Raw genomic sequence first — 72,089 nt, forward strand, 5'->3', positions numbered from 1 at the left:
ACTCCAATGTTTTATGCACTCCATTTTGCAACCACTTCCAGTGCTTGATGTTTAACACTGGGACTCATTTATGGGTATCTAGATGTGTATTTCTTTAGCAATACCTGAAGCAGCTTTTAATTTGATTTTATAAAGCAAAAAAACAAAACAAAACACTGAAATTCTTAAATTCATGTACTTTAGAATAAGTTATACATAAATAATGTTTATTTTCCCCTATCAATGTCTTAAGGTCATCAATATCTGTAACTTTCCTCAAAATAAAACAGGTACCTTAGCTTGCTTTCCTTCCCATTAGTTTCTGCTTTTCTCTCCCACCTCCCTTCCATTTTGGTATACACTATAGTTTTCGTTATGTACTTTTATGGGTATATTACTTATTCTTTATTTGTCCACTGATCTGTACATTTTTTTGCACTTGATCTTGACCAAAAGGACAAGAAGTGATTGCAAACTTTTTTAATCATGTGCCCATATTAGTTAAAAGAAAAACAAACTGTGACCATACACATGTACATCTACTTAATTTTAAATTATGTTACACTATATTAGTAGATTGTGCATATTATAAAATTTTCATAAGGTGGAATTTTTTAGGAAGGATATAAAAAAAATAAATGTAAGTAAATCTTTTAATAACTTCTTATAGCTTGTCACCTGTATTAGTCAAGGTATTGTCTCACACAGTTGTGGAGATTGGCTAGTCCAAAATCTGCAAGGAGGCTGACAGGCTAAAGACTCAGGGAAGAATTGATGTTGTAGTTCAAGTCCAGAGGCAGTCTCCTGGCAGAATTTCTTTTTCCTCAAGGATGTCAGTCTTTCTTAGAGCCTTCAACTGATTGAATGATGTCCACCCACAGTATGGCAGGTAATCTGCTTTACTTGATATCTACTGATATAAATGTTAATCTCATCTAAAAAATACCTTCAAAGCAACATCCAGACATGCTTGACTAAAAATCTGCATGCTGAGGCCTAACCAGGCTGACACATAAAATTAACCATCACACCACCATAACCTCTTGTGCTGATCTGGCTTTCATTTGTCACACTTTGAGTCTCACTGTTTGACAAACAGTAATGTTTACTTATTGATGCTATTTCTTTCAATCTCTGAATTTATCTTCTCATTAGATTGCTTCCCCTGAGTGTACTTTCAAAGTGGTTCATGTGATACACTTCTTGATTATGCTTGAGAGTATCTTTATTTATTATGCCCTAACATTCAAACAGGACTTTAGCTGGATATAGAATTGGAGCTTCAGTAAATGTTGTTTTACATCAAAACTTTGAAAACATTACTCCATTATTTTCTTGTATTTAGTGTTGTTGTTTTTGAGAAGTCTGATATCAATCTGATTCTTGTTTGTATGCATGTGGTTTGCTTTTCTCACTAGCAGGCCTTTAGAATGTTCTCTTTGTCTTTGATGTTCTCAAATTTCACCATAATGAATTTAGTTGTAAGCATTTTTCTGGTGTTTTCTTGAGTTCTTTAAATTTGGGGCCTTACATTTTACTTTCATTCTCGGTCATTATTTCTTCCAATAGTTCCTGCCCTGCCCTCCTACTCCAATCTACTTTTATCTCCTTCTAGTACTTCTATTATATAGATCTTGACATTTTTACCACTTTCCTCCATATCTTTTAAACTTTTTTTTATACTTTCTCTCTTTAGTCCTTTATGATGTTTTTCAACCTGGTGTTTCAACTTACCAGTTTGTTCTTTGGCTCTATTTATTCTGCCACTCAATTTATTGTTTGAGTTGTTTTTTATATCCAGTGTCTCCAAATGGTTTTCCTTCAAATTGCTTTTCCTGCTTCATGTTTTGAATGCCCTCCCTTTCTAATGTTCTCTCTCCTCTCTGAGGATTTTTATTTTACATATTTTAAATTCTTGTTCTATCTGGTCAATCAGTTCTGTTTTCTCTTATGTAAGTTGTTTAATTTGTCATTTTTCTTTTACACGACTTATGTTCCTCAGGTGTCTTCTTTAATCCTCCTGGAGTTCATGTTCTCTGTGGTCTACCAGGTACCTTGGCTGGTGCTGTGTATGTGGGGACAGACAGGCAGAAAGCACAGGGATTAGCTTGTATCCACAAAAATGCATGGGGGAAGAGCATGAATTAGGATGTAGAAGCACTGGTATTGTAATCATTCTCTTATTTTCCTCTAAATTGTGCACCCTGTGTGCACGCACATGCATGCGTGCACACACACACCCACACACACACACGCACACGCACACAGGCATCTTTTCCCTCAGGGAACCTCCCAGTAAAATCCTGCTACTGCTCTTTCCCCAAGGCTACCTCCCCATATTGTAATTGTCTGACCGATAGTACGGGGGGAGAGAAGACACATAGGGACCAGCTAGCCCACCTGTACCTGTTGTTATCCACCCCTCATCCCAACCAGGATCTACTACTGCCCTGATCATACTCCATCCCCTGGCTGGAGTTGGGCTGATGTTGCCATTTGCAGCTCCCACAGGGGCCATAGGACAGTCCTAGAAGAATGCAGACCATACCAAAAAAGCACAAATAGAAAATGTTACTTCCAAACTATCCCCATCCCTGCTATCTGGCTCTCCTTTGTGCTGGGCTGTCATTTCCTCTCCAAACTGGGATTCAACTATATCTGTCTTCCAAAAGATTTCTCACTGTCTTAGGATCCACTAACCAGTCTCTTGTTTTGTGGACTATTCAGAGTTGGAGATTAGAGGAGGGAGTCAATACTCTTTTGCTTCACTGGTGCCGATCATAAATAATCTACATTTAAAAGCATGGTGTAGGCCAGAAATACTACAAGTGTGTTGGTGTTGTTGCTGCCCAGATCCTCTTCCTTCTGTATTGCACTGGCTCTGCCTCATTTTATTCCTCCTCTGTTGTACTGGCTCTGTCTCATTCTGGGACTTGTTCAGCTTTCCATGCTTGTCTACACGAGGCTGATCACCTTTTTTCTTAGGAGCTCTATCAATCGCTATAGCCAGTGTCGCTCAAAATCCAGTCCTTAACTGAGAGCATTCAATTGTATTCACATTTGTCTGGTTCAAGGGGTTTTGTCCTGACCTCTGGATAGGCTGTGAATATTTCAAAGTTATATGTAAAATTTGTGACTATGTGGAGGGGATTTGTAGCTTTGATCATATATTGAAAGGAATTTGCATACTTTGAAAAGATAAGCATTAATAACCCAATTATTTCCACTTCTATTTACTATTTCACAAATTTATTAGCTAGAACTCCTGGGGGTGTGGCTCTTCTCTACAAAATGTGGGGACAGATTACCTATAGGAGGAAGAGGAGAGGAACGCAGTGAACATAGGCAGGTAGTCTAGTGGTGAAAAGCATGGACTTGAGGACTAGATTCCCTGGATTTTGAATCCTACCTTGGCCATTTACTAATTGTGTAACCATTGAAGAATTACTTAACCTCAGTTTTTGTAAAATGGGCATGAAAAATGGTGATGTTTCTTTTTTTAATTTTTGAATTTTATATATTTTTTAATATAGCAGGTTCTTATTAGTCATCAATTTTATACACGTCAGTGTATACATGTCAATACCAATCGCCCAATTCATCACACCACCATCCCCACACCCCCGTGGCTTTAAACCCTTGGTGTCCAGACGTTTGTTCTCTACATCTGTGTCTCAACTTCTGCCTGCAAACAGGTTCATCTGTACCATTTTTCTAGGTTCCACATACATGCATTAATATACGATATTTGTTTTTCTCTTTCTGACTTACTTCACTCTGTATGACAGTCTCTAGATTCATTCACATCTCAACAAATGACTCAATTTCGTTCCCTTTTATAGCTGAGTAATAATCCATTGTATATATGTACCACAACTTCTTTATCCATTCGTCTGTCAATGGGCATTTAGGTTGCTTCCATGACCTGGCTATTGTAAATAGTGCTGCAATGAACACTGGGGTGCATGTGTCTTTTTGAATTATGGTTTTCTCTGAGTACATGCCCAGGAGTGGGATTGCTAGATCATATGGTAATTCTATTTTTAGATTTTTAAGGAACCTCCATACTGTTCTCCATAGTGGCTGTATCAATTTACATTCCCACCAACAGTGCAAGAGGGTTCCCTTTTCTCCACACCCTCTCCAGCATTTGTTGTTTGTAGATTTTTTTTTTTTTTTTTGCGGTACGCGGGCCTCTCACTGCTGTGGCCTCTCCCGTTGCAGAGCACAGGCTCCGGACGCGCAGGCCCAGCGGCCATGGCTCAGGGGTCCAGCCGCTCCGCGGCATGTGGGATCCTCCCGGACCGGGGCACGAACCCGCGTCCCCTGCATCGGCAGGCGGACTCTCAACCACTGCGCCACCAGGGAAGCCCTGTTTGTAGATTTTATGGTGATGCCCATTCTAACGGGTGTGAGGTGATACCTCATTGTAGTTTTGATTTGCATTTCTCTAATAATTAGTGATGTTGAGCAGCTTTTCATGTGCTTCTTGGCCATCTGTATGTCTTCTTTGGAGAAATGTCTATTTAGGTCTTCTGCCTATTTATGGATTGGGTTGTTTGTTTCTTTAATATTCAGCTGCATGAGCTGTTTATATATTTTGGAGATTAATCCTTTGTCCATTGAATCATTTGTAAATATTTTCTGACATTCTGAGGGTTGTCTCTTCGTCTTGTTTATAGTTTCCTTTGTTTTGCAAAAGCTTTTAAGTTTCATTAGGTCCCATTGTTTATTTTTGTTTATATTTCCATTACTCTAGGAGGTGGATCAAAAAAGATCTTGCTGTGATTTATGTCAACTAGTGTTCTTCCTATGTTTTCCTCTAAGAGTTTTATAGTGTCCAGTCTTACATTTAGGTCTCTAATCCATTTTGAGTTTATTTTTGTGTATGGTGTTAGGGAATGTTCTAATTTCATTCTTATACATGTAGCTGTCCAGTTTACCCAGCAACACTTATTGAAGAGACTGTCTTTACTCCATTGTATATCTTTGCCTCCTTTGTCATAGATTAGTTGACCATACGTGTGTGGGCTTATCTCTGGACTTTCTATCTTGTTCCATTGATCTATGTTTCTGTTTTTGTGCCACCATATTATCTTGATTACTGTAGCTTTGTAGTATAGTCTGAAGTCAGGGAGTCTGATTCCTCCAGCTCCATTTTTTTCCCTCAAGACTCCTTTGGCTATTTGGGGTCTTTTGTGTCTGCATACAAATTTTAAGATTTTTTGTTCTAGTTTCGTAAAATATGCCATTGGTAATTTGATAGGCATTGAATTGAATCTGCAGATGGCTTTGGGCAGTATACTCATTTTCACAATACTGATTCTTCCCATCCAAGAACATGGTATATCTCTCCATCTGTTGGTGTCATCTTTAATTTCGTTCATCAGTGTTTTATAGTCTTCTGCATACAGGTCTTTTGTCTCCCTAGGTAGGTTTATTCTTAGGTATTTTATTTTTTTTGTTGCCATGGTAAATGGGAGTGTTTCCTTAATTTCTCTTTCTGATTTTTCATCATTAGTGTATAGGAAGGCAAGATATTTCTGTGCATTAATTTTGTATCCTGCAACTTTACCAAATTCATTGATTAGCTCTAGTAGTTTGAGGGTGACATTTTTAGGACTCTCTATGTATAATACCATGTCATCAGCAAACAGTGACAGTTTTACTTCTTCTTTTTCAATTTGTTTTCCTTTTATTTCTTTTTCTTCTCTGATTGCTGTGGCTAGCACTTCCAAAACTATGTTGAATAATAGTGGCGAGAGTGGACATCCTTCCCTTTTTCCTGATCTTAGAGGAAATGCTTTCACTATTTCACCATTGAGAATGATGTTTACTGTGGATTAGTCATATGTGGCCTTATTATGTTGAGGCAGGTTCTCTCTATGCTCACTTTCTGAAGAGTTTTATCATAAATGGATGTTGAATTTTGTCAAAAGCTTTTTCTGCATCTATTGAGATGATCATATGGTTTTTCTTCTTCAATTTGTTAATATGGTGTATCACATTGATTGATTTGCGTATACTGAAGAATCCTTGCATCCCTGGGATAAATTCCACTTGATCATGACGTATGGTCCTTTTCATGTGTTGTTGGATTCTGTTTGCTAGTATTTTGTTGAGGATTTTTGCATCTATATAATCAGTGATATTGGTCTGTAATTTTCTTTTTTTGTGACATCTTTGTGTGGTTTTGGTATGAGGGTGATGGTGGCCACGTAGAATGAGTTGGGAAGTGTTCCTTCCTCTACAATTTTTTGGAAGAGTTTGAGAAGGATGGGTGTTAGCTCTTCTCTAAATGTTTGATAGAATTCACCTGAAAATCCTTCTGGTCCTGGACTTTTGTTTGTTGGAAGATTTTTACTCACAGTTTCAGTTTCATTACTTGTGATTGGTCTGTTCATATTTTCTATTTCTTCCTGGTTCAGTCTTGGAAGGTTATACCTTTCTAAGAATTTGTCCTTTTCTTCCAGGTTGTCCATTTTATTTGCATAGAGTTGCTTGTAGTAGTCTCTTAGGATATTTTGTATTTCTGTAGTTTCTGTTGTGACTTCTCCTTTTTCATTTCTAATTTTATGGATTTGAGTCCTCTCCCTCTTTTTCTTGATGAGTCTGGCTAATGGTTTATCAATTGTTTTTTATCTTCTCAAAGAACCAGCTTTTAGTTTTATTGATCTTTGCCATTGTTTTCTTTGTTTCTATTTCATTTTTTTCTGATCTGATCTTCATAATTTCTTTCCTTCTGCTAACTTTGGGTTTTGTTTGTTCTTCTTTCTCTAGTTCCTTTAGGTGTAAGGTTGGATTGTGTATTTGAGATTTTTCTTGTTTCTTGAGGTAGGCTTGTATAGCTATAAACTTCCCTCTTAAAACTGCTTTTGCTGCATCCATAGGTTTTGGATTGTCGTGTTTTCATTGTCACTTGTCTCTAGGTATTTTTTTATTTCCTCTTTAATTTCTTCAGTGATCTCTTGGTTATTTAGTAACGTATTGTTTAGCCTCTATGTGTTAGTGTTTTTACGTTTTTTTCCCTGAAATTCATTTCTAGTCTCATAGCGTTGTGGTCAGAAAAGATGCTTGATATGATTTCAATTTTCTTAAATTTACTGAGGCTTGATTTGTGACCCAAGATGTGATCTATCCTGGAGAATGTTCTGTGTGCACTTGAGAAGAAAGTGTAATTTGCTGTTTTTGGGTGGAATGTCCTATAAATATCAATTAAATCTATCTTGTCTATTGTGTCATTTAAAGCTTCTGTTTCCTTATTTATTTTCATTTTGGATGATCTGTCCATTGGTGTAGGTGAGGTGTTAAAGTCCCCCACTATGATTGTGTTACTGTTAATTTCCTCTTTTAGAGCTGTTAGCAGTTGCCTTATGTATTGAGGTGTTCCTATGTTGGTTGCATATATATTTATAATTGTTATATCTTCTTCTTGGATTGATCCCTTGATTATTATGTAGTGTCCTTCCTTGTCTCTTATAACATTATTTATTTTAAAGTCTATTTTATCTGATATGAGCATTGCTACTCCAGATTTCTTTTGATTTCCATTGCATGGAATATCTTTTTCCATCCCCTCACTTTCAGTCTGTATGTGTCCCTAGGTCTGAAGTGGGTCTCTTGTAGACAGCATATATATAGGTCTTGTCTTTGTATCCATTCAGCAAGCCTGTGTCTTTTGGTTGGAGCCTTTAATCCATTCATGTTTAAGGTAATTATCGATATGTATGTTCCTATGACCATTTTCTTAATTGTTTTGGGTTTGTTTTTGTAGGTCCTTTCCTACTCTTGTGTTTCCCACTTAGAGAAGTTCCTTTAGCATTTGTTGTAGAGCTGATTTGGTGGTGCTGAATTCTCTTAGCCTTTGCTTGTCTGTAAAGCTTTTGAGTTCTCCACCGAATCTGAATGAGATCCTTGCTGGGTAGAGTAATATTGGTTGTAGGTTCTTCCCTTTCATCACTTTAAGTATGTCATGCCACTCCCTTCTGGCTTGTAGAGTTTCTGCTGAGCCATCAGCTGTTAACCTTATGGGAGTTCCCTTGTATATTATTTGTCATTTTTCTCTTGCTGCTTTCAATAATTTTTCTTTGTCTTTAACTTTTGCCAATTTGATTACTATGTGTCTCAGTGTGTTTCTCCTTGGGTTTATCCTGTATGGGACTCACTGTGCTTCCTGGACTTGGGTGGCTATTTTCTTTCCCATGTTAGGGAAATTTTAGACTATAATTTCTTCAAATATTTTCCTTGGTCTTTTCTCTCTCTCTTCTCCTTCTGAGACCCCTATAATGTGAATGTTGTTGCATTTAATGTTGTCCCAGAGGTCTCTTAGCTGTCTTCATTTCTTTTCATTCTTTTTTCTTTATTGTGTTCCACAGCAGTGAATTCCACCATTCTATCTTCCAGGTCACTTATCCGTTCTTCTGCCTCAGTTACTCTGCTATTGATTCCTTCTAGTGTAGTTTTCATTTCAGTTATTTTATTGTCCATCTCTGTTTGTTTGTTCTTTAATTTTCCTAGGTCTTTGTTAATTATTTCTTGCATCTTCTCAATCTTTGCCTCCATTCTTTTTCCGAGGTCCGGGATCATCTTCACTATCATTATTCTGAATTCGTTTTCTGGAAGGTTGCCTATCTCCACTTTATTTAGTTGTTTTTCTGGGGTTTTATCTTGTTCCTTCATCTGATACATAACCGTCTGCCTTTTCATCTTGTCTGTCTTTCTGTGAATGTGATATTTTCGAAAAATGATGGTCTTTTATACGTCATAGGGTTGTCTTGAAAGGAAATTAAAAAATAAAAAACACATAGCATGCTGCCTGGCATCAAGCATGTAATTATTTTTATACTACTAAACCTCCAAAGTTTCTAATTTATGGCATGAGAGGATAATGGTGCCATGAATATTCATCTTTGTCTCTTATATCGACCTACTCCAGTGCCTTCCACATCAGAGGAATTCCTGAAAGGTTTGTTGAGTGGGACACAATTGAATCTCTGTGTTGAATTCTGAAAGTCTATTCCAGCCTCTGATTCAATTGGCAAATCTTTTTCAAGCTCACTCTCTCTACTTTAGGACACTCCATTGGATCTCTAAGAATCCAGAAAATGTGGGGACTAAGCTGGTGCATTCTAGGAGAGGAAGAGAAATACTAGGGAGGTACATGTTTATGCATTAGCCAAACTGCTCCTTAAGAACACCTATGGGGTAAGAGGGGAGTGGTAGTACCTCTCAGCCAAAGGTGAATCATAAAAGTTTTAAGTAGTCTAAGAGAAAATGTATTTATTTTTAATATTTACTAAATGTAAGTCTATAAACAAGCATTTTGGGTACTTATTGTATTCAGAGATTGCTGTGGGAAAAAAAGCGTTAAAACAGAGAATACCAAGAAATTGAGAACTTGGTTTCTGTCTGTATGAATCAAGATGTGTTGATGAGAAACGGAATCAGTAGGATGTGTGTATATTTGAAAAGAGATTTATTTTAAGGAATTTGCTCACGTGATTATGGAGGCTGGCAAGTCCAAAATCTGCAGAGTGAGCTGGCAGGCTGGAGGCCCAGAGAAGGGCTAATTCTTTGGCTCAAGTCCAAAGGGCATCAGACTGAAGACCCAGGAAAGAGGCAGTGTTCAAGGTCAATTCCCTCTTCCTCAGAACAGTCGGTCCTTTGTTCTTTTCAGGCCTTTAACTGATTGGTTGAGACCCACCCACACTCTGGAGGACAATCTGCTTCACTCAAAGTCCACTGATTTAAATGTTAATCTCATATAAAACCCCTCAATATCAAGAATAATGTTGGGCCACATATCTGGGCACTGTGGCCCAGCCAATTTACACATAAAATTAACCATTACACTGTCTTAAAATAGATGAGGAGAAAAGCTTGGGGTCACACATAGAGCAATAAAGAAGAGTGAATAAGGGCAGATTTTATTTTATTTTTTTTTATTATTTTTTTTTTTGCAGTACACGGGCCTCTCACTGTTGTGGCCTCTCCCATTGCGGAGCACAGGTTCCGGATGCGCAGGCTCAGCAGCCATGGCTCACGGGCCCAGCTGCTCCACGGCACATGGGATCTTCCCAGACTGGGTCATGAACCCACATCCCCTGCATCAGCAGGCAGACTCTCAAAAGGGCAGGTTTTAGATTCTAAAGACTTGAGTTCAAATCCTGCTTCCACACTTTGGTAATTGCGTGAGGACCTTGGGAAAATATGACAGATGCTCAAATCAGGCAAACTTGAAATTAAGGTGAATTTTCAGTTTTCCAGTGAAAGGGCCTCAAAAATACATTTTTAGTCAACTTAAATATACAAACATGAGAAAAAAGATCAATTGGGAGATATAACTTAAAATATTTACATATTTAGTTACATGTATATATTTAAATTCTATTACATATGAAATAAGGTTAATTTAGAAGCATTGTTGTTTTTTAGTCTCATACTTCGTGAAATACTTTGATTCAAATTCTTCCCAAGCATCTTTCTCATTCCTTTGGCCACTTTCTGAGCTGCTGCACACAATCTTCCCATCAATCCAAGTTGTGCAAGAATCCAAGCTTTTTGAATGTAGTTGATGCTGTCAACTACAAAATTTATCCCAGTCTGTAAGCATAAAGTTGCATAACATTAGGAGTGTGGATTTTTAAATTCATCAGTGAACAATCATTATGTTTACAAAATAACCTCTTAGAGTGATTAAAAAGACTTGAGTCATGAGTTTTATTAGCGGTCCCAAAGGAGTAATTAATAAATCTTGGTTAAACACCTTTACCTCTTTTTTTAAAAAAAAACAATTCTATTAGATTACTTTCACAAGCATCTAAAACTAGAACAAGTTATGATCATTTCAGATAAATATGTCTTTCTCATACTATTCTGATGTTCAAAATTTAGTAACTAAAATAGTGTCCCATAATAAGGGAGAACTTTCCATAGAATTGAAATGAAGGGACTTTTTTGATGGATAATTTTGGGAAAATATATTATTTGACATATATAGTATTTATTTTTCTTTTATGGAAATAATGGCAATAATTACCTCATTACCTTCATTGTAATGAAGATAAAATTAAACAATTTAAGTAAATTCATGGTATAATGCCCAGTACATTGTAAGGGCTCTGAAAGGTAAATTATTATTATTATAATTAATAATAAGCAATGTGACAGTATATTAGAGATGTTCCCTTCTTGTTCCATAATGAGTGAGAAACAAGATAAAATGGGCTTGGAAATCTTTTCTCCTTTCTCCAGTGTAGATTAGTTTCCAGACTTGGTTTGACTCTGCAGCCTTCCTCAAAGCTGTCAGATTTCACCAGGGTCCATAATGCATCATGGATGTGACCATCAGTTTCATCCTCCTGCTTGTATCTCATTAGGAAACTATAAGAACTGGTTATGGAGGAGCTTCAAGATGGCGGAAGAGTAAGACATGGAGATCACTTTCCTCCCCACAAATACATAAGAAATACATCTACATGTGGAACAACTCCTACAGAACACCTACTGAACACTGTCAGAAGAACTCAGACCTCCCAAAAGGCAGGAAACTCCCCACATACCTGGGTAGGGCAAAAAAAAAAAAAAAGAATAAACAGAGACAAAAGGATAGGGACGGGACCTGCACCAGTGGGAGGGGCTGTGAAGGAGGAAAGGTTTCCACACACTAGGAAGCCCATTCGTGGGTGGAAACTGCAGGTGGTGGAGGGGGTAAGCTTCGGGGCCATGGAGGAGAGCACAGCAACAGGGGTGCAGAGGGCAAAGTGGAGAGATTCCCACACAGAGGATTGGTGCTGACCAGCTCTCACCAGCCCCAGAGGCTTGTCTGCTTACCCACCAGGGCGGGCGGGGGCTGGGAGCTGAGGCTCCGACTTCAGAGGTCAGACCCCAGGGAGAGGACTGGTGGCATGAACACAGCCTGAAGGGGCTAGTGCGCCACAGCCAGCCGGGAGGGAGTCTGGGGAAAAGTCTGGACCTGCCGAAGAAGCAAGAGACTTTTTCTTCCCTCTTTGTTTCCTGGTGCATGAGGAGAGGGGATTAAGAGCACTGCTTAAAGAAGCTCCAGAGACGGGCGCGAGTTGCGGCTAACAGCGCAGACCCCAGAGACGGGCATGAGACGCTAAGGCTGCTGCCGCTGCCACCAAGAAGCCTGTGAGCAGGCACAGGTCACTCTCCACACCTCGCTGACGGGAGCCTGTGCAGCCCGCCACTGCCAGTGTCCCGTGATCCAGGGACAACTTCCCCGGCAGAACTCACAATGTGCCTCAGGCTGTTGCAACGTCCCACCAGCCTCTTGCGCTGCAGGCTCGCACCGCATCCATACCCCTCCCTCCCACTGGACTGAGCGAGCCAGAGCCCCCAGATCAGCTGCCGCGTTAACCCCATCCTGTCTGAGCAAATAACAGACGCCCTCAGGAGACCTACACGCAGAGGTGGGGCCAAATAGAAAGCTGAACCCCGGGAGCTGTATGAACAAAGAAGAGAAAGGGAAATTTCTCCCAGCAGCCTCAGGAGCAGCAGATTAAATCTCCACAATCAACTTGATGTACCCTGCATCTGTGGACAACCTGAATAGACAACGAATCATATCAAAATGAGGAGGTGGACATTGGGAGCAATGAGATATATATATATTATTTTCCCTTTTTCTCTTCTTGTTAGTGTGTATGTGTATTCTTCTATGTGTGATTGTGTCTGAATAATTTTGCTTTTACCACTTTTGCTAGGGTTCTGTCTGTCCTTTTTTTTGATTTTATTACTTAAAAAAATTTCTTTAATAATTGTTTTTTATTATAATAAATGTATTTTATTTTATCTTCTTCTTCCTTTCTTTCTTTCTTTTCTTCCTTCCTTTTATTCTGAGCTGTGTGGAGGACAGGCTCTTGGTGCTCCAGTCAAGCATCAGTGCTGTGACACTGAGGTGGAGAGCCAACTTCAGGTCACTGGTCCACAAGAGACCTCCCAACTCCTCGTAACATCAAACAGTGAAATACTCCCAGAGATCTCCATCTTAACTCCAAGACCCAGCTCCACTCAACGACCAGCAAGCTACAGTGCAGGACACCCTATGCGAAACAACTAGCAAGGCAGGAACACAACCCCATCCATTAGCACGGAGGCTGCCTAAAATTCTAATAAGGCCACAGACACCCCAAAACACACCACCAGACATGGACCTACCCACCACAAAGACAAGATCCAGCCTCATCCACCAGAACACAGGCACTAGTCCCCTCCACCAGGAAGCCTACACAACCCACTGAACCAACCTTAGCCACTGGGGACAGACACCAAAAACAATGGGAACTACAAACCTGCAGCCTGCAAAAAGGGGACCTCAAACAGAGTAAGTTAAGCAAAATGAGAAGACAGAGAAACACACAGCAGATGAAGAAGCAAGGCAAAAACCCACCAGACCTAACAAATGAAAAGGAAATAGACAGTCTACCCAAAAAAGAATTCAGAATAATGATAGTAAAGATGATCCAAAATCTTGGAAATAGAATGGAGAAAATACAAGAAACGTTTAACAAGGACCGAGTAGAACTAAAGAGCAAAGAAAACAGTGATGAACAACACAATAAATGAAATTTAAAATTCTCTGGAAAGAATCAATAGCAGAATAACTGAGGAAGAAAAACGGATAAGTGACCTGGAAGATAAAATAGTGGAAATAACTACTGCAGAGCAGAATAAAGAAAAAAGAATTAATAGAATTGAGGACTGTCTCAGAGACCCATGGAACAACATTAAACACACCAACATTCGAATTATAGGGGTCCCAGAAGAAGAAGAGAAAATGAAATGGACTGAGAAAATATTTGAAGAGATTATAGTTGAAAACTTCCCTAATGTGGGAAAAGAAATAGTTAATCAAGTCCAGGAAGCACAGAGAGTCCCATATAGGACAACTCCAAGGAGAAACATGCCAAGACACATATTAATCAAGCTATCAAAAATTAAATACAAAGAACAAATATTAAAAGCAGCAAGGGAAAAAAAACAAATAACACATAAGGGAATCCCCATAAGGTTAACAGCTGATCTTTCAGGAGAAACTCTGCAAGCCACAAGGGAGTGGCAGGATATATTTAAAGTGATGAAGGAGAAAAACCTACAACCAAGATTACTCTACCCAGCAAGGATCTCATTCAGATTCGACATAGAAATTAAAACCTTTAAAGATGAGCAAAAGCTAAGAGAATTGAGCACAACCAAACCAGCTTTAAAACAAATGCTAAAGGAACTTCTCTAGGCAGGAAACACAGGAGAAGGAAAAGACCTATAATAAAAACCCAAAACAATTAAGAAAATGGTAATAGGAACATACATATCGATAATTACCTTAAATGTAAATGGATTAAATGCTACAACCAAATGACATAGACTGGCTGAATGGATACAAAAACAAGACCCGTATATAGGCTGTCTACAGGAGACCCACTTCAAATCTAGGGACACATACAGACTGAAAGTGAGGGGATGGAAAAAGATATTCCATGCAAATGGAAGTCAAAAGAAAGCTGCAGTAGCCATTCTCATATCAGACAAAATAGACTTTAAAACAAAGACTATTACAAGAGACAAAGAAGGACATTACATAATGATCAAGGGATCCATCCAAGAAGAAGATATAACAATTGTAAATATTTATGCATCCAACATAGGAGCACCTCAACAGATACGGCAAATACTAACAGCTATAAAAGGGGAAATCGACAGTAACACAATCATAGTAGGGGACTTTAACACCCCATTTTCATCAATGGACAGATCATCCAAAATGAAGAAAAATAAGGAAACACAAGCTTTAAATGATACATTAAATAAGATGCACTTAATTGATATTTATAGGACATTCCATCCAAAAACAACAGACTACACATTCTTCTGAAATGCTCATGGAACATTCTCCAAGATAGATCATATCTTGGGTCACAAATAAAGCCTTGGTAAATTTAAGGAAATTGAAATCTTATCAAGTATCTTTTCCGACCACAACGCCATGAGACTAGATATCAATTACAGGAAAAAATCTGTAAGAAATACAAACACATGGAGGCTAAGCAAGACACTACTTAATAACCAAGAGATCACTGAAGAAATCAAAGAGGAAATCAAACAATACCTAGAAACAAATAACAATGAAAACACAATGACCCAAAACCTATGGGATGCAGCAAAAGTAGTTCTAGAGGGAAGTTGATAGCAATATACTCCAACCTTAAGAAACAATAAACATCTCAAATAAACATCCTAACCTTGCACCTAAAGCAATTAGAGAAAGAAGAACAAAAAACCTCAACGTTAGCAGAAGGAAAAAATCATAAAGATCGGATCAGAAATAAATGAGAAAGAAATGAAGGAACCAATAGCAAAGATCAATAAAACTAAATGCTGGTTCTTTGAGAACATAAACAAAATTGATAAACCATTAGCCAGACTCATCAAGAAAAATGGGAGAAGACTCAATTCAAAAGAATTAGAAATGAAAAAGGAGAAGTAACAGCTGACACTGCAGAAATACAAATGATCATGAGAGAATACTGCAGGCAACTCTATGCCAATAAAAGGGACAACCTGGAGGAAATGGACAAATTCTTAGAAATGCACAACATGCCGAGACAGAACCAGGAAGAAGTAGAAAATATGAGCAGACCAATCACAAGCACTGAAATTGAAACTGTGATTTAAAATCTTCCAGCAAACAAAAGCTCAGGACCAGATGGCTTCACAGGCAAATTCTATCAAATATTTATAGAAGAGCTAACACCTACCCTTCTCAACCTCTTCAAAAATATAGCAGAGGGAGGAACACTCCCAAACTCATTCAACGAGGCCACCATCACTCTGATACCAAAACCAGAAAAAGATGTCACAAAGAAAGGAAACGACAGGCCAATATCACTGATGAACATAGATGCAAAAATCCTCAACAAAATACTAGCAAACAGAATCTAACAGCACATTAAAAGGATCATACAGTATGATCAAGTGGGGTTTATCCCAGAAATGCAAGGATTCTTCAATATATGCAAACCAATCAATGTGATACACCATATTAACAAATTGAAGGAGAAAAACCATATGGTCATCTCAACAGATGCAGAGAAAGCTTTCGACAAAATTCAACACCAATTTATGATAAAAATCTTCCAGAAAGTAGACATAGAAGGAACTTTCTTCAACATAATAAAGGCCACATATGACAAACCCACAGCTAACATTGTATGCGATGGTGAAAAACTGAAACCATTTCCACTAAGATCAAGAATCAGACAAGGTTGCCCACTCTCACCATTATTATTCAACGTAGTTTTGGAAGTTTTAGCCACAGGAATCAGAGAAGAAAAAGAAATAAAAGGAATCCAAATTGGAAAAGAAGAAGTTTAGCTGTCACTGTTTGCAGATGACATGATACTATACATAGAGAATCCTAAACATGCTACCAGAATACTACTAGAGCTAATCAATGAATTTGGTAAAGTAGCAGAATACAAAATTAATGCACAGAAATCTCTTTCATTGCTACACACTAATGATGAAAAACCTGAAAGTGAAATTAAGAAAACACTCCCATTGACCATTGCAACAAAAAGAATGAAATACCTAGGAACAAACCTACCTAAGGAGACAAAAGACCTGTATGCTTACAATTATAAGACACTGATGAAAGAAATTAAAGATGATACAAATGGATGGAGAGATATACCATGTTCTTGGATTGGAAGAATCAACATTGTGAAAATGACTCTACTGCCCAAAGCAATGTACAGATTCAATGCAATCCCTATCAAACTACCATTGGCATTTTTCACAGAACTAGAACAAAAAAATTCACAATTTGTATGGAAACATAAAAGACCCCGAGTAGCCAAAGCAATCTTGAGAGCGAAAGATGGAGCTGGAGGAATCTGGCTCGCTGACATCAAGCTATACTACAAAGCTACAGTAATCAAGACAGTATGGTACTGGCACAAAAACAGAAATATAGATCAATGGAACAGGATAGAAAGCCCAGAGATAAACCGACGCCCATATGGTTACCTCATCTTTGATAAAGGAGGCAAGAATATACAATGGAGAAGACAGCCTCTTCAATAAGTGGTGTTGGGAAAACTGGACACGTACATGTAAAAGAATGAAAGTAGAACACTCCTTAACACCATATACAATAGTAAACTCAAAATGGATTAAAGACCTAAATGTAAGGCCAGACACCATCAAACTCTTAGAGGAAAATTTAGGCAGAACACACTGTGACATAAATCACAGCAAGATCCTTTTTCACCCACCTCCTAGAGAAATGGAAATAAAAACAAAAATAAACAAATGGGACCTATTGAAACTTAAAGGCTTTTGCACAGCAAAGGAAAACATAAATAAGATGAAAAGACAACCCTCAGAATGGGAGAAAATATTTGCAAATGAAGCAACTGACAAAGGATTAATCTCCAAAACATATAAGCAACTCATGCAGCTCAATATTAAAAAAACAAACAACCCAATCCAAAAATGGGCAGAAGACCTAAATAGACATTTCTCCAAAGAAGATATACAGATTGCCAACAAACACATGAAAGGATGCTCAACATCACTAATCATTAGAGAATTGCAAATCAAAACTACAATGAGTTATCACCTCACACCGGTCAGAATGGCCATCATCAAAATATCTACAAACAATAAATGCTGGAGAGTGTGTGGAGAAAAGGGAACACTCTTGCACTGTTGGTGGGAATGTAATTTGATACAGCCGCTATGGAGAACAGTATGGAGGTTCCTTAAAAAATTACAAATAGAACTACCATACAACCCAGCAATCCCACTACTGGGCATATACTCTGTGAAAACCATAATTCAAAAAGAGTCATGTACCAAAATGTTCATTGCAGCTCTATTTACAATAGCCAAGACATGGAAGCAACCAAAGTGTACATCAACAGATGAATGGATAAAGAAGATGTGGCACATATATGCAATGGATTATTACTCAGCCATAAAAAGGAACGAAACTGAGTTATTTGCAGTGAGGTGGATGGACCTAGAGACTGTCATACAGAGTGAAGTAAGTCAGAAAGAGAAAAACAAATACCGTATGCTAACACATATATATGGAATCTAAAAAAAAAGAAAAAAATGGTCAGAAGAACCTAGGGGCAAGACAGGAATAAAGATGCAGTACTACTAGAGAATGGACTTGAGGATATGGGGAGGGGGAAGGGTAAGCTGGGACAAAGTGAGAGAGTGCCGTGGACATGTATACACTACCAAAATAAAGTAGATAGCTAGTGGGAAGCATCCGCATAGCACAGGGAGATCAGCTCGTTGCTTTGTGACCACCTAGAGGAGTGGGATAGGGAGGGTGGGATGGAGAGAGATGCAAGAGGGAAGAGATATTGGGACATATGTACATGTATAACTGATTTACTTTGTTATAAAACAGAGACTAACACACCATTGTAAATCAATTATACTCCAATAAGGATGTTAAAAAAATTTAAAAAGAGCTGGTTATGTCCTTACTTATCTTGCCATATTCGGACAGTTATATTTCCTAAGTAACAGCTGGTGCTTGTAGGCAATTTAGACTTCTTACACAATCCAAGATCAGAATCCTGGGAGTATGATTAGTTACCATGAAATAGACTTGTCTTCCCTGAAGGAGCATAGACTTCTTTTTTTTCCTCAGCTCCACAGTCAAAATTGAGCTAGATAACAAAAACTTCAGAAATCTTTTTGTTAGAACTTCTCAAAATACAGAAAAAGAGAGAAGACAACCCTCAAACCTCCTTGGTAAAAGTAATAGTGGCAAAGTCATTATTTTAGCACCTTTGTCTTTCCAGTTTCGAAGGAGAGAGGGAAATATCTCATGTCACCCTGTTGGTCTCTCTACTTTTATCCTGAAACCATGAAAAGACCCACCAATTACAAGAATGACAGCCAACTTGGAAATTTTCCTGTAACTGTTATCTTCTTCATCCCATAAATTTAAAGATCAATCTGAGAACAACTTGTGTTGCAGTGTGATCCAAGTAAGTGCAATTATTAGGGTGAATCAGGAGAACCCGACAGTGTGATTTCTTGTCACATTAAAGGAAGTACTATCCTTATGGTTCATAGAATGAAGGGCACTTTCGGGCAATTTGGCTCAGGTCCGGAGAATATTTCACTATGAGAATGCATTTTAGTTTAACATGGACAGTAGGCAGACAGATGTGTATCAAATAGCATCTATAAGAGCATGTGAAAATTAATTTTTCACAGCCGGTAAGATATAAATATAGTAATGTTTCTCATTTTAAACTGTCATTTCCATCAAGCAGAAGTGTGATATATTAGGGAAAAATTCAGAGCCTATAAATAGTATTGTCTTGGAGTCCTCATCTTTGGGTAAATGGACAAGGGTGGTGGGGATTCCTTTCCCTGAATATAAGCTTAAGTTGAACTTTCCCTGAAACATTTACATTTGGTTGTCTTGAAAGCACATTTTTTAATTGAAGTATAGTTGATTTACAGTGTGGTGTTAATTTCTGTTGTACAGCAAAGTGACTCAGTTATACACAATATATACATTCTTTTTTATATTCTTTTCCATTACGGTTTATCACAGGATATTGAATATAGTTCCCTATGCTATAGAGTAGGACCTTGTTTTTTGTCCATTCTAAATGTAATAGTTTGCATCTACTAACCCCAACTCCCAGTCCTTCCCACCCCCACTCCCCTTCCCCTTGGCAACCACAAGTCTGTTCTCTATGTCTATGAGTCTGTTTCTGTTTTGTAGATAGGTTCATTTGTGTCATATTTTAGATTCCACATATAAGTGATAACATATGGTATTTATCATTCTCTTTCTGACTTACTTCACTTAGTATGATAATCTCTAGTTACATCCATGTTGCTGCAAATGGCATTATTTAGTTCTTTTTTATGGCTGAGTAGTATTCCATTGTATATACCACATCTTCTTTATCCATTCACCTGTTGATGGACGTTTAGGTTGTTTCCATGTTTTGGCTATTGTGAATAGTGCTGCTATGAACATAGGGGTGCATGTATCTTTTTGAATTACAGTGTTGTCTGGATATATGCCCAGGAGTGGGATTGCTGGATCATATGGTAATCCTATTTTTAGTTTTTTGAGGAACCTCCATACTGTTTTCCACAGTGGCTGCATTAACTTACATTCCCACTAACAGCATAGGAGGGTTCCCTTTTCTCCACAGCCTCACCAGCATTTGTTATTTATAGACTTTTTAATGATGGCCATTCTGACTGGTGTGGGGTGGTACCTCACTGTAGTTTTGATTTGCATTTCTGTAATAATTAGTGAAGCTGAGCATCTTTTCATGTGTTTTTTGGCCATCTGTATATCTTATTTTGAGAAATGTCTATTTAGGTCTTCTAAATAGTGCCCATTTTGAAAGCACATTTTACTCATCATCCTCTCTCCCAAACTTGGTCCTTTTCCTGCATTTCCTCTTTTGTACATGGCACCTTCATCTGTTTAATTGAACATAACATAAACCCAGAAATCATCTTAGATACCTCCCTCTTCCTCACCCCCTTATCCAATCCATCTTAACTTTTCTGTAACCGTCCACTTTTCTTCCTCTCCACTGTGATCATCTTAGTTCAAGCCTCCATCAGAAGTCACTTGTCTTGGACTTCCCTTGTGGTGCAGTGGTTAAAAATCTGCCTGCCAATGAGTTTGAGCCCTGGTCCGGGAAGATCCCACATGCCGGGGAGCAACTAAGCCCGTGCACCACAGCTACTGAGCCTGCACTCTAGAGCCCACGAGCCACAACTACTGAGCCCACATGCCACAACTGAAGCCCGCAAACCTAGAGCCCATGCTCCACAACCAGAGAAGCCACCGCAATGAGAAGCCCACACACTGCAACAAAGAGTAAGCCCTGCTCACCACAACTAGAGAAAACCCACGCGCAGCAATGAAAACTCAGTGCAGCCAAAAAAATAAAAGAATAATAGGAGAATATATTTTTTTAAAAAAAGAAGTCACTTGTCTTAGTGCCCTGGCATTGTGTTTTAAAATGTACCCAGGATTTGTTTTAATCAGGTATGGTAAGACCTACAGACACAGAGATGACTGACATGAAGGAAAAGTCACAGATCTCTAGAAACAGGAAGCATGGCACACCACTCAGTGGGCCCACATGGGGAAGCACCAGGACTGGTCAAGAGGCAGAGGGAGTGAGGGGAAATTGTGGACAAGAGCTTTTATTATGGTTTCCATAGGAAGAAATGGGTGAGGCAGGGTAAACAGGCATAGGATGTGCTACTTTGAATAATTCCAGTGGGTTCTGGGGCACAGGAGCTGTCCCTGGTTGTCTGTTACCTGTCCCTGGGTGATTAGGGCAGGAGGATAATTGCCAGGAGTATAAGAGCTAGTAAAGGTGGTTGGAGGGTTGGGCTTTGGATTGGTTGGTTTGCATATAAAAGGAGTACTTGCAGGGGAGTTCTTTACTATTAGCCCTGGGAGTAGCAGTCTCTTCAGGGTCAGCAAAGTCCAAATATCAAAACCTCAGAAACACCTGTTTAATACACCTTGTAACTAGTCTACTTATATCTCCTCTCCCCCACCAGAGTGAGAGATCCTTTAAAAATACATATATGAAAACATTTGCTCCTTAGTCCCAAATCCATCAGTAGCTCCCCATTGCTCTTCCTAGGAGTCGTGAATGATATGGTCCCTACTTACCTATCAGGCTTCATTTTGCACCTTCTTCCCTTTATGAACCACAGCCATGCTAGCTTGCTTTCAGCTCTTTAAATGTGCCTTATTCCCTCCCTGGACTGTGACATGTACAGTCCTTTCTGAGTGGAACGTTCTAACTTACTTCCTCTTCCCTATGTTGCTACCTAAGCACTCTGGAGCTATCAGTTTGAGCATCGCTTCCTTAGTGAAGACTTCCCCTCCATCCCCAGACCAGGTCATGACACATTCCCTGTTTTAGACTCTCATTGCATTTCATAATCCTCCTTCAGCATACTTGTACTTATCAAAGCTTGTGATTACACGCTGATTTGTTTGATTAATTTCTGATCCCTTGGATCCATGAAGGCAGAACTGTGTCCATTTGATTCGCATTATGTTCCTGATTCCTAGCAGAGTGCCTCCATAAATATAGAAGCCTTCAATAAATATGTGTTGAATGACTGAATAAACGCCAGTTTTGGTTTAGGATATAGATAATATATTCAACTTAAAGACTGAGTTGGAAAAACAGAAATGGTCTTCCTGAGACTGCTTTTTAAAAAGCACTTGAAGCTGATGCATAATTGCTCTGAGTGATGTGTTATTGAAGTGATGGGAACCATACCGACTGTCTCTACTGGGCATTGTGTGTCATGGCAATAAGATGTCTGACATGATTTGGAACATGAAGAAAATAGATTGTGAAAAGTCATAAATATATGGAAGGTTTTTCCCTTCTCATGAGGATCACCTGAAAATTGCTCTTAGTAGCCAGTGGCATGTTTTATGGCTGACTCTTAAGGGAAGATAAGAAAAGGTGGTCTGTGGGAAGATCTTTTTAGACCGTATATAGAAAGGGAAACTTCGACTTGCTTTTCTTTTACTCATGCTTTATAAAAATTTATAAAAACACTGCATAACTTTAACCACTTCCCAGATGTTTATTATGAGGAAAGAATCCTAAAAAAACAAGCATCTATACACTGGATTAGTTAAGATTAGACTTGAGCTCTGGGTACTCTGAAAAGAGTGATAGAATTTCAAATTTTAAAAAAGATAGAGGTTGTCAAACATGTAAGCTAGAATAACTAAAGTGCCACAGAACAGAGCAGACAATTCCCTGTCACGGTGGCTCTACTGTCCTAACGGGAGATGTCAAAGCTCTTTCTTTTATATCATTTCAGAAGGCACGATGGAGTTTTAAAATCTTTTTTTTATATAGTACTACTCTCCAGTTCCCCACTTATCCACTTCTTCTTCTCCAGGGCTTATCTTCTCTTTGCATAGAGGAAGTAATATAAAAATTTGATCAGATGAAGCAGAGAATTGATGTAATATACCAGATTGGATGTTGCAACTGGATGGTTATGGTGGCTGTGGTGTATATTTGATCTGCATAATACTTTGGTGTGTCCTGCAAAGGGTGTGAAGTTTTGTGAATATTTTTCAACACTTGAAATTAAGAGACTACACGTTAACATTCATACTTTAACTGAAAAAATGGGACACCCTGGGAGTCCTGAGCCTACGTTTCTGCACAACCCTGTTGCCCTTGCTGAGTGGAGTCCTTAACCAGGGCACATGCTCGCCAGTGTGCCAGTATCCCTACATGGCCCATGTCACATTTTTGTATTAACTGTCTGGCCCCTGCAGGCATTTGACTTTGTGATTCTTAAAATATACGATACAAGCAATTACATCATTTCTCCATTTGCTTTGACTGCAGAGAGGGTCTTTTCACAGACGAATTCATGTAAAGAGCTCCTTTCTGAAATCCAGAATATGCACAAATTGCAGTGAGCAGAGTGCAGTGACTTAGCTTGTGGATCACTTCTCTGTGAAACTTTAAATACGTAATTCCCTTAGATCTTACTGTCGTAAAGATTTTAAAAACTTACTTCTTACAAAACTGTCAGATGTTTCTCTTCATACTTATGGCAAAAGAAGAAAAATTACTGGGCTATTTAATTCCTAAGATCTAAAAGATGGCATGCAATGGCTATTTATAATGTTAGTGGATCATTACCTTATTTTTTGAATACCCTAAGCAGCTTAGCTTGTTAATACCCTAAGACTCTTACAAGAAAAATCGCAAATGGGCAAGACACTTACCTAGAAGCTAGTTTGTGACTATTTGCTTTACTTTTCAATATTTGCTTTACTTTGCAAATAAGTGGCTTAAAATTAGATTAATTAGGCAACGTAGAACAACAGGGAAGTAGAGCCAAAATATGGATCAGGAGAAAATATATATAAATAAATCAAGAAACACACCATCTTTGCGGCTTGTATTCCATGGGATGAAACCTTTCTAATGTTAGTGTGTCCCTACTCTTCTTACTTATTTACATAGTGATGAGAAGTTGAATTCATGAAATTGGAAATTAGATTATTTTCCATTGTATCTTTAGCACAGACAAACTAGCACATAATAAGCATTCAGTACAAACATATACACATGCAAGTGAGTTATAATCATTTTTGTGAAGGACAGCTCAAGATTATTGAAGTAAGCTTAGAGGTACTTAGAGGTAAACTTAGAGGTAGCTTAGAATACTTTAAAACTTTGAATTTAATAATGGGATAAATTGGCGTAGTTTGTGTCCCAAAACTCTTAGGATCCCAGAATATACATCTACCTACCCTCATCCATGGACCCATGGTTCTGTGGAAAAGCAACTCTTCTTGTGCCATTCTTTACTTTCAACCTTAGAACATTACTCTGCATTCAATAGTATCTTTTATCTCAATATTTGTTTACTGGCAAACTATTCTCAGCCTACTCCAATAATAATGTCAACAAAAAACTCATGTGCAGGGCTGCTAATTTGGTTGGGTGGGTCTTGCACAACAAGACTGTGGCCAAGAGAGCTTGAAATCTAGTGTCTGGGTGGTTGCAGGGAACCTCACCATCTGATCCATCCTTCTCATTGATCACCTTCCTCTACTCCTATTGACCAGCACTTTGCTCAGGTGTCTACCACAGACTTGAACTTTCTTGTGAGTTTCTTTGTTCAAAAACATAACAAAGACTTCTAGTTTTGAATTCCACATGTAAGGAGATTGGAAATCACTGCTTCATTCTAACAACAAGTGAAAAGCTTAACAGATTGCAAAATCAACAACTCTTCTAGGATCATTAAGAAAAGAGAGGACATAGGGTAAACTGCTGCCTCCAAATTTAGAAAGACAGACAGGCAAATATAGGGAGACATGGCTTAGTGGAGCAGAGACTCACAAGCAGAAACTGACACAGGAACCAGTGCTGGAGTAAGAAAACCTAAACTGTAATTGGTAGCTATTAAGCAAACTATATTAATAATCACTTTGAACAGCAATGTTCTAAATGCATCAATTAAAAGGCAGTGATTGTCAGAGTGTATCAAAAAAATAACATCTAGCTATATGTTGTCCACAAGAAACTACCTTTAAATATAAAGACTCATATAGATTAAAAGTAAATGGATGGAGAAAAATATGCCATGCTAACACTAATCAAAAGGAAGCAAGCATAGCCATATTAATTTCAAACAAAGCAGACTTCAAAGCAAGAAAAGTTATCAGAGATAAAGGGGCTAATGCCCTAACAATTCTTAACATGTATGCACATAAAACAGAGTGTCAAACTATGTGAGGAAAAAACTGATAGAACTGCAAGAAGAAATAGATGAATCCACTATCATAGTTGAAGACTTCACTACTTCTCTATCAGAAATGGATGAATACAGCAGGCAGAAAATCAGTAAGGACATAGCTGAACTCAACAGTACCATTAATCAATACAATAAAATTGACAACTATAGACTACTTCTTCCAACAACAGCAGAATACACATTATTCTCAAGCTTACATGAAATATCACCAATATAGACCATATTCTGGGAGATAAAATACACCTTAATAAGTTTAAAAGAATAAAAATTATATAACATCTGCTCTCAGATCACAATGGAATAAACCCAGAAATCAATAATAGAAAGATAACTGGAAAATCCCCAAATAAGTAGAGATTAAACATGATACTTTTAAGTAACAAAGGAGTCATCTAAGAAATTCCAAGAGAAATTTTGAAATATATTGGTAAATGAAAATGAAAACACAACTTATCAAAATTTGTAGAATGCAACAAAAGCAGTGGTTAGAGGGAACTTAATAGCAGTGAATGTATATATTAGAAAAGAAGAAAGACCTAAAATCAGTCATCTAAGCTTCCATTTTAGGACAGTAAAAAAAAAAAAAAGCAAATTAAATCCAAAGTAAGCAGAAGAAAGTGAATAATAAGAATCATAGGAGAACACAATAAAATTGAAAACAGGGAATCACTAGAGAAAATCAATTAAAGCAAAAGCTGGTTCTTAAAAAGATCAGTAAAACTGATAAGCCTCTAGCCAGGATAGCTAAAGAGAGGGAGAGAGAAGATATAAATTACTAATATCAGAAATGAAAGAGGGGCCATCACTGCAGATCCCATGGACATTAAAAGAATAATAAAAAATAATAATATGAACTATGCCCACAAATAAGATAATCTAGATGAAATGGGCCAATTTTTAAAGGACAATCTGCTAAAACTTACAGAAGAAGAAATAGACATTTGAATAGGCCTATGTCTATTAAAGAAACTTAATGAACAAACAGAAAGCACAAAGCCCAGATATGTTCAGTTGTGAATTCTAACAAATATGTAAGGAAGAAATTATACCAATTTGGGGCTTATATCTACTAAAGAAATTTAATTAACAAACAGAAATCACCAAGCTCAGATGTGTTCAGTGGTGAATTCTACCAAATATGTAAGGAAGAAATTATATTGGTTCTCTAAAATCTCTCTCAGAGGTTACAAACAGAGGGGATATTTCCTGACTCATCCTATGAGGCCAGCATTACACTAATACCATAAGGAAAGACATTAAAAGAAAAGAAAACTATAGACCAATATCTCTCATGAATAGAGATGCAAAATCCTCAACAAAATATTAGCAAATTGAATACAAAATGTATAAAAGGAAGTATACACTATGATCTGTGGGTCTACCCCATGTATGCCACGCTGATTCAACATTTGAAAATCAATAAATATAATCCATCACATTAACAGGATAAAAAGAAAAAAACACATGATCGTATCAGTAGATGCAGAAAAAGTATTTGACAAAATGCAACCCCCATCCATGATAAAAATTTTCAGTAATGTAAGAATAGAGGGGGACTTCCTCAAGTTGATAAAGACTATCTACAGAAAACCTAGAGCTAACATTATACAATGGTGAAAACTGCAAAGCTCTCCCACTCAGATCAGCTACAAGGCAAGGATGTCCACTCCTTTTCAACATCATACTGGAAGTCCTTGCTTATGCCATAAGACAAAAAAAATAAAAGGTGATACAGATTGGGAAGGAGGAAATAAAACTGTCTTTGTTCACAGATGACATAATCATTTTATAGAAAATCCATAAGAATCAACAATATCCACAGAATGCACAACACTGTGAGTGAACTATAGACTTCAGATGATTATGATATGTCAATCTATAGACTTCAGATGATTATGAAGTAAACTATAGACTTCAGATGATTATGATATGTCAATGTAGGTTCATCAGTTGTAACAAATATATCACTCTGGTGGGGCACATTGAAAATGGAGGAGGCTATGCATGTCTGAGGACAGGGGATACATTGAAAATCTCTGTACCTTCCTCTCAGTTTCGCTGTGAACATAAAACTGTTCTTAAAAAATCTTTTAAAATGACAACAACAAAACAGAATGAAGGGATCTAATTGGCTCAGATTTCTTTGTGGATATCTCGTTTTGGGGGTTAGATATTCACTTCTTACCCAATCAACTGTAACGGGAAGATTTATGGAGCCCACTATCTAGCAGGAGTTATGGATAAAGCAGGATATAATAGTGTCATAGTCTGTCTGGGCTACTACAGCAAACTACCAGAGACTAGGTAACTTCTAAATAATATAAATTTAATTCTCACAGTTCTGGAGGCTGGAGGTCAGAGATCAGGGTGTCAGCACAGTTGGATGAGGGCAATCTTCTGGGTTGCAAACTTCTCATTATATCCTTAAATGGCAGAAGGGGGTAGGGAACTCTGTGGTGTCTCTTTAAGAGCATTAATCTCATTCAAGAAGTCTCTGCCTCATGACCTAATTACCCCCAAAGGACCCACCTCCTGACGCCATCACTTTGGGAGTTAGGTTTCAACTTATGAATTTTGGGGAGACAGTAATATTCAGAACATAGCAAACTGTATAGGTGAAAGTTTGAGCAAGGGGACTACTCTGAATCTAGCTGTAGCTAAAGGACATAAGCCCCTCCAAGAATATAACTGATGGAGAACACCACTCATCTAGCCTGTATGGGGCTTGAGGAGCAATGCAATTCAAGAACACAACAATCTAAGTTTGGACAAAGCCTCCATTCACTAGTGGCAGACAGAGCTATAATCAAATTGAGGTGATGAATGATGGCAGCATCATGGCAAGTCAGACCATTAGCACCCAGAAGAAGTGAGAATCACTGGATGGAGGAAAGTCTCCTTTGCTGTAGCAAAATCAATAGTGACTGATGGGATGGAAATTTGAAACTGGGCAATTCAGATGCTCTTAATGTGACTTAAAGCAGTGCTACTCAAGTGTGATTTGTGAGCTGGATGGAAATGCACATTCTCAGTCATAAAGCTCAACCTAATGAATCAAAATCTCTGGTGGTGAGAGACTGATTCTCTAGGTGATTTGGGTGTGCACTCAAGTTTGAGAAGTGCTGGCTTAGAGGATAGAGTCTTCCCTACCTGATGGAAGACTTCATAAAAGATGGGGGAGAAAATAGCCTGGGAGGGATGTGAGTGCATTAGTTCTGGGGCTTGGAGAGACAGAGATCTTTGGAGCAAATAACAATTTAAAAGTGGCATCCAGGATTTGTAAAGAGAAGCTTAGTTACTCTTAGGGAGACGTTAGTATAAATAAGGAGCAGAGCTTCTGGAAAAAGAGAAGCTTCTGGAAAAACACCTCTTTCTTTCTACCCCAGGAAAATCTGAACTGACTCACAAGGTCAGAGATAAAGATGTCCTCCAGTCACGTCCACCTGTGTAGGATCAAGGACATGGCTCAGGGGTTCATAGACCTATAGACACAGATCTCATGGATACTGCACATACCAGATAATATTCTCTGGGGGCCCCCAGCAGGGTTTGCCAACTGTAGCAAATGCTCAAGAGTTTCTTCCCCAACACGAATTCTTATGAAAGGTGTAGAAAGTAAGGCTACATTTCTTTTTATAGTGGATGATTATTATAAAGATCTTTCTGATTTTCCCTGAGGGCCTTGGAATATGTAGATTAAATAATTTTTTCATGCCCAGGGTAGATATTTTTTTATCTGCACGAGTTTATTAAGTAGAATGTGATAACATCTATGAACCAGGCTGGGCACTCTCCTTTGAAGCCAGGCTACTTGACAGAATTTTTTAAAAGCTCTGGGTCACTGCTGTTCTCTACCTGTATTTCCTGATCTACCTTATTCCCAAAACAAATACAAAGGACACCGGATAATGTCCAGTCACCCTTAATGCCATGGAAATAAACAAGATGACCCAAAGACTTCCTACTTTGTATGATTCCATGAAGATCAAAGTGAATCAGAGCTTTGCCATTTCTACCAGTTACAATTATTATAAACATCTTCATCAGTTCTTCAATAACATTCTATCCTGGCTTGGCTAATAAAATTGATGGACTTTGACATGTAATATGCACAGATGCTAATAAAACTGTTATGATAGGTATGGTCATGATAAGTTATTTTTGAAGATGCATATTTGGAGGGATGTTCTATTGTTAAATACTGTACTCTTTAAGTCCAGGTCTAGATCTAACTGCAGCTCAGCCTCAGAAAATATTGATTTTAAATTAAGTTTGACATTTAATCTTTCTATCAAATCAGAAGACTGTATGAAGACAAAAAGGGAGATAGAGGTTGGACTTTAGAAAACAAACGAAAAAATGTGATAGTAGCTCTTAGGTAAAACTGGGTGGTATTTAAAAAGTAATCCATTCAACAAATAGTGAATTTAGATGCCGTATCTTTTAGAAAATTAGCTTATAAATCTAACTTTAAATTTTTGTGAACAATTTTAGTTGATGAGACAGGTTATGGAGAAAATCAAGTTGCATTTATAATTTATCATATGAGTTTCATTATCTTTAGACAATGCTGTGTATGAGAGGACAAAGAATTCCACTATTTTCTCTCCAACATGAAACTGATAGGATCTCAGGGTAGCCACAGACATGGCTGATGGATAGATCCAGTAGGTCAGTTATCTCCCCAAATCTACCTGATAGAAACCTGAAGTAATAAGTTATTTTACATAAATAAAACCTTTAAGAACGATATGAAAATTTTTACTCTTTCAGTCAGACCCACCCAAAAACTTGCCTTTGGACATAATGACTACCCTTTGAAGCTCTAATGCTGGAGTATGAGTGAGCCTCATTAATAATCTGATAGTGTAATGAAGTTACCTCCCACATATTTGAGGTTGCAAGACCCTGATGTGTCATGTTTTAGGCCAGAATACTTTGTGTCAGACTGAGGACAGCTGCAGCTGGCCATTTTCTCTTCCTGATAAAGGACATCTGAATATAAGTCGGGGAACCATGGTACCAATCTCTAATGATCAGTCCATGAGTACTTGCCAAACAAATCTACCTGGTTTATGACCATGTTTGTTGTACTTACTTAATTAAATTTGACAAAAAAATGTATGGAGTCTATACTAAGTGCAAGGTGCTGTGGAAGAATCAAATATAATAAAATATATAATAGTGTTTGATATAATCATGACAAGTTGCTGTTAGGTCTTCATTGTTTCCAAAGTGCTGGCACATTCATTATCCCATTTGACCTTCTCAACAACTCTTACCCCTCAGAGTTGAGGAGACTGAAGTTTGCACACTTTCTCACTGTCACACTTATCTCTGCCCAACTTGCATCACAGCAATTGATTTGTTGCCATCCACTCTTTATTGATGAACACCATGTGGTGGAAAACATCACTGACACAGGATATCCTGGTGGCTGAGCCACTCTTCACCCTGGACGTGAAAGATGCTGCCTGCCAAGTGGAACTGACCCGGAAGGTGAGAGGTTTGCAGCATTAACAGGTGCTTTTCACGTCGTCATCAATTACGGTCATGGCACCGCTCTGGTTCTTTTAACCTTCATCTGAAGCGTGATGCCTCTGTTAAGACTTGATTTTGGATGGAAGAAAAAGAATCTCTCTCCTGGAGACCAAGCTCACTTTATCAAATGCATTTTAGGACAGGACAAAACCTACTCCTCTCTTTACTTTGTGTGAAATCCTCTCCCTAGAGCAGACTGGAGAGTCTTAACCAAGTACATCAAATGTCAACATATTTTTTCCAACGAAAGGTTTCACATATTTATTACTAAGCCCCAAAGCACTAGTGCAGAAACACTGACAACAAAAGAACCAACCATTCCATTTCTCCCATAAAACACATGTGGCTTTTCAGACAGTAGTGATGTTCCCACTACTGTGATATGGTAAGATGCAAGTGACCTTGACACAACATAAATGTGTGCCACTTCATATTTGAGCCTCCTTATAGACCCAGCTTCGTTCTTGTCCAATGTCTTCTCTTGGAGTTGTATCTGATTTTATTACCAGTTTTCATTCAAATACATTGGGGAATGGGATGATTCAGCATTTGTTTCTTGGCCAGGAATTGCTTGATCCTGAAAGTCTTGTGAGGAGACCTGGCAAGGAGCAAATTCAACCGCACATAGGATGGCAGAGAAGAAAAGAGAGCAAATGTCAACATCTGGCTTCTTATTAACATTTAGCTCCAAACCTAGAAGAACTCTATCATACTCTCCCTTTATTTTGTTTTCTGTTTGTTTGTTTTGTTTTTACTACCTGATCTAATCCATCAGTAAGTCCTCATGGCTTTTTCTCCAAAATCTATCCCTTCTGTCCAACCTTGTCCCCTCCTCTCCCTTGCAACCCCTTGAATTCAAGCTACCAAGGCCTCAGGCTGCCCTTCTCTGGCAGGCGCCATGGCTCTAATGATTCCTTCTCCTTTCACCCTTGGCCCTTTTAATGTCCAGCCTCCACAGAGGGACCAGATAAATGCTTTTAAAAATGTAAATCTTGTCACTCCCTGTCTCCTGTTTAAAATCTTTCACTGGCTGCCCATTGACATTGAACTAGAACCTGAATCCCTTACCTTGACTGCCAGGCCCTGCCTACGCGTCAGCCCCCACGGCCCCCACACCTCTCTCTGTGCTGCCTCCACACGCTGTTAGAATGTGCTGAGCTCCTCCCATCTGTGGTAGGCTGAAAAATGCTCCCCCAGAAAATGTATCCATGTCCTAATCCGTGAAATCTGTGAGTGTGACCTTACATGGAAAAAAGGGGATGTAATTTTTTTTGAAGTTGTGATTAAATTCGGTGTCTTGAGCTGGAGATACTGATTATTCTGAATTACCTGGTGGGTCCTAAATGCCATCATGATGTCCTTATAAGAGGGAGATTAGTCAGACACACACAGAGGAGAAAGTTTGAAGATGCTGGCCTCGAAGATTAGAGTCATTCGGACACAAGCCAAGAAATGCTGGTAGCCACCAGAAGCTGGGAAAGGCAAGGAATAGATCCTCCCCAGCACCTCCAGAGAAAGCATGGCCCTGCAAACACCTTGCTTTCAGACTTCTGGCCTCTAGAACTGTGAGAGAATAAATTTCTGTTGTTTCAAACCACCAAGTTTGTGTTAGGTTTTTACAACAGCTGTAGAAACTAACACACCATCTTAGGGCTTTTACGGTTCCTTCTGCCTGCAACTTATCCTATGAAACCTTCTGCCTCTCTCTTGCTCCTGAGGACGCAGTTGAAATACCAACTCTTCAGGGAGGACTTACCTGACCGAGCTAAGGTAGCCCGCCCCACTGAGACATTCTTTATCACATCACCTGTTTTATTTTCTTCATCATTGTTTATAAATTATTTATATTTATTTTTTCTTTGACTGGCTTATTATCTCATTCCAGTACATAAAACAGTATCTGGCATGTAATACCTGCTTATTAAATATTTGTTAAAGGAAGGAAGAAAAGAGGAAAGAACATTACTAATTGCTTGGTGATAAAGAAAATGTTATATAATAAACATCTGGGCTTTCAAAAAATTTTTTGGCTACTATGGTGAATGTCTTCTACTAGATAGGGTTGCCTATATACAATCCTATAAATAAAATACAGGGCACTCAGTTAAGTAGGAATTTCAGATAAACATAAATAATTTCAGTATAAGTATGTCCTACCTGATACTGCATGGGACATACTTGTGCTAAAAATTATACAAATTCAAATTTAGCTGGGCATCTTATTTTGTTTGTCTTATTTTTACTACCCCTGGCAAACCTAGCTGTAAACCACTATAGTCTGTCATAGACAGAGACTGTCAGAAGATGAAGGGATTAAAAAAACAACAACAAACAAAAAAACCCTTCCCTTGAAAATCTTGTCTCATGCAATTATTCATCAAAATCTTGGAACTACACACATATCAATAAGTTTATCCTTTTCTCTTTGAAGGAAAACTAAAGAAGTTGTGCTTGTTTACTCACAGCACTCAGGGAAAGGAAGGCACCCACTCTGCTAGAGGAAAGCCCTGATGGTTTCACATGTGAATCTGCATGGGTAGCTCCAGAACTGGGTATAGACTGATTCTACAGAGTAGATCTTGACACCAAAAGCATGATGCTTACTAGACTTCATCAAAATGAAAAAATTTTGCTATGTGAAAGAGCCTGTTAAGAGGATAAAAAGACAAGCTAGAGTATGGGAGAAAATATTTGCAAACCATACATCTGACAAAGGACTCATGTCTTAAGATATAAAGAACACTCAAAACTCCACAGTAAAACAAAGAAACAAACAAAAAGACAATTCAATTTGAAAATGGTCAAAAGACATTGAGACATTTCACCAAGGATATATGAATGGAAAATATGCACATGAAAAGATATTTGATATTACTTGTCATTGATGGAGGAAGTGAGCCTTAAGCCTGCAATCCATATTCTGTCTATCAGCCAGGATCCTGGGGAATAAAGTTACGGTTGATGGCAAGTAAAAGGATGCATGCACCCACTCAGTCCAGGATGAGAGGGAGAGTGGAGACCTGGCATCCTTGGCAGGGGCAGGCCCTGCTGGCTGTACTGACCCAGAGAGACCAGAGGAACAACCCTGTGCCATGAGAGCAGAGAACAGCCATCATGAGTGCAGTGGCTCTTAACATGCCAGGTCCACTCAATAGAGAGTGTGGCCTGATAACCATCAGGTCTGATAAGCCAACCTCTTCCCATGGGGGAGGGGGGAGTCAGGAGTAAGATGGGGGTGGACACTCCCTCTCTAACACCTCTTTGTCACAGAGAAAGTATATGTGGACACTCCCTTCCCTTTGGGTCAAGGCAGGCATATGAAAAGAGGAACATAAATATTTCTCCCTAAAATGCTGCCTTAAGGGAAGAAGGTATTTACAAGACCAGGTTGTCAGTAATACTGATGGATGCGACCAGTCTTTAAGCCTGCTAAAATAAGAGGCTCACTGAGAACCAAATGGTTTCCACTGGGCAACAGAAAGGTCAGAACGTCTCCCAAAGCATACTCCAATATTTGTGTTTACCTTGAAGTCCCTTGGAAATCTAAAAATAGAAAGTTCTGTGTTGAAAAGCTACCCAACAGTAAGGAAACGGAAGTGCCAGCCATCCAAATGCAGAGCTCCAAGCTGCATGCCTCACTACCTACTGTCATACAGCGTGGGGCTCAGTTCTGCTCCGCTCTTATCAATGAGTTCACTCACCACAATATAGGAAAACATTCTAGAAGAAGACATTCTAATAATGATTAAAAATATAAATCCATCACTAGGGGCAATGTTGTTTTCTTTTTAATTCATGAACAACATTCTTCTCAATCATCTCAGGAGGAAGGGAAATAAAAGAAGCATCTTAGTGAGGACCCACCCCCATCTTTCACAAATTTCCCTGGACTTTTGTTTTAAAGAAGACCAGAGACTACCACAGATACAGTTTTTCTCCTCAGCACCAACTTACAAAAAGTTTTGTGATCTTTTTGTTTTCTAAAATGCATTAATTTCACATTTTAAAGAAGACACTGAGCCCTAGTGGTTACGAATAGAATTAGGTGTATTTTCAAAGACTCAAACTTCAAGAACTGAGGCCGAGGTAAATTCATTCTTCCAGACCATTGTTTAATCTTTCTGATAGGTAATTCGCCCAATTCTATTCTTGTGCCTTAAAGAAATAAATGTAAACCTAATGGATGAGCCAGTGTAATTGGATCATTTTATTTGCTTTAAAAAAACCATAATATCTGGATCAAGTTGTGGACAAGAAGTTCTTCAAGTTTGGCTTCACAATACATTTTATATTCTTTTTCTTCTGTAAGTTTCTAGCAATATTTGAGACTCCTTAAAGTTTTATACATTTGAAAACTTTCTAGAATGTATAATCAACTAATTAAAAGGATTAATTATAAAAAGCAATCTTATAAATTTCAATTTTTCATTGTTTCTAATTAAAAAATAATATGTATGTTCATTGTAAAATCTCAATGCTTATAAAGTAAAAAATAGAAATTTCCCTTCCTTCTACTCCAATTCTACACTCCAGACATATCCATGGTTAATAGTTTGGCATGTATCTTTTCAGATTTTGTTTTTCTATTCACATAGAAACATATACGTAAATACATTTTAATTGTCTTTAATTTTTATTATGAAAAATTTCAAAGTTGAAGAAATTAGAATATTATAATGAGCCAATATATACCTATCACCCAACTTCAACTGTTTTCAATTTTCTGTCAATCTTGCTTTATCCATTTCCCACATACTTTCGTCCATCTCTCACTGGGTTATCTGTAAGCAAATCTAAGTCCTAATATTTTATTAGTAAATACTAAGGACTTTTAAAAATAATTACCACACTTAAAATTTTCTAAATGAATAACTCTTAAATAATATGAAATGGTGTTCAAATATTCCTAAATATTTGAAAATATATATAACTATATATATGTACATAAATATGTAACAGAACTATTACTAGACATAGTGCTATGTTTCTGCAGAAAAAATTTAAACTTTAAAAGTAAATTATAGATGAAAGAACGTTGTTGGGATCCATTGGGACTTTTCAGCTTATGTTTTACACCCCTTCTATTAATTTATAAAGTTCTACTATCTGAAGTCAGGCTTAAGGCTCACTTCCTCCATAAATGACAAGTAATATCTTTTCATGTGTATATTTTCCATTCATATGTCCTTAGTGAAATGTCTCAATGTCTTTTGCCCATTTTCAAATTGAATTGTCTTTTTGTTTGTTTTACTGTGGAGTTTTGAGTGTTCTTTATATCTTAAGATATGAGTCCTTTGTAAGATGTATGGTTTGCAAATATTTTCTCCCATCCTCTAGCTTGTCTTTTTATCCTCTTAACAGGCTCTTTCACATAGCAAAAGTTTTTCATTTTGATGAAGTCTAATATGCATCATGCTTTTGGTGTCAAGTCTAAGAAGTCATCACTAAGCCTTAGGTTGCCAGGATTTCTCCTATGTTATCATCTAAAAGTTCTATAGTTTTATGTTTTGCATTAAGGTCTATGACTCTTTTTGAGTTAATTTTTGCATAAGGTATGAGACTTAATTCAAAGTTCACTTTTTCTATGCATATTCAATTGCCCCAGTACCATTGGTTGAAAAGACTAACTTTTCAGAAATTGCTTTTTGTATCTTTGTCAAAAATCAGTTGGCTGTTCTTGTGTGGGGTTACTTCTGGCTTTTCTGTTTTGTTCCATTGATCTATGCGTCAATTGATTAATATAAATTTTATGTAATGTTTCTAAATATTTCCTACTATACACCCTAGGCACCTGCCCACTACAGTTCATTGCTGCTCTCAATCAGGGACTCTTAATTTTGTTCCTGGAATAAGTTTTTTGGTCTGTGGAGAAGATACAGAGAATCTTGAATATTATTCTGTTCTAATGGTACTGTGTGAATTTCCTTGTGAAAACATCTAATCTCTTTATTAAAAAATTTTTTTAATTATCAAGAACAGGAAAATTTCGAGTCTATCTTCATGTCATTTCTTATTTGATGTTTATGTAATACAAATGGCCCACATTTCATTTCTCTTTAATGCCCAACTTTCAACAACATGAATCCCCTTTCCATTTGCCTGTAGAAATTCGATTCTTTCTCTCAGGTCTCTGAGAATACTCTCTCATGCTTACATGTCTCACCAGTGTATCCCAGATGGCTGTCACTTTAGCTGGCCATCTGGTCTTGACCTCTGCTTAGCTTTTCTGGAGGCCCCTCTCGCTGCCTTGAGATGGGTCTTCTGCCAGATGCTGCTGTATTTCTCTCTATACTGCTTTGCTTCAGATATGGACACAGATGTCCAGGCCAGTCCCTAAATTTCCCAACATAATAGCTGGGACCAGGCTGCCTATTTAACAACACTTTACTAAAAACTTGAGTGTAATGCAGAGGATTGTGGCATAAACAATTTGAAACACACATAAAAATGATTTCAGGGTCAGGCTCGAGGCCCTCCACAGGTCCCCTACCAGACGCTCTCTCACCAGTCCCTGGCCTGCCCTGAAGTTGTGAAGGCTCGCTGCTCTTACCCCAAGAGGGGTGCCCTTGGGCATCTCCCCTTCTATATCTCAAGCTGCCAAACTCCTTGAGGCTCCAGAAAAGAAACTCTTTATTGTATAGCACAGTTTAAGGCCCACCTCCAAGAATTCCTTTTTACTGGACCAGGTTAACATCTTGAAACAACCTTTTTTTTTTTTTTTAAGATTTAATTTTATTTATTTTTGGCTGCGTTGGGTCTTCGTTGCTGTGTGCGCGCTTTCTCTAGTTGTGGTGAGCAGGGCTACTCTTCATTGCGGTGTGCAGGCTTCTCCTTGCGGTGGCTTCTCTTGTTGTGGAGCACGGGCTCTAGGCACGTGGGCTCAGTAGTTGTGGCACATGGCATCCAGAGCGCAGGCTCAGCAGCTGTGGCACACAGGCTTAGTTGCCCCACAGCATGTGGAATCTTCCCGGACCAGGGATTGAACCTGTGTCCCCTGCATTGGCAGGCGGACTCCTATCCACTGCATCGCCAGGGAAGTCCAAAACAACTTATTTTTATAAGGAGAACTTACTTCTTATTCAAAGGAGTTGGCCCTAGAGGTCCCACAAGATCTATAGTTTAGCATGTATAATAAGGAGTCTGACTCCACTGGTTAATGTTTGGCTGTATGTCCCCTTTAGCCTCATTCTTCCCTCTTCTTCTCATGTTCCACATCTGGGAAAATGATGGAGCAAGTCCAGATGCTCCCTCCTTCAGGATGGTAGGTGGTTCAAGCCATGCAAGCCTTTGCCTGTGCAGGGAAAGCCTCACTCCCGGCTCCATCCCCTAACCACAGCAAATACTCAAAGCCAGTCTCATTTCTTGCTCTCTTGAGCCATTTTGGGCCTGCTTGGGAGGCCTGCCCTTCTCGCCTCAGAAAGCCTCCATTATGTAATAATAAATCTCTTCATACCCTCTTGGTATTCATGTGACACCATCAATCTTGACACTCAAACCAAATTTTGGATGCGGGTCCATCCTGCTGAGACTGATTTGGATATCGTGATAACATCAGAATATGTCTCAAAAACATATTAGAGAATAGCTTGAGTTAAGTTTTGGCACTTCTTGCTCTTTTGGCAGTCCAGCGCTCTTTAGGGTTCCTTCATAAACAAGAGGTAAAGATGAGACTTCATGTCTTGTTTTGTTTATGCAAGACACACAAACATTCCCAAGAAAACTTCAGAGCTCACAGTCTAAATTTGTATTTAGAAGGCACCAATCTTCCTAAAGGAAACGGCTGATGGGAATCAACTCTACCCACAAAGAAAATTTTTAATTTTTATATGGATCAGAAACCCTTTCTACTCTGGAATATCAACTTTACCTTTTTATAATCAAAAGTCCTATTAAAAGGTCCCTCCCCTCTCCAAAAAAAAAGAAAAGAAGTACAAAGTTAAATCAAATCTTGGCCAGCAAGGAAACAGAAAAATACCTTGAAGCTTTAAAACAGCAGGTCTTACTATGCCTCTGGATCTCCTCACCATCAGAGTAACATGTGGGAAAAAAACCACCTCCACCAAAACCTAACCCAAACACCTTCATCCCTCGACCTTTCATGAGTAGCTACAGAACTACCAAATTTAACCAAAAATGTTATTCTCTTCCATGAATTCACTCCTAATTTCCCACCCTGTGAGTTTCCTTAAAGGATTAATCCAGGCTTATTTAAAAAATAAATCTAGTTAAGATTGAATTTTTTCAAAGGTAATAGACATATAATTTAGGTATTCATTATATACAAGAATACAGAAATTCCAGAAACATAAATACTCTCCAACAAAGTTGTCCCGTATTAGGTACTGTACCTTGAGGTCTGTCTGCAGAACTTTACTTATTTAAGCTATTGCAGTGTCATTTCACTAGGAAAATTAATGCCCAAACTACTTAAGACATGAGGACATGGAGTTTGAGAGCTTTGCCCATGTTTGCCATTACCGAGATGCAGTAAATAGAAGTAGTAGTCACAGAGAAGAGAGAAGGGAGTCTCAACCACAAAGATGAACACTCAACTAAGAATCATTAACCATGTAAGGAAAGCAGCACCATGAAAGATATACAGCAAATAAACTTAAAAGTCAATACCTGAGCAAACAGACTTAATAGGATACATAAATATATTTTAAAATGTCATGATCATGATTAATATCTTCAGAGGGGTAAGAGAAGATATTATATCCGCAAAATGAGAAGGCCCTACTATTAAAAAGAACCAATTGGGGATTCTATAAATAAAAATACAAAAATTAAGTCACCAAGATAAATAAGTAAATAATGTATAAATTGTCAGTAGAAGATTGAGATGACGAAAGAACCAATTAGAAAGTGGGACTATTGAACATTATTAAGGGATTCTCCCAGATTATAAAACAAAAGAGTAAAGATTAAACATGAGAGAAAAATAGAGACATGGAAAATAGCTCCAGAAACTCCAATATCAACATGGTACATGTTGTAGAATAGCAGGTGTTACAGAAGAGGAGAACACAAAGAATCAAGGAGAGGAATTAATCAAAAGAATTATAGCAGAAAATTCTCCACCAAGACAGAAATCTTCAGATTGATAGTGTTCACCAGAGGCTGGGCAAATGACATATCATAGTAAAATTTTACGTATCAAAGATAAAGAGAAAATCGTAAAAGTTTTCAATGAATAGTGAAAACAAAACCAAATGAACAAAATATCGGGTTATCCATAAAGGAATGAGAATCAGGATGTTATGCCAAAGAAAACTATACCTCTTCCAGAGAACTAATTTTTTCCCCTTCAGTAAAAGAGTTATGAAATCTATCATATTATTTGCCTTTTTGCCCTGGATGACAGAAAACTGTAATGATTACGCACTGGAGCCATGTTGCCCTAATATGCTAGAATATTTTAACTTTCTCTTTTATTTGTTTCTGGTTGTCAATTACTTTGTCTATTTTACTAAGCTTTTTTTATGTCTTAAAATTGTTTTTAATTGTGAAATACATAAAATTTACCATCTTAGCACTTTAAGTGTACAGTTCAGTTGTGTTAAGTACATTCACATTGCTGTGCAACCAATCTAAAGAATTCATTTCATCTTAAGAAACTGAAACTGTGTACCCATAAAAAACGAACTCCCTCCATTCCCTCTCCCCTCAGTCTCTAGTAACCACTGTTCTACTTTCTGTCCCTATGATTTTGACTACTCTAGGTACCTGACATACATAAATTCACACAGTATTTGTACTTTCCATGACTGACTTATTTTGCTTATCATAATGTCTTCAAGGTTCATGCATATTTTACTGTGTCAGAATTTCCTTGCTTTTTAAGGTTGAATAATATTCTATTATATGCATATACCACATTTTGTTTAACCATTCATCTTTCAAAAACTTTCATTGCTCCAACATTTTGGCTACTGTGAATAACTCTGCTATGAACCTGACTATACAATTCTCTCTCCAAGACCTTGCTTTCAGTTCTTTGGGGTATACACCCAGAATTTGGATGGCTGGATCATATGGAAATTCTGTTTAAAATTTTTGAGGAACTCTTATACTGTTTCCCATAGTGCTAAGCCATTTTAGATTCCTACCAACAGTGTACAATAGTTTCAATTTCACCACATCCTCACCAAAATTTTATATTTCTTTGCTAGTAACCACCCGATTGGTTATGAGATTGTATCTCTTTGTGGTTTTGAGTTATATTTCTAACAATTAGGGATGTTGAACATGTTTTCAGGTTCTTCTTGGCCATTTATATGTCTTCTTTGGAGAAATGTTAAATTGAATCTTGTGCCATTCTTTTATTTTTAACATCTTTATTGGAGTATAATTGCTTTACAATGTGTGTGTTAGTTTCTGCTTTATAACAAAGTGAATCAGTTATACATATACACATGTTCCCATATCTCTTCTCAACTGCGTCTCCCTTCCTCCCACATTCCCTATCCCACCCCTCCAGGTGGTCAAAAACCACCTAGCTGATCTCCCTGTGCTACGCGGCTGCTTCCCACAAGCTATCCACTTTATGATTGGTAGTGTATATATGTCCATGCCACTCTCTCACCTCGTCACAACCTACCCCTTTCCCTCCCGATATGCTCAAGTCCATGCTCTAGGAGGTCTGTGTCTTTATTCCCGTCTTACCCCTAGGTTCTTCATGACTTTTTTTTTTCTTAGATTCCATATATATGTGTTAGCATACGGTATTTGTTTTTCTCTTTCTGACTTACTTCGCTCTGTATGACAGACTCTGGTTCCATCCACCTCACCACAAATAACTCAATTTCGTTTCTTTTCATGGCTGAGTAATATTCCATTGTATATATGTGCCACATCTTCTTTATCCAATCATCTGTTGATGGACATTTAGGTTCCTTCCATGTCATGGCTATTGAAATAGAGCTGCAGTGAACATTTTGGTGCATGACTCTTTTTGAATTATGGTTTTCTCAGGGAATATGCCCAATAATGGGATTGCTGGGTCATATGGTAGTTCTATTTGAGGTTTTTTAAGAAACCTCCATACTGTTCTCCATAGTATCTGTATCAATTTACATTCCCACCAACAGTGCAAGAGTGTTCCCTTTTCTCCACACCTTCTCCAGAATTGTTCTTAGATTTTTTGATGATTGCCATTCTGACTGCTGTGAGATGATATCTCATTGTAGTTTGGATTTGCATTTCTCTGATGATTAATGATGTTGAGCATTCCTTCATGTGTTTGCTGGGAACCTGTATATCTTCTTTGGAGAAATGTCTATTTAGGTCTTCTGTCCATTTTTGGATAGGCTTGTTTTTTTGTTATTGAGCTGCATAAGCTGCTTATAAATTTTGGAGATTAATCCTTTGTCAGTTGCTTCATTTGAAAATATTTTCTTCCATTCTGAGGGTTGTCTTTTGGTCTTGTTTATGGTTTCCTTTGCTGTGCAAAAGCTTTTCAGTTTCATTAGGTCCCATCTGTTTATTTTTGTTTTTATTTCCATTTCTCTAGGAGGTGGGTCAAAAAGGATCTTGCTGTGATTTATGTCATAGAGTGTTCTGCCTATGTTTTCCTCTAAGAGTTTGATAGTCTCTGGCCTTACATTTAGGTCTTTAATCCATTTTGAGCTTATTTTTATGTATGGTGTTAGGGAGTGATCTAATCTCATACTTTTACATGTACCTGTCCAGTTTTCCCAGCACCACTTATTGAAGAGCCTGTCTTTTCTCCACGGTATATTCTTGCCTACTTTATCAAAGATAAGGTGACCATATGTGCATGGGTTTATCTCTGGGCTTTCTATCCTGTTCCATTGATCTATATTTCTGTTTTTGTGCCAGTACCATACTGTGTTGATTACTGTAGCTTTGTAATATAGTCTGAAATCAGGGAACCTGATTCGTCCAGCTCCATTTTTTGCTCTCAAGATTGCTTTGGCTATTCGGGTCTATTATGTTTCCATACAAATTGTGAAATCTTTTGTTCTAGTTCTGTGAAAAATGCCAGTGGTAGGGTAATAGAGATTGCATTGAATCTGTAGATTGCTTTGGGCAGTAGAGACATTTTCACAATGTTGATTCTTCCAGTCCAAGAACATGGTATATCTCTCCATCTATTTGTATCATCTTTAATTTCTTTCATCAGTGTCTTATAATTTTCTGCATACAGGTCTTTTTTCTCCTTAGATAGGTTTATTCCTAAATATTTTATTCTTTTTGTTGCAATGGTAAGTGGGAGTGTTTTCTTAATTTCACTTGCAGATTTTTCATCATTAGTGTATAAGAATGCAAGAGATTTCTGTGCATTAATTTTGTATCCTGCTACTTTACCAAATTCATTGATTAGCTCTAGTAGTTTTCTGGTAGCATCTTTAGGATTCTCTATGTATAGTATCATGTCATCTGCAAACACTGACAGCTTTATTTCTTCTTTTCTGATTTGGATTCCTTTTATTTCCTTTTCTTCTCTGATTGCTGCGGCTAGAACTTCCAAAACTATATTGAATAAGTGTGGTGAGGGTGGGCAACCTTGTCTTGTTCCTGATCTTAGTGGAAATGCTTTCAGTTTTGCACCATTGAGGACGACGTTGGCTGTGGGTTTGTCATATATGGCCTTTATTATGTTGAGGAAAGTTCCATCTATGCCTACTTTCTGTGGGGTTTTTATCGTAAATGGGTATTGAATTTTGTCGAAAGCTTTCTCTGCATCTATTGAGATAATCATATGGTTCTTCTCCTTCAATCTGTTAATATGGTGTATCACATTGATTGATTTGTGTATATTGAAGAATCCTTGCATTCCTGGAATAAACCCCACTTCATCATGGTGTATGATCCTTTTAATGTGATTTTGGATTCTGTTTGCTAGTATTTTGTTGAGGATTTTTGCATCTATGTTGATCAGTGATATTGGCCTGTAGTTTTCTTTCTTTGTGACATCCTTGTCTGGTTTTGGTATCAGAGTGATGGTGGCCTCGTAGAATGAGTTTGGGAGTGTTCCTCCCTCTGCTATATTTTGGAAGAGTTTGAGAAGGATAGGTGTTAATTACCTCTTCTCTAAATGTTTGATAGAATTCGTCTGTGAAGCCATCTGGTCCTGTGCTTTTGTTTGTTGGAAGATTTTTAATCACAATTTCAATTTCAGTGCTTGTGATTGGTCTGTTCATATTTTCTATTTCTTCCTGATTCAGTATTGGCAGGTTGTGCATTTCTAACAATTTCTCCATTTCTTCCAGGTTGTCAATTTTATTGGCATAGAGTTGCTTGTAGTATTCTCTCATGATCTTTTGTATTTCTGCAGTGTCAGTTGTTACTTCTCCTTTTTCATTTCTAATTCTACTGATTTGAGTCTTCTCCCTTTTTTTCTTGATGAGTCTGGTTAATGGCTTAACAATTTTATCTTCTCAAAGAACCAGCTTTTAGTTTTATTGATCTTTGCTATTGTTTCCATCATTTCTTTTTCATTTATTTCTGATCTGATCTTTATGATTTCTTTCCTTCTGCTAACTTTGGGGTTTTTTTTTTTGTTGTTGTTCTTCTTTCTCTAATTGCTTTAGGTATATAGTTAGGTTGTTTATTCGAGATGTTTCCTGTTTCTTAAGGTCGGATTGTGTGGCTATAAACTTCCCTCTTAGAACTGCTTTTGCTGCATCCCATAGGTTTTGGGTCATTGTGTCTCAATTGTCATTTGTTTCTAGGTATTTTTTGATTTTCTCTTTGATTCCTTCTGTGATCACTTCGTTATTAAGTAACGTATTGTTTAGCTTCCATGTGTGGACACTTAGGTTGCTTCCATGTCCTGGCTATTGTAAATAGTGCTGCAATGAATATTGTGGTACATGACTGTTTTTGAATTATGGTTTTCTCAGGGTATATGCCCAGTAGTGGGATTGCTGGGTCGTATGGTAGTTCCTTTTTTGATTTTTTTAAGGAACCTCCATACTGTTTTCTGTAGTGGCTCTATCAATTTACATTCCCACAAACAGTGCAAGGGGGTTCCCTTTTCTCCACACGCTCTCCAGCATTTATTGTTCGTAGATTTTTTGATGATGGCCATTCTGACTGATGTGAGGTGATAACTCATTGTAGTTTTGATTTGCATTTCTCTAATGATTAGTGATGTTGAGCATCCTTTCATGTGTCTGTTGGCAATCTGTATATCTTCTTTGAAGAAATGTCTATTTAGGTCTTCTGCTCATTTTTGGATTGGGTTATTTGTTTTTTTGATATTGAGCTGCATGAGCTGCTTGTAAATTTTGGAGATTAATCCTTTGTCAGTTGCTTCATTTACAAATATTTTCTCCCATTCTGAGGTTTGTCTTTTGGTCTTGTTTATGGTTTCCTTTGCTGTGCAAAAGCTTTGAAGTTTCATTAGGTCCCATTTGTTTATTATTTTTTTATTTCCATTTCTCTAGGAGGTGGGTCAAAAAGGATCTTGCTGTGATTTATGTCACAGAGTGTTCTGCCTATGTTTTCCTCTAGAAGTTTTATAGTCTCTGGCCTAACACTTAGGTCTTCAATCCATTTTGATTTTATTTTTGTGTATGGTGTTAGAGAGTGTTCTAATTTCATTCTTTTACATGTACCTGTCCAGTTTTCCCAACACCACTTATTGAAGAGCCTGTCTTTTCTCCATTGTATATTCTTGCCTCCTTTATCAAAGATAAGGTGACCATATGTGCATGGGTTTATCTCTGAGCTTTCTATCCTGTTCCATTGATCTATATTTCTGTTTTTGTGCCAGTACCATACTGTGTTGATTACTGTAGCTTTGTAATATAGTCTGAAGTCTGGGAGCCTGATTCCTCCAGCTCCATTTTTCTTTCTCACGATTGCTTTGGGGCTTCCCTGGTGGCACAGTGGTTGGGAATCTGCCTGCCAGTGCAGGGGACATGGATTCGAGCCCTGGTCTGGGAAGATCCCACATGCCGTGGAGCAACTAGGCCCATGAGCCACAACTACTGAGCCTGTGCGTCTGGAGCCTGTGCTCTGCAACAAGAGAGGCCACGATAGTGAGAGGCCCACGCGACACGATGAAGAGTGGTCCCCACTTGCCACATCTAGAGAAAGCCCTTGTACAGAAACCAAGATGCAACACAGCAAAAATAAATTAATTAATTAATAAACTCCTACCCCCAACATATAAAAAACAATAAATCTGAAGTCCCTGTCAAAATGAGCAACACTCTAAAAAAAAAAATTTGCTTTGGCTATTAGGGGTCTTTTGTGTTTCCATACAAATTGTGAAATTTTTTGTTCTAGTTCTGTGAAAAATGCAAGTGTTAGTTTGATAGGGATTGCATTCAATCTGTAGATTGCTTTGGGTAGTATAGTCATTTTCACAATGTTGATTCTTCCAATTCAAGAACAGGGTATATCTCTCCACCTGTTTGTATCATCTTTAATTTCTTCATCATTGTCTTATAGTTTTCTGCCTATTGGTCTTTTGTCTCCTTAGGTAGGTTTGTTCCTAGGTATTTTATTCTTTTTGTTGCAATGGTAAATGGGAGTGTTTCCTTAATTTCTCTTTCAGATTTTTCATCATTAGTGTATAAGAATACAAGAGATTTCTGTGCATTAATTTTGTATCCTGCTACTTTACCAAATTCATTGATTAGCTCTAGTAGTTTTCTGGTAGCATCTTTAGGATTCTCTATGTATACTATCATGTTATCTGCAAACACTGACAGCTTTGTTTCTGATTTAGATTCCTTTTATTTCTTTTTCTTCTCTAATTGCTGTGGCTAGAATTTCCAAAACTATGTTGAATAATAGTGGTGAGAGTGGGCAGTCTTGTGTTGTTCCTGATTCTAGTAGAAATGGTTTCAGTTTTTCACCATTGAGGATGATCTTGGCTGTGGGTTTGTCATATATGGCCTTTATTATGTTGAGGAAAGTTCCCTCTATGCCCACTTTCTGGAGGGTTTTTATCATAAATGGTATTGAATTTTGTCAAAAGCTTTTTCTGAATTTATTGAGATGATCATATGGTTTTTCTCCTTCAATTTGTTAATGTGGTGTATCAAATTGATTGAATTGTGTATATTGAAGAATCCTTGCATTCCAGGAATAAACCCCACTTGATCACAGTGTATGATCCTTTCAATGTGCTGTTAGATTCTGTTTGGTAGTATTTTGTTGAGGATTTTTACATCTATATTCATCAGTGATATTGGCCTGTAGTTTTCTTTTTATGTGACATCTTTGCATGGTTTTGGTGTGAGGGTGATAGTGACCCTGTAGAATGAGTTTGAGAGTGTTCCTCCCTCTGCTATATTTTGGAAGAGTTTGAGAAGGATAGCTGTTAGCTCTTCTCTAAAAGTTTGATAGAATTTGCCTGTGAAGCCATCTGGTCCTGGGCTTTTGTTTGTTGGAAGATTTTTAATCACAGTTTCAATTTCAGTGCTTGTGATTGGTTTGTTCATATTTTCTGTTTCTTCCTGATTCAGTCTTTGAAAACTCTGCTTTTCTAAGAATTTGTCCATTTCTTCCAGGTTGTCCATTTCATTGGCATAGAGTTGCTTGTAGTAATCTCTCATGATCCTTTATATTTCTGCAGTGTCAGTTGTTACTTCTCCTTTTTCATTTCTAATTCTTTTGAATTGAGTCTTCTCCCTTTTTTTCTTGATGAGTCTGGCTCATGATTTATCAATTTAGTTTATCTTCTCAAAGAACCAGCTTTTAGTTTTATTGATCTTTGCTATAATTTCCTTCATTTCTTTTTCATGTATTTCTGATCTGATCTTTATGATTTCTTTCCTTCTGCTAACTTTGGGTTTTTCTTGTTCTTCTTTGTCTAATTGCTTTTGGTGTTAGATTAGGTTGTTTATTTGAGATGTTTCATGTTTCCTGAGGTAGGAATGTATTGCTATCAGCTTCCCTCTTAAATCTGCTTTTGCTGCATCCCATAGGTTTTCGGTCATCGTCTTTTAATTGTCATTTGTTTCCAGGTATTTTTTGATTTCCTCTGCTTTCTTCAGTGATGTCTTGGTTATTTAGTTGTGTATTGTTAGGCCTCCATGTGTTTGTATTTTTTACCAGCTTTTTTCTGTAATTGATATCTAGTCTCATAGTGCTGTGGTCAGTAAAGATACTGGAGATAATTTCAAATTCCTTAAATTTACTAAGGCTTGATTTGTGACCCAAGATATGGTCTATCCTGGAGAACGTTCCATTAGCACTTGAGAAGGAATTGTATTCTGTTGTTTTTGGATGGAATGTCCTATAAATATCTATTAAGTCCATCTTGTTAAATGTATCATTTAAAGCTTGTGTTTCCTTATTTATTTTCATTTTGGATGAACTGTCCATTGGTGAAAATTGGGTGTTAAAGTCCCCTACTAGTATTGCATTACTGTTGATTTCCCATTTTATAGCTGTTAGCATTTGCCTTAGGTATTGAGGAGCTCCTGTGTTGGGTGCATAAATATTTACAATTGTTATAACTTCTTCTTGGATTGATCCCTTGATCATTATGTGGTGTCCTTGTTTGTTTCTTGTAAGAGTCTTTATTTTAAAGTCTATTTTGTCTGATATGAGAATTGCTACTCCAGCTTTCTTTTGATTTCCATTTGCATGGAATATCTTTTTCCATCTCCTCACTTTCAGTCCGTATGTGTCCCTAGGTGTGAAGTGGGTCTCTTGTAGACAGCATATATACAGGTCTTGTTTTTGTATCCATTCAGCCAATCTATGTCTTTTGGTGGGAGCATTTAATCCATTTACCTTTAAGGTAGTTATCATTATGTATGTTCCTATTACCATTTTCTTAATCGTTTTGGGTTTGTTTTTGTAGGTCTTTTCCTTCTCTTGTGTTTCCTGCCTAGAGAATTTCCTTTAGCATTTGTTGTAAAGCTGGTTTAGTGGTGCTGCGTTCTCTTAGCTTTTCCTTGTCTGTAAAGGTTTTAATTTCTATGTCGAATCTGAATGAGATCCTTGCTGGGTAAAGTAATCTTGGTTGTAGGTTTTTCCCTTTCATCACTTTAAATATGTCCTGCCACTCCCTTGTGGCTTGCAGAGTTTCTCCTGAAAGATCAGCTGTTAAACTTATAGGGATTCCCTTGTATGTTATTTGTTGCTTTTCCCTTGCTGTTTTTAATATTTTTTCTCTGTATTAATTTTAGATTGTTTGATTAATATGTGTCTTGGCGTGTTTCTCCTTGGATTTATCCTTTATGGGACTCTGTGCTTCCTGGACCTGACTGATTATTTCCTTTCCCACATTAGGGAAGTTTTCAACTATAATCTCTTCAAATATTTTCTCAGTCCCTTTCTTTTTCTCTTCTTCTTCTGGGACCCCTATAATTCGAATGGTGGTGTGTTTGATTTTCCAAGGGTCTCTGAGACAGTCCTGAATTCTATTCATTCTTTTTTCTTTATTCTGCTCTTCTGTAGTTATTTCCACTATTTTATCTTCCAGGTCACTTATCCGTTCTTCTGCCTCAGTTATTCTGCTATTAATTCCTTCTAGCAGATTTTAAATTTCATTTATTGTGTTGTTCATCATTTTTCGTTTGCTCTTTAGTTCTTCTATGTCCTTGTTAAATGTTTCCTATATTTTCTCCATTCTATTTCCAAGATTTTGGATCATCTTCACTACCATTATTCTCAATTCCTTTTCAGGTAGACTGCGTATTTCCTCTTCATTTGTTTGGTCTGGTGGGTTTTTACCTTTCTCCTTTATCTGCTGTGTATTTCTCTGTTTTCTCATTTTGCTTACCTTACTGTGTTTAGGGTCTCCTTTTGGCAGACTGCAGGTTCGTAATTCATGTTGTTTTTCGTGTCTGCCACCAGTGGGTAAGGTTGGTTCAGTGGGTTATATACGCTTCCTGGTTAAGGGCACTGGTGTTGTGTTCTGGTGGATGAGGCTGGATCTTGTCTTTCTGGTGGGCTGGACCGAGACCGGGTGTGCGTTTTGGGGTGCCTGTGAACTTATTATGATTTTAAGCAGGCTCTCTGATAATGGATGGGGTTGTGTTCTTGTTTTGCTAGTTGTTTGGCATAGGGTATCCCGCACTGTAGCTTGCTGGTCATTGAGTGGGGCTTGCTCTTACCGTTGAGATGGAGATCTCTTCATGAGCTTTTGCCATTTGATATTACATGGGCCTGGGAGGTCTCTGGTGCACCAATGTCCTGAACTCAGCTGTCCCACCTCGGAGGCTCAGTTCTGATACCCGGCCATGCACCAAGACCCTGTCAGCCACACAGCTCAGAAGAAAAGGGGGGTGGGAGATAAATAAAATAAAGTTATTAAAATAAAAAATATTATTAAAAATTAAAAAGTAATTTAAAAAGATAAAACAAGAAAGAAGACAGCAACCAAACCAAGAAACCAATCCACCAATAATAACAAGCACTGAAAACTATACTAAAAAACAAACAAACAAAAAAAACCTGACAAACAGAACCCTAGGACAAGTAGTAAAAGCAAAGCTGTACAGACAAAATCACACAACGAAGCATACACAAACACACTCAGAAAAAGAGAAAAAGGGAAAAAATATATATATATATTAAAACGGAAGAGAGCAACGAAATCAAAAAACAAATCTAGCAGTGTTAATTAGCTCTAAATACTAAACTAAGATAAACATAAAACCAGAACAAAATTAGATGCAGAAAGCAAACCCCAAGTCTACAGTTGCTCCCAAAGTCCACTGCCTCAATTTTGGGATGATTCATCGTCTATTCAGGTTTTCCAGCAATGCAGCGTACATCAAGTTGACTGTGGAGATTTAATCGCTGCTCTTGAGGCTGTTGGGAGAAATTTCCCTTTCTCTTCTTTGTTTGCAAAGCTCCTGGTGTTCAGCTTTGGATTTGGCCCCAAATTTAAATTTTGGCCTCTGTGTGTATGTCGCCTGAGGGCATCTGTTCCCTGCCCAGACAGGAGATGGTTAAAGGAATGCCTGATTTGGGGGCTCTGGCTTACTCAGGCCAGGGGGTGTAGGGAGTGGTATGGAATGTGGAGTGAGCCTGCAGTGGCAGAGGCCGGCATGATGTTGCAACAGCCTGAGACGCGCCATGTGTTCTTCCGGGGAAGTTGTCCCCGGATCACAAGACCCTGGCAGTGACGGGCTGCACAGTCTCCAGGGAGGGGAAGTGTGGATAGTGACCTGTGATTGCACACAGGCTTCTTGGTGGCTGCAGCAGCAGACTTAGCGTCTCATGCCTGTCTCTGGTGTCCGTGCTGATAGCCGTGGCTCACACCCATCTCTGGAGCTCATTTAGGCGGTGCTCTTAATCCCCTCTCCTCGCGCACCCCAATGGTCTCTTGCCTCTTAGGCAAGTCCAAACTTTTTCCCGGACTCCCTCCCTGCTAGCTGTGGCACACTAGCCCCCTTCAGGCTGTGTTCACACAGCCAACCCCAGTCCTCTCCCTGGGATCCAACCTCCGAAGCCTGAGCCTCTGCTCCCAGCCCCCACCCACCCCGCAGGTTAGCAGAGAAGCCTCTCAGGCTGGTGAGTGCTGGTCAGCAGTGATTCTCTGTGCAGGAATCTCTCTGCTTTGCCCTCTGCACCCCTGTTGCTGCACTCTCCTCCGTGGCTCTGAAGCTTCGCTCCTGCCCACCCCCCATCTCCACCAGTGAATGGTCTTCCTAGTGTGTGGAAACTTTTCCTCCTTCACAGCTGCCTCCCAGAGGTGCAGGTCCATCCCTATTCTTTTGTCTCTGTGTTTTTCTTTTTTCTTTTGCTCTACCCAAGTAAGTGGGGATTTTCTTGCCTTTTGGGAAGTCTGAGGTCTTCTACCAGTGTTCAGTAGGTGTTCTGTAGGAGTTGTTCCACTTGTAGATGTTTTTATTTATTTATTTGCAGTACACAGGCCTCTCAGTGTTGTGGCCTCTCCTGTTGCGGAGCACAGGCTCCGGATGCACAGGCTCAGCGGCTACGGCTCATGGACACAGCCGCTCCACGGCATGTGGGATCTTCCTGGACTAGGGCACGAACCCGTGTCCCCTGCATCGGCAGGTGGACTCTCAGACACTGCGCCACCAGGGAAGCCCTGTAGATGTATTTTTGATGTATTTGTGGGGAAGAAGGTGATCACCATGTCTTACTCCTCTGCCATCTTGAAGGTCCCCCTTCTATTTGAATTTTAGGATTGAATTTTCTATTTGTGTACAAATGTTATTGGGATTTTGATAGTGATTTTATTGAATTTATAGATCCCTTTGGATAGTATGACATATTTACAATATGTCTTCCAACTCATGAGTATGTCTTCCATTTATCAGTGTCTCCTGTAATTTCTTTCAGCAACATTTTGTAGTTTTATTGTACAAGTCTTTTGCCTGCTTGGTTAAATTTATTCCTAAGGATTTTATTCTTTTTAATACCATCACAAATAGAATTATTCTCTTAATTTCCTCTTTAAATTGTTCATTTTTGGTGCATAGACACACAACTGATTTTTGCATGTTGATTTTATATCCTGTGACTTTGCTAAATTCATTATTAGTTTTAACAAGTTTGTGTGTGTGTATGTGTGTGTGTGCATGTGTGCATAATCTGTATGGTTTTCTACATATAAAATTATATTATTTGTGAACAGAGATAATTTCACTTCTATCTTTTCAATTTGGATGCTTTTAATTTCTTTTTCTTGCCTAATTGCTCTGGCTAAGACTTCCAGTACTATGTTGAATGAAAGTGATAAAAGTAAACACTCTTTTCTTGTTTCAGATCTTAGAGGGGAAGCTCTCAGTCTTTCACCAATAAGTATGTTAGATGTGGGCTTTTCATATATGGCATTTATTATGTTACCTTTTATTCCTAGTTTGTTACATCTTTATATCCCAAAAAGGTGTTAAATTTTGTCAAATGCTTTTTCTACATTAATTGAGATGATCATGTGTCCATCCCCCCTTTATTCTGTTAATGTGGTATATTAAGTTGATCAATATTTGTATGTTGAACCATTCTTGCATTCCAGGTATAAATCCCACTTGGTCATAGTGTATAAGGCTTAAAATTTTGCTGTTAAATTCTGTCTGCTGATATTTTCTTGAGGATTTTAGCAGCACTATTCATAAGAGATATTGGTCTGCAACTTACTTTTCTCATAGTGTTTTTGTTAGGATTTGCTATCAATGTAATGCTGGCATCATAAAATAACTGTGGAAGTGTTCACTCCTCTTCAAGTTTTAGGAAGAGTTTGGGGAGAATTTGTGTTAATTCTTCTTTAAATGTTTGGTAGATGTCACAAGTGAATTCTTCTGGGCCTGGGCTTTTCTTTGTTGGAAGTGTTTTGATTACTGATTCAATCTCCTAACTAGTTTTGAGTGTTCAGATTTTCTATTTCTTCATGATTCAGTCTTGGTAGGTTTTGTGCGTCTAAGAATTTGTCAATTTCACCTGGCATATCCAGTTTGTTGGTGTACGTAATACTCTTAAAATACTTTTTATTTCTGTAAAATTTATTGTAATATCCCTTCTTTCATTTACGATACTAGTTGAGTCCACAGTTCTGCAGTCTTCCTGCAGCTTTTATGTCCCAGTGTCCACCACTGCTTCCAAAGGCCTCCAACCTAACGTCCAAATTAAGCCACCATTCCCGCCTGTGCCCCAAGTAATATGAGGCAGAAAACAGAGCTCCAGGCATCCCCCAGACAAGCCAGAACATTGCAAGCAAGTTCCACTCTTTCCTTGCTGTCCCAAGGGAGGAACCAGGAATTGGTTACCTTCGTTCCAACCACACCTCAGTGCACTGGGGAGGAGGTGGGGCAAGAGTGAGCAGAAATGCCATGAAATTTCCTGCCCTTTGGAGTGTGACTTTTTCTTGGTTAGGCATTTGCTTGTTGCAACTTTTTAACTGATTTCTAGAATTCTTGCAAAGCTGCTTTGGTTTGTAAGTTGTTGTTTATTTGGTGTTTTTGTGGGAGATTGAGAATATAGAGCTTACTATCTGGCCATCTTACTGATGTCACTCTCCTGTATAAATATTGAATATTTTGAAAAAATAAGTACTCATATCTTTTGTGGAAACATGTCATAAATAAATTGAATAAATAAGGTTAAATTCACATCATTTAAGAGGGAAACAAATTATAGAATATTAATGTATTTGTGTTTCAGGTTGTTGAGTAGGAAAAACTAAGATTTTCTTGAGAGTCTAGTGTTCAGAGTAAGTGCAAAGGGGTGCCAAAAACAAACAAAATAACAGTAAATGTCAAGGTTTAAATAGCTATAGACCTGGGGGGGCCAGACATTTAAAAAGGACCTCCAAATAATCTTCAGTTAAATAGAAAGTAATAAAACTATTTAGTGACGGTGTTGTAACATCTGGAGATTACTTAATTGGTGCTTAAGAGGTTTTGTTTTTTTGCAAAATAGGCTTTGCATCAGTTAGGAGTATGTTCATTTGCAAGAAAAAAATATTAACCATCAGTGGTTTAATAAATTTGGTTACTTTTTCTAACATAGGAAGCCTGGAGGTAGAAAGATTCAGGCTTTGTTTCAGCAGTTCAGTGATATCAGAATATGTGTTGACATTCTTCTAACCTTAAACTCATGGCTGCAAATAAGTTCCCACTGCCCCACATTCAAAGCAGAAAGAAGAGGAAAAGTTAGTGCCAGTTATCAGACTCTATCAGGAATGCACATATTTCCCAGGAACACCTGGGAGACTTCAGGTTACAGCTCATTGGCCACAACATGGTCATATGGCCTTCTTTGCTACAGAGGACACTGAGAAAGTGAGTTCAGGCTGTGCTGTGAAAGATGGCAAGAGAGAAGGGGTGGGGGTGGGAAAGACTGTTCGGTAAGCAGAACCAGCAGTGTTTCCCCAGGGGCACTTAATAAGTAAAATCCCACTTGGTCCTCTGGTAAAGAAGCAAGACGTTCTGTGTCTTTATTTTATCACAGACTTCCTTAATCTCCAGAGTACTCTTATAGAGAGATGCATTCACAAAGTATTCCTCAGTGTCTATTTTAAGATAAGATTTTGTAATTTGGAACAAAAGCATATATTACTTTTTTCCTCTACTAACAATTTTAATAATATTATGACCTTTTTATGGTCATAATATTATTCAACCAACATTTATTAGGCATCATCTATGTGATAGTAATTATGGTAGATACTGATAATTCAGAGATGAATAAGATCCATAGCCTCAAGTAGTTCATAGTCCAGAAGTTAAAACACTTTGGTGTAGACAATTATATACATACAATTATAATTTACTTATAAAAAGAGCATTGATGATCATATATGGTAATATGTATATCCAGCTCTGGTGATTACATATTCTTAGTCTGTGGACACTCTTTTTTTTTTTTTTTTTTTTTTTTTTTTGCGGTACGTGGGCCTCACTGTTGTGGCCTCTCCCGTTGCGGAGCACAGGCTCGGGACACGCAGGCTCAGCGGCCATGGCTCACGGGCCCAGCCGCTCTGCAGCACGTGGGATCCTCCCAGACCGGGGCACGAACCTGTGCCCCCTGCATCAGCAGGCAGACTCTCAACCACTGCTCCACCAGGGAAGCCCTGTGGACAATCTTTTGAGTTTGACAGTTCTGCTAAGAGATTCAGGGAGCTCGGTTTAGAGATAACTCAAATTTCTTTAAGCAAATGTCATTTTGTAATGACATTACTTTTCTTTAATCTTTGTATTGTCCCTGAAGTCACTGAAGTCTGTAGGTCTTTAATAAGCTTACCCAACTTGATGATAATACAAAGGTTTGAATTTAGGTACCAATGCTATACTTGAAAACTAAGAATGTGATTGGTATTTAGCCTTCTATCTTAAAAGAACTGGTGAGTTACTATGCCTGGTTCATTTGATGTACCTGGGTTCTGAGTGAGAAAAAGAATACAAGTCAGAACTGCACCTGGCAGCCTGAGGCACTCCCTTTTAGGGCCACTGGGATCTGCTGCTCCCAAACAGACGGTATAGAATGGTTCCCCCTTCCCTTCTCTGCTTTCAGCAACTCACAACTGCCTGGAATCATGAGAAACTTTAAATCCTCTTCTTGGCGAGGAATCTTTTCCCCTTTGCCCCATTGGATTACATGAGATCAGGACATGGCATTAAAGCTTGCTGTCCTTTACCTATACCTTGTGACTCTGTGTCTCTGTAGAAAAGTCCTTCATTTAGAATAGAAGTCCATGAACTCCAGCTCATGGGACAAATACTGTAGTTGTATACCCTATGAGCTAAGAATAGTTTTGTATTTTTAAATAGTTGAAAAACTCAAAAGGAGGATTTTTTTTGTGATATATGAAAATTATGTAAAATTCAAAATTCTGCATCCACAAATAAACTCATATTGAAACACGGCCACGTTCATTTTTTTATACATTGTCTATGGCTGCTTTTGAGGTACAATGGCAGAGCTGAAGAGCTGCAACAGAGACTGTATCATTTGCAAAGTATAAAATGTGTCAGATTTGGCCCTTGATAGGAAAATTTTGCCAACGTCTGAGTTAGAAGAAATATTTCCACCTCTGCATATAGAGAAGAAATCCATAATCACACTAGTTTACTTCACTAAGCAAATTGGGATTGTATATCACCTGTCAGTCTACCAGGTGTAGGGCACTGGCACCATGACACAGCACAGTGGTGATCAAACATTTTTAGCAGCAGAACTGTTTTTTTCTGGAATGGTCTCTAAGGTCCCTCAGGTGACCTCAAAGTTCTGTAACTCTATGTTTGCCTGAATCTCAGCCTCTTATCGTCTATGTGTCTATGCTCCTAGTTAGGGCTCTGTGTCATTGCTAAGAGGAGTTCTCCATCACCCAGAAGGTTCATTGTTCCCATCTTAGTGAATCATCCTACAAACCAAAAACCTCCATATCAACTGTGATCACCTTTTTTCTCCTTTATCCACACATTCAATCCACCACCAGGTTCTATCAGCACCATCTCCTAAATGTCTTGCTCAAGTGTCCTTATCTTTCCCTTTGCACTGCTACCTCCTTACCCAAGGTTACTAGCACCTGGACTCCTGGAAAATCCTCCCAATGATATCATTATTCACTCCCTCCCACCAGACCTGGAGAAAATCTGGTGCAAGATTACCTGGTTTCATATCCTTCAGTGTTTTCCCATTGACTGCCCCTTCAGCCCCATCTCTTACCTCTCTCTGCCTAGAACCCAACCCCACTGTTCTCCATGCAGCTCCTTTATTGAGTAGCGCTCTGTTCTACTTCAGGGCCTCCATACCTGCTCTTCCTTGCCTTCTCATTCCCTTTGCCTAACTATTCCATTTTATCTTTTAGTTCTTGGTTTTCATTTATAAAGTGAAATACTGAGTACTTATTATGTTCCAGAAACTGTGTTAAGAACTCAGAGAATAGGTATGGAGAAGACACAAGTGTCCCACAGACCTTATAATCTAATAGGGGATACAGACATGAAGCAAATTATTCTCAAATAATGAATTAATTACTAGTGTGATAATGTTAGGGAGCTGAAATATAGGAAGATTCCAGAGAATAAAATGGGTATTTATGTAATCTTGGGGGCACAGAGAAACCTTTGTGGAAGTGATATTTAAGCTGAACCTCATAGGATGAGTAACAATTCCTGAGGTAAGAGAGATAAGAAAATTCCAAGCCAAGAGAAAAGCATGTACAATGGTCCTGAAGCTGAAAAGAATTGATAGAAGTCCAGTTCCAGAGCACAAAGAGTAAGAGAAACAATGACTTATAATAAGTTGAAAATAAAGGGAGGGCCCAGATCATTCAGGGTCTTTTAGGCCCTGATAGGCATTTTGGCCATTGAGGAATTTAGGCTTAAATATTCTTTCTCCAGAAACCTTCCTTCACTCTCCAATCTGGGTGAGGAACCCAACCCCATCCCCAGCTCTGACATCACACACATTGTTCCATAGTTTCTCTTCTTCTTTGCTGGTCCTATTGCCTTGTCTTGTTTTCCCTGCTAGTCCAAGAGCTCCATGAGGGTAAGAACCTTGTCTGTCTCCATCATCACTGTTTCCTCTGTCCCTAGCACAGTGCTTGGAATATAATAGGAGCTCAATATATACATGTTGAATGAATGACCCTCCTTCTTTTCTGTCACTGTGCCATATGGGCTCTCCTAGTGCTTCCCAGAAGTATGGAGGTTACCGGCTGTTCTGGTAGCAGCCCTATTTGTGGATCATTCTCCTTCATCATTGGGATTAGCCTCTCTCCTGCTCTCCTGATTTCCATACTCTTGTCTCTCCAGTCCATCCTCTTCACTACTACCCAAACTACTATCCTAGAGAAAAATTTGGACCACGTCTTTTTTAAATGCACATTTTTTTATCCTCAAGCACCTTCCATCACTCCTCAGTGCCCACAGAATAAACTTTAAACTCCTTTGCTGCTGTCTTAAACCCTCCACAAATGGGCCTTACCCATCTTTCCAGTCTTATCTCTTCCTCATTTCACGTATACTGAGCTCCAATCATAGCAGACTTCCCACAGATCCTCAGATATGCTCCACTCTGATTATTGTCCCAACCAGGAATGCCCTTCTTTCCCTTCTCTGTCAATATTTAGCTCATCCTTTGCCACCTATCTGAAGCCTAGCATTCTGTTCTTTTGGCTCTGTTTCTATAACCCAGTGGTTCTCAAAGTGTGGTCCTTGACCAGCAGAAAACTTGTTAGATATGGAAATTCTCAGGTCACACCACAGACTTACTGGAAAACTCTGAGGTTGGGGCAATCTGTGGTTAAACAAGCCTTCCAAGTGATTCTAATGTCCATTAACATTTGAGAGTCACTGTCCTAAACGTATTGCTCTATTTCTAGCTTAGAATTTTATTTTTTTTTATTTCATAGATAAGAAAATTGAGACTCAGAAAAGTTTGGTACCTTTGCCTAAAATTGCTCAGCTAGGAACAGAATTTTAACCCAGGGGATCAGACTCCATTTAGTTTAGAATTTTAGACCACATTAAGTTCTGGTTAGTTGTTTACTTGTCAGCATCCCTTACTAGAATAAGCAGCCAGAAGACAAGGACCAGATCTTATCTATTTTAACTCCACCACAATGAAATAAAATGGCAAAAAAATACTACTGTGCTGGGTAGTTGTAGAGTCCTTCTATTCCTAACACAATTTAGGGTTTCCTCCTCTGCAAATAAATTTATTTGGAAAGGAAGAGAAATTATATTACATTTTATTATATTATATTAATTATCACACATTACATTACAGTATGCTATATTACATACATATCTCACTAGAGCAATTCATTCACCTGTAACATTCTTGATGATGAATCCTGGACTTGAATTTCAAGAACCTGATAAGAAGAAATTGTTCTAAGGGGAGACTGTCTTGCCTAATTAGGATTTAAGATTTTCAGCAGTACTTCTCAGACTTTAATGTGAATATGAATCACCTGGGGATCTTTTAAACTATAATTTCCTGATTTAGTAGGTCTGTGGAGAGGCCTGAGAGTCTGCATTTCTCACAAGTTCCCAGGTGATGCTGCCGCTGCTGGTCTGAGTGGACCCCAGAGGAAATTTTACAAACTATCTTCTTGCAGACTGGCTTTGTAGCTTCTTCTGGCAAAGGGAGATTTAGTGTGTGGTACAACTTCTTTGTCGTATTTTTAATCAATATTGGGTCAAAGGCCCCAGCTAATGGTTCTCAACCATAGCTGCACTTTTGGCTCACCTGGAGGTGCTTTTAAAAAAACACCAGTGCGTAGGCTCTACTCTCTGAGAGCCAGATGTAATGAACCACTGCCCTAGGCAATGAAGTAAAACAGATGCATAAATTGCTGCTTTGTTCTATACAGCAGATCTATGACAAGTCTGCCCTTGAGAAGTTTTTCTAACGGATAAGATGGTACAATGCATATTAAGAAGGACTTAACATTAAAATTATTCAAAGGAAAAGTAAAAGCCAAACCTTGCTTTTGCTGTAAAATGTGATCCACCACCTACTTCTTAAGGTGAAAACCCAACTGTAGGCCTGTTAATATGTGCCCGTTTCTCTGCAAGCACCCGTAAGGAAATTGTTATTTGGAAGACTAGAATTATTGCTTACTTGCCTGGATGACGAGGCAGGCCATCATTATTTGTGTAGCGTGGCACGTTTTCAGATATTCAGCTTTAGTGATTGGATTATTCTCCAATTCTTCATTCCCTCCCTTGTTACAGAATTACAAGACATCCATGCTCTTGCTTGGTGACTGTGCAGTGCCTCCCACAGGGGCAGGGAGAGCCTATTTCTTGTCTCATTGATGCCGGACTGGACCAGTGAAATGTCACAACACAGAGACTTTAAATGTTCTTGAGTGGTTTTGTTTGGCTTCTTGTACTGCTGTCATTCCACAAGAAGATCACACCTAGGATAGCAGAGGTTCTGATTGACCCCTAAAAGATCTGGGGTACAGCTCAGACATCTTCATTTATTAAATAGTACACACAGGGACAGGCAAGACCTAGCCACCTCTGTGTCCTTGGACATGTCATTGAAGCTCTCTGGGCCTCATTTTATTTATCTACGAAAGGAAGGGTTTAGATTAGGTGGTTTTTAAGGACTTTACCAGATATGAAATTCTGTGATACTGTTTTACATCCATATAATAACATCTCCGAATGAAGAGAAAAAATGAGGTAAGTTTGGCCAAGTTATTCCTCACCACTTTCTTGGTAAGGCAATGTTTTTGCAAATGAAGAAACAGAGCCACAAAAGGGTTAATCAACGTGCCCAAAATCACACAAAAAACTTTATACTTGGTCTTTTGAATCTACAACTTTGAAATATATATAGATCTATTTTTCCAGAAGAGCAGCTCCAAAAAATGCCCATTATCTAGATTTTACTTTGGGCAGATATCAAAATTATTTTTACATTTTTCAGTGGATTATTAGATCTGGGGAAAATTTTCTGATTTACAATTAAACTATTTCTAAATACTAAGCGTCCTGACTTTAAAAAGTCTTTACATCTTCCCCTTAAAAGATAATCAAAAACCAATTCAATAAGCTGAGAAACTACTCCTTGGTTTTTTTCCAGTTGTTATTACATCTGCGTGTATGTATATGTCACAGAGAGGAAGAGGTTAACATAATCTCCCATCACTTTTTACTCAGAGTCATTATAACATAGGAATTATCTGAGACCTATAAATCTTTGCCTAGGTGAAACCTGCTATCCTCAGTTTTTGGATAAAGAGATTGAAGCACAGAGGTGTTAACTGACTTTCCCAAGGTCACAGGGAAAATTACAATCAAGGCCGGGATTAGGATCTAAATTTTCTGACCCAGATGCTTTATTCCATTGGGCTGTTCTTTCCCAGAGTCAGTTTAGATTCCCAACTCCTTTGCAGGACTTAGAGACTCTTAGGAAATGCATCCTTAATAATCACAGGGGCACAAGTGGCATTTCCAGGAACAGATGGTGGCTTTTGAACAGGAAGTTAGGAAGTTTAGAGCATTAAATTCACGGGAAAATAAACTAAGGTGTAAGGACAGCCTGGACTTTCACTAACAATCAAGCCAGGACTTTCAAACCAGTTCAATTTTTTTCCCCTGGGCTGACCACTCCACTTCCACCAAGCATTTGTTTCTAACCTCGTGCTGTCCCTGGGACTAATATTCAATGGCATAAAGACTTTGTCTCTACTAGGTGTTTTTAGAGCACATTTCTGCGTATTTTATAAAAACTCCATTGACAATCCTGCACAAATCATATTCAGATGTTTCCCCAACCCTAATTAGGATATTGTTTTATTATACTGCACATTTCCTAAATCTCACACTAATTAAATGTATATTTACTTCCTTATTACCAAAAAACAACTATCTGTACTCAAGATTTGTGGTCATATACTGCAGTGGTTGACGACTATCAGTATTTCAATTTCAAATGCGTTTCAGAGGTTTAGGGCTTATCTGGAAAATTAATTGCAGCTGAAAACCTGGCACAGCCTATTCTTCCACAGACCAGCCTGGGAGCCCCCTCCAGCTCCAGGCTTCTTTTCTTGGAACAGCTGCCAGGGGGAGCGGAGTGAGGAGTGGAGGAGAAGGGAGTGAAAGGGTGATGGATGGGGGAGCGTGAAATGCCATCCTTTTCTCAGAGCTTTCCCTCCAATCGCTGGAATCTGTCTGCAGGGGAAATGAACATTCTTCTCTGCCTAATGAACAGTGAGTAGACGGAGGCCCGGCTTCCTAACACTCCGTTAGCAAGAAGGCCAGGTTTTGGCCTCTGCCCTTTTCCCCTTTGTTTATGATTATTATTATTTTTTAAAATAAATTTATTTATTTTTTTATTTTTGGCTGTGTTGGGTCTACATTGCTGCACATGGGCTTTCTCTAGTTGTGGCGAGCGGGGGCTACTCTTCGTTGTGGTGCGCAGGCTTCTCATTGCGGTGGCTTCTCTTGTTGCAGAGCACGATCTCTAGGCGTGCGGGCTTCAGTAGCTGTGACATACGGGCTCAGTCATTGTGGCTCACGGGCTCTAGAGAGCAGGCTCAGTAGTTGTGGTGCACAGGCTTAGTTGCTCCATGGCATGTGGGATATTCCCGGACCAGGGCTCAAACCTGTGTCCCCTGCATTGGCAGGTGGATTCTTAACCACTGAGCCACCAGGGAAGTGCCTATTTATTATTTTTTAAGCAAAGATTTCAGGGTTTTTTGGTTTACTTTTTTTGTTGTTGTTTTTGGTTTGTTTCTCATTAAGCTCAGCTGCGGGTATTCAGAATATGGCTGTATTTGTTGGCTTAGAAGCACACAGGTGACCCTTGAAGGCAATTAGACTTTTTCCTGCCGGCTTGTCCTTCAAAGGGAATGCAGGGAACACTAACACAGTTACTCTGGCTAGTGGCCTTGCAACCCAAATATTCGAGATTTCTGCTTTATGAGTTTTTGTTTGTTTGTTTGGTTTTTGGTTGTGTCACGTGGCTTGCGGGATCTTAGTTCCCTGACCAGGGATCGAATCTGGGCCCCCAGCAGTGGAAGCACAGAGTCCTAACCACTGGACCGCCAGGGAATTCCCTACTTCGTGAGTTTAATTGTACTCTGTCTATGAGTATAAAAGAGCAGTTAAAAAAAAAAAACAAAACCGAGGACAGTTTACCTATTTCCTGGTAGTAGACTAGGAGCTCTCTTAGCTTATCATGAACATTGAAAAGCAAAGAATCCCTGTTTAATTCAGGGGCCATTTGGTTGCAAGAAGCAGAAACCGATGAATACCAGTAAGCAAACGGAATCTGAGACCTGGAAGGACAGCTGAGCCTAATGAGAGTTTGGAATTGGAAGCTAGAAGGCCTTCAGGAAACAAGATTCCTGTTCTCTTCATCTCTCTCTCATGCCCATGCTTTGCTTCTCTTTCTTTCCAAGGTGTATTTCATTCCCCTCTTCTAGGATATCTGTTTGCCCTCTGCTTCTTCCTGTGTCTGGTTCTCTTGGTTTGCTCATCCATCCACACCGTCCCCAAACTCCCAGCCTTGAGGGTCTCCACTTCCACTGGAGTGACTCTCCACTTGCAGTGACTACCACTAATTACTACAGTTTTGCTATCTCAGTTTAACTTATTAAGAGAGAGGCCCTAATTTGTTCAGTCCATGCCAAATCAGTTTTGATGGGTGTGGTGGCACCATGACCACTAAATACATTGCTGACTTTTGCAGAATAGATAGCATTGCTAAACAAGAGCGCATTGGCTGGGCATCTAGGCATCCATCCCAATTGTGATATAGTAGGATCCACTGTTTCTCTCTCTCTCTCTCTCTCCCCCTCCCCGCCCCCTCACTCACACACACACACACACACACACACACACACACACACACAGAGGAAATGGCTTAATGACAATTGTTATCACGTGTGAAATATGACTAATACAAAATACTTGAGTTCAATGGTTTTTACGTGTTAGAGGGCATACATACACTTGGAGGGCCTATTAAAGATGCAGATGCCAGGGCTCCCTTTAGAGATCCTGACTGAACGTGGCAAACAAGTATCAGTACTTTTTCATAAGCCCTTCAGGTGAATCCGCTGAAAGCAGTCCACATACCTCTTTTTGAGGAACACTTGTTTCTCAGGTGATTCTTTTTTTTTTTTTTTTTTTTTTCAGGTGATTCTTAACATGTGTTCAGGTGTAACAGTGATAGTGGTGGAGGATTTCTTTGACAGTTATGTTAGGGCACAAGGAATTCTGACCCCCTCATAATGACTGTAACAGGTTAGGTAGTGAGAATGAATTGCACTGTACATCTAAGCTTCCACTGGGACTTAGTGATGTGGGTATATAAACAGTTCAGGGTCCTAGCCAAAGAAACCCCAAGTGCTTTCATTTTACTAGATGTTGTTCCTGCCTGTAAAATAAAAGATACGTTAATTATGAAATTACATGGTCGTATTAACAATGCCATTCTAGTCAATGCTACAGTGAAACATACCAGAGTTGATTTTGTTAGTTTGCCTGGGAGGATTGATACTAAACTGTCAGGAGTGACGTGAGAGAAGTGGCAGTGCCATTATTCCAACCCCACAGGAGCATCATCAGAAAGGATAATTTAATATGTCTTATCCTTGTTTCTAGGGTTTCATACCTTCCTGAAAATGCTAATTTTGAAGAGCACAGATTTATAATTTTTCATTCCCAAAGTTAAAAACACACTTCACATTTGCAGGCTCGCTGCTTCTTGTGTGGTTTCAGGTTTGCTGTTGGGCTAAATATCTACCTTAAAACACCCAGGGTTCAGCGTGCTTTATTGGATGGAAAAAATAAAGTGGTGCAGAAAGAGCAAAACTAAAAAGAAATTAAGATATGAGCTGTATACAGCCAAGTACATCATCTTCTTCCACGTGAAGCACAGAGGGTGGTTTTTCCAGGCGTACACAGGCACGTGGCACCTGTGTTCATTTAAATGATGACACATTCAACAAAATTTGAATGTGTGATGTGCAATCATTTGAATCGCTCATTATACATTAAAATAAACTGACACAAACAGAACTCGTTCTCTGCTGCTTTTGAGAAACTAAGTACATTAAACGAAAGAACGAAATGACGATGATGCTAGGCTGAAGATGTGACATACAATAGAGTCGGGAAATTCAACATTCTTTGACCAGGATCAAGTAACTTTCAGTGCTGGTGTGCAGTGAGAAAAGCAGTAGAAGGAGGGAGAATGTCTCCCCGCTTCCTGGGACCACCATGCCTGGCTCCCAGACCACTTACTGCTCACGGGGCTTTGGGCACTAGCCCAGAGGACCACATAGTACAAAGGGAAGCAGGAGGGAAAAACAGTAAGAAAAAAAGGGCAGGTGGAAAGAATATCGTCTTCAGGGGAAGTACAGGTGTTTTGCCCAGCTCTCCCGTTATAATTGTCTATGGTTGCTGTGTCTTCTTTTTTTTTATGGTTAATGATTTCTACAACCTACTTGAATGGGGCTTCTGACCACATCAATCCACTGAAACTGTTTCAAGACTTATCAACTTACCAAATCCAAATGTCCCTTGTTTCTTACCTTTCTTTTTTTATTTTTATTTTTTGCGATACGCAGGCCTCTCACTGTCGTGGCCTCTCCCGTGTCCGGGCTCCGGATGTGCAGGCTCAGTGGCCATGGCTCACGGGACCAGCCGCTCCGCGGCATGTGGGATCTTCCCGGACCGGGGCACGAACCCGTGTACCCTGTATCTGCAGGCGGACTCTCAACCACTGCGCCACCAGGGAAGCCCGTTTCTTACCTTTCTTGACCTGTCAGCATGTGAAATGGATGACCCCTATCTCCTACCTGAAACATCTTCTCTTGCCTTCCACACTAAACACAATTCTAGTTTTCCTCATGATAGTTCCAAATCTCCTCCTCCTTCCATAATCAGTGTTTAAATGACTGACAAGTGCCAGAGTGTGGTTTGTGATGGTCTTCTTTTCTCTTTCTAGGAGGTCATATCTGGTCTTACACAGGCATGTAGATGAATCCAGACTTACATATCTAAGTTGAAAGGCATCCCCAAACCACACATTTATATATCCAATGCTTACTTGATATCCTGTCTCAGAAGTCTAATTAAGATCTGAAACTTAAAACCTGGGGAAAACAGAACTCTTAATTTTATACTGACCTTTCTAAACAATATCTTCTTCATCTACCTAGTTGCTCCAGCAAAAAATGTAAGTTTTTTGCAACTCCTGTTTCTCCCTCTTTTCATCCCACATCTAATTCATTAGCAAGTCCATTCAAAACTACCACCAAAATGTTTCCCAAAACCACCAGCCTCCATTATCCTTCACTCTGAGGACTATGGAAGCTGTCTAACAGGTTTCTCTCCTTCTAGCAGTAGCCAGAATGTTCTTTCTCCCCAATTTTCTGTATCTTTTCTGATATCCTCCTTGTCAATCCACCATCATATTTTTTCCTGGCTGGTGTATTTTGCCTTTTAACTGATCTCCAAACTCTGCAACCAAATTCTGTATTTTTGTATTCCTCTAAAAATACAAATAAGCTTTGACATATCCTATAGTAGTTTCCTATTACATTTAGAATAAAATTTGAGCTTATCGAAGCATACAAAGGCTTGAAAGATCTATTTCGGAATTCAATGACTACATTTTCTACAATTCTTAATTTCACAGAATGTTCTTTGAAAAACTTAAATCAGATTTTGTCATTCCCCAGATTAAGAACCTTCAAAGTCTAGTAATCCTTGCCACATTGTACAATGTTATGTCTGTTAAGAATATTTTTGGCTCCGAGTAGTGGAAAAACTGATTAATGCTGCCTTAAAAAAGGATTAATTTTTCTCACAGAACAAGAAAACCTGAGTAGGCAGTTGGTGCTATTGGTGCAGCTGTTTAATGATTCCATGAAGTACTCAGACTCTCTTTTCTTTTTTCCTCTGCCATCCTTAGTATGTTAGCATTTGACCTTATGCCTACTGCCTCATGAACCCTAGACGGCTCTTATAGCTTCAGACATCACATGTATCACATCCATGTTCAAGGTAAGAAAAAGCTTAGGAGAGATAGGAGCAGTACCAGCAAACTCATTCCTGTTCCAGGGCCTTTGCACTTATTATTTATTCCAGCTGGAATGAGTTTTGCCCAGATTTTCATACAGTTTGCACCTTATAACTATTCAGGTTGCAACACAAGTGTCATTTCAGAGAGATGAGTTATTAATCTAGAGTAGCACCTCCTGATATTTCACCATAACTATCTGTTTGTTTTCATATTGAAATCTGCACTAGTTTGCTAGAGCTGCTGTAACAAAGTATCACAGACTGGGTGGTTCAGGCTGCTAATATCTTAGTTCAGGCTGCTACAACCAAAAATGCCATAGACTTGGTACTTTACATACAGAAATTTGTTTCTCATAGTTTTGGAGTCTGGGAAGTCCAAATCAATGTGCCTGCTGATTTGATTCCTGGTGAGAACCCTCTTCCTCTTTGTTTGTTTTTTTTAACTTCATTTTATTTTTTTCTACAGCAGGTTCTTATTAGTTATCTATTTTATACATATTAGTGTATGTATGTCAATCCCAATCTCCCAATTCATACCACCACCACCACCCACCTTCCCCCTCTTGGTGTCCATACATTTGTTCTCTACATCTGTGTCTCTACTTCTGTGTTGTAAACTGGTTCATCAGTACCATTCTTCTAGATTCCACATATATGCCTTAATATACGATATTTGTTTTTCTCTTTCTGACTTACTTCACTCTGTATGACAGTCTCTAGGTCTATCCACATCTCTACAAATGACCCAATTTCATTCCTTTCTATGGCTGAGTAATATTCCATTGTATATATATACCACATCTTCTTTATCCATTCGTCTGTCAATGGGCATTTAGGTTGCTTCCATGACCTGGCTATTGTAAATAGTGCTGCAGTGAATATTGGGGTGCATGTGTCTTTATGAATTATGGTTTTCTCTGGGTATATGCCCAGTGGTGGAATTGCTGGTAGTTCGATTTTTAGTTTTTTAAAGAACCTCATACTGTTCTCCATAGTGGATGTATCAATTTACATTCTCACCAACAGTGCAAGAGCGTTCTCTTTTCTCCACACCCTCTCCAGCATCTGTTATGTAGATTTTCTGATGATGCCCATTCTAACTGGTGTGAGGTGATAACTCATTGTAGTTTTGATTTGCATTTCTCTAATGATTAGTGATGTTGAACATCCTTTCATGTGTTTGTTGGCCATCTGTATGTCTTCTTTGGAGAAATGTCCTTTTAGGTCTTCTGCCCATTTTTTGATTAGGTTGTTTGTGTTTTTAATATTGAGCTGCATGAGCTGTTTATATATTTTGGAGATTAACCCTTTGTCTATTTATTCTGTTGCAAATATTTTCTCCCATTCTGAGGGTTGTCTTTTTATCTTGTTTATACTTTCCTTTGCTGGGCAAAAGCTTTTAAGTTTCATTAGGTCCCATTTGTTTATTTTTGTTTTTATTTCCATTACCTCTAAGAGGAGGGTCAAAGAAGATCTTGCTGTGATTTATGTCAAAGTGTGTTCCTCTTATATTTTCCTCTAAGAGTTTTATAGTGCCCGGTCTTACATCTACGTCTTTAAACCATTTTGAGTTTACTTTTGTTTATGGTATTAGGGAGTGTTCTAATTTCATTCTTATACATGTAGGTGTCCAGTTTTCCCAACACCACTTATTGAAGAGACTGTCTTTTCTCCATTGTATATCCTTGCCTACTTTGTCATAGATTAGTTGACCAACGTGTGTGGGTTTATCTCTGGGCTTTCTATCCTGTTCCATTGATCTGTATTTCTGTTTTAGTGTCAGTAACATATTGTCTTGATTACTGTAGTGTTGTAGTATACTCTGAAGTCAGGGCGTCTGATTCCTCCAGCTCCGTTTTTTCCCCTCAAGATTGTGTTAGCTATCTGGGGTCTTTTGTGTCTCCATACAAATTTTAAGATTTTTTTGTTCTAGTTCTGTAAAAAATGCCATTAGTAATTTGATAGGGATTGCACTGAATCTGTAGATTGCTTTGGGTAGTATAGTCATCTTCACAATATTGATTCTTCCAATCGAAGAACATGGTATATCTCCCCATCTGTTTGTGTCATCTATGAATTCTTTCATCAGTGACATAGTTTTCTGAGTACAGGTCTTTCACTTCCTTAGGTAAGTTTATTCCTAGGTATTTAATTCTTTTTGTTGCAATGGTGAATGGGATTGTTTCCTTAATTTCTCTTTCTGACCTTTCATTGTTAGTGTGTAGGAATGCAAGAGATTTCTGTGCATTAATTTTGTATCCTGCAACCTTACCAAATTCATTGATTAGCTCTAGTAGTTTTCTGGTGGCATATTTAGGATTATCTATGTATAGTGTCATGTCCTCTGCAAACAGTGACTGTTTTACTTGTTTTCCAATTTTTATTTCTTTTTCTTCTCTGATTGCCATGGCTAGGACTTCCAAAAGTGTGTGGAATAATAGTGGTGAGAGTGGACATCCTTGTCTTGTTCCTGATCTTAGAAGAAGTGCTTTCAAGTTTTCACCATTGAGATGATGTTTGCTGTGGGTTTGTCATAGATGGCCTTTATTATGTTGAGGTAGGTTCCCTCTATGCCCACTTTCTGGAGAGTTTTTGTCATAAATGGGCGTTGAATTTTGTCAAAAGCTTTTTCTGCATCTATTGAGATGATCATATGATTTTTATTCTTCAATTTGTTAATATGGTGTATCACATTGGTTGATTTGCCTATATTGAAGAATCCTTGCATCCCTGGGATAAATCCCACTTGATCATGGCATATGAACCTTTTCATGTGTTTTTGGATTCAGTTTGCTACTATTTTGTTGAGGATTTTGCATTTATATTCGTCAGTGATATTGGTCTGTAATATTCTTTTTGTGTAGTATCTCTGTCTGGTTTTGGTATCAGGGTCATGGTGGCCTCATAGAATGAGTTTGAGAGTGTTCCTTCCTCTGCTATATTTTTGAAGAGTTTTAGAAGGATAGGTGTTCGTTCTTCTCTAAATGTTTGATAGAATTTACCTGTGAAGCCATCTGGTCCTGGACTTGTGTTTGTTGGAAGATTTTTAATCACAGTTTCAATTTCATTACTTGTGATTGATCTGTTCACATTTTCCATTTCTTCCTGGTTCAGTCTTGGAAGGTTATACCTTTCTACGAATTTGTGTGTTTCTTCCAGGTTTTCCATTTTATTCACATAGGGTTGTTTGTAGTAGTCTGTTAAGATGCTTTTTATTTCTGTGGTGTCCATTGTAACCTCTTTTTCATTTCTAATTTTATTGATTTGAGTCCTCTGCCTCTTTTTCTTGATGGGTCTGGCTAAAGGTTTATCAATTTTGTTTATCTTCTCAAAGAACCAGCTTTTATTTTATTGATCTTTCCTATTGTTTTCTTCGTTTCTATTTCATTTATTTCTGCTCTGATCTTTATGATTTCTTTCCTTCTACTAACTTTGGGTTTTGTTTGTTCTTCTTTCTCTAGTTCTTTTAGGTGGAATGTTAGCTTGTTTATTTGAGATTTTTCTTGTTTCTTGAGGTAGGATTGTATTGCTATCAACTTTCCTCTTAAAACTGCTTTGGCTGCATCCCATAGGTTTTGGATCATCGTGTTTTCATTGTCATTTGTCTCCAGGTATTTTTTGATTTCCTCTTTGATTTCTTCGGCAATCTCTTGGTCATTTAGTAGTGTATTGTTTTGCGTCCATGTGTTTGTGTTTTTTACGTTTTTTCCCTGTAATTGATTTCTAATCTCATAGCATTGTGGGTGGAAAAGATGCTTGATATGATTTCAGTTTTTTAAATCTACTTAGGCTTGATTTGTGACCCAAGATGTGATCTATCCTGGAGAATGTTCCATGTGCAGTCGAGAAGAAAGTGTAATCTGCTGTTTTCAGATGGAATGTGCTATAAATAGCAATTAAATCTATTTGATCTATTGTGTCATTTGAAGCTGTGTTTCCTTTATTAATTTTCTGTCTGGATGATCTGTCCATTGTGTAAGTGACATGTTACAGTCCCCCACCATTATTGTGTTACTGTTGATTTCCTCTTTTATAGCTGTTAGCATTTGCCTTATGTATTGAGGTGCTCCTCTGTTGGGTGCATATATATTTATAACTGTTATATCTTCTTCTTGGATTGATCCCTTGATCATTATGTAATGTCCTTCCTTGTCTCTTGTAACATTCTTTATTTTAAAGTCTATTTTATCTGATATGAGTATTGCTATTCCAGCTTTCTTTTGATTTCCATTTGCATGGAGTATCTTTTTCCATCCCCTCACTTTCTGTATGTGTCCCTAGGTCTGAAGTGGGTCTCTTGTAGACAGAATATATATGGGTCTTGCTTTTGTATCCATTCAGCGAGCCTGTGTCTTTTGGTTGGAGCCTTTAATCCATTCACATTTGAGGTAATTATTGATATGTATGTTCCTATTACCCTTTTCTTAATTGTTTTGGGGGTTTTTTTGTAGGTCCTTTTCTTCTCTTGTGTTTCCCACTTAGAGAAGTTCCTTTAGCATTTGTTGTAGAGCTGGTTTGATGGTGCTGAATTCTCTTAGCTTTTGCTTGTCTGTAAAGCTTTTGATTTCTCCACAAATCTGAATGAGATCGTTGCTGGGTAGAGTAATTTTGATTGTAGGTTCTTCCCTTTCATCACTTTAAGTATATCATGCCACTCCCTTCTGGCTTGTAGAGTTTCTGCTGAGCCATCAGTTGTTAACCTTATGGGAGTTCCCTTGTATGTCATTTTTCCCTTGTTGCTTTTAATAATTTTTCTTTCTCTTTAATTTTTGTCAGTTTGATTACTGTGTGTCTCGGCATGTTTCTCCTTGGGTTTATCTCTGTGCTTCCTGGACTTGAGTGGCGATTTCCTTTCCCATGTTAGGGAAATATTTGACTATAATCTCTTCACATATTTTCTCGGGTCCTTTATCTCTCTCTCTTTCTTTCTGGGACCCCTATAATGCGAATGTCGGTGCATTTAATATTGTCCCAGAGGTCTCTTAGGCTGTCTTCATTTCTTTTCATTCTTTATTCTTTATTCTGTTCCATGGCAGTGAATTCCACCATTCTGTCTTCCAGGTCAGTTATCTGTTCTTCTGCCTCAGTTATTGTACTAGTAATTCCTTCTAGTGTATTTTTCATTTCAGTTACTGTATTGTTCATCTCTGTTTGTTCTTTAATTCATTTAGGTGTTTGTTCTTTAGTTCTTCTAGGTCTTTGTTAAACATTTCTTGTATCTTCTTGATCTTTGCCTCCATTCTTTTTCCAAGGTCCTTGATCATCATCACTATCATTATT

At 38.4% G+C, this 72,089-nt stretch overlaps 1 pseudogene; it reads right to left on the reverse strand.

The window, feature by feature from the left end:
- Nucleotides 1-31,338: 31,338 nt before the first annotated feature.
- Nucleotides 31,339-31,557, reverse strand: LOC116761190 (annotated as a pseudogene).
- Nucleotides 31,558-72,089: the final 40,532 nt, after the last annotated feature.

This window comes from Phocoena sinus, chromosome 10, assembly GCF_008692025.1.
Source record: "Phocoena sinus isolate mPhoSin1 chromosome 10, mPhoSin1.pri, whole genome shotgun sequence".
Taxonomy (NCBI): Eukaryota; Metazoa; Chordata; class Mammalia; order Artiodactyla; family Phocoenidae; genus Phocoena; species Phocoena sinus.